Source organism: Bombina bombina, chromosome 7 (assembly GCF_027579735.1).
Source record: "Bombina bombina isolate aBomBom1 chromosome 7, aBomBom1.pri, whole genome shotgun sequence".
NCBI lineage: Eukaryota > Metazoa > Chordata > Amphibia > Anura > Bombinatoridae > Bombina > Bombina bombina.
The window spans coordinates 183831394-183903482 of record NC_069505.1 but is presented as its reverse complement, the minus strand read 5'-3'; the positions used below and the strand labels follow the sequence as shown (position 1 = coordinate 183903482).

Sequence of the window (72089 nt, the reverse complement as noted above, 5' to 3'; positions counted from 1 at the left end):
GTCACGATCAGAGGAATTTAAACACCTCCAAAAGTCAAATAAGTTATATTGTGTCATGATATTCTGGAATTTCTTAGACTCTGTCACTACTTTATTATTGGGTTTGAGTTTCTTGGGGTGAATTTTGTCTAAAAATGGGTCCCAGGTGATATTAAAATCTCCTCCCAACAGAAGAGGCCCTCGTCTAACTTTTGTAACTCTTTCTAATAGTCGCTGGAAGAATGGGCCTTATTTCTCATTTGGGGCGTAAATATTCACCAAGGTACAAACCACATTATCCAATTCACATACAACAATAATAAATCTCCCTTCTGAATCTATATCTATAACACTTGGGGTATAGGCTATATTTAGTCTCAGGAGAATCGCTACTCCTCTCTTCTTAGAGCCATGTGTGGTGTGTATACAAGACGTATATAAGTGTGACTTTAGGGTGTGGTGGGGTGAGTCAGTCCAGTGAGTCTCTTGAATAAAGGCAATGTCAATTTTGGATTTCTGTAAGTGTCTTAATAGGAGGCTTCTCTTAGTAGGGGAATTTAAACCCTTAACATTAAGGGTGGCTAGTCTGATTGGAGGCATAGAGGTAGTGTTGAGATGGGTCTGGAGTTCCAAATTTGTCCCCTTCCGAGAGGTAGATTCGAGGCCAAGACAAGGTCTGAGTGGTGGGGTACCAAGGCAGAAGAGAGTCTGAGAAAGAGAGGGAATAGAAGTAGGAGAAAAGATAGAAGAAAAGGGGAGAGAGGGTAGGGAGGCGGAGGTAAGGTACTTACAAATGGATATAACTCTGATGTTATAGTGGTAATCATCATAACAACCGCGAATAGATTCGGTATGCTTGCAATGAGCACATTTAAGCGCTGTTCAAGGTCACACTGGAGAACCCTCAACAAGGGGCTCAGCGTGGCTCCATAGTAAGTATACATGTATTTACACTGTGGGGGGGGGGGAGATGGGAGGGGGTATAGGATATCCTGAAGGATAGGGCATGTTTGTTAGTGCTAGGTAGTCTAAAAGTTAATCTATTACATTTAGGTAATTTAAAGTTTAATGTAAACAAAAAAAGTGTGTAAAATAGTGCGCTAGTGTTGGATATAGGGTATCAGACTCCTTACAATAGGTTAGATCCTTCAATCTAAACAATAAGTGCAAAAGAAAAATAGGTGTAGTAATGGTGCTATTAGCTGAAGTTACCAAAAGAAGGGTTATATGTGGTTCAGATTCATTAGTATGTATACAAATTCATAAAGGCTTTTTCATAAAAACTTCTATTAATTTTTATAAAATTAAAAACCGTGTTTCACATATAGATACAATCATATATAAAAGTTACATTTAATAGAGATGTCTCTAATTCAAGCTTTCAGTGTTCAAAAATATTACTTTTTGTTATTTTAGAGGAGACAGAGAATGGCGATACGATGTATCTTCTTCTTTGCTTCTGCTCTCACTGGCGGTTAGCTCCGCTCCCGAGTATATATCTTTTTTAAGGGATACTCTCACCTATGGAAAGGCACTTTATTTTGTAAAGTTCTTAATGTATATGTGTATAAATATTGGTCATAAGACAGGCTGTTTTTATTTTCTTTAAAGTGTCATGAAATACAGTATCAGTATTGGAAATTGCTTAGAGATTTGAATGTGGGGGTTTTATTTATTAAAAAGGCTTACCGTTAGGCCCTTATTACCTCTTCTCGGAGGTTATTTTTTCATTTTCTTTTCGCTATTTACGTCATCATTTTGCACCTTTTTTTGCCACTTCACTCTGTGCTCTCATATTTTTTCAGAGAGCTATAATGCTTGTTTTTATTCATCATTGATATTAACTAGAACATTTTTTAATAAGCATTGTTTCATATTTCTGGAATCTGCTGTATTTAAGGAGAATGTGATTTTTTGCAACTAATGTTATTTTTCTTTTTTGTTTGTTACATTTTTTTGCCATGATGTCTCAAACTAAACCTGCCTCTGATGTTATCATAGAAACTGAGCTTCCTTAATATATTTCTACCAAAGCTAAGTGTGTTTGTTGTAAAAAAAAAAAGCTGATTTAAATCCTTCAGCTCAATTACTGTATGTGGCTTCTGTTTTGATAAATGATTACATGCTGATATTTCTATGAATACAAATGCATCCACTGTTGATCCATCTCAGTCTAATGCAAAAGGCATTCCTGCAGAAATTAAAGATTTTATTGCTGCAGCCATAGAGAAGGCTATGACTGCTATTCTGCCTTCCAATAAAAGTAAAAGGACTTTACAAACTTTTCCTAAGTCTAGTGAATTTTGTACTGAACGACAGCATACTGATGTATCTTCTACTGATGGGGGTATCTCTGATTCAGAGAATCCTACATCAGAGACAGAAATTTATCAATCTTTTTTTATTTAGAATTGAACATATTCGCTCACTTTTGAAGGAAGTTTTATTTTCTTTGGGTATTAAGGACTGTAAACCTCCTGATGATAAATCTTGTAATTGTTTAAATTCTGTATCGAAGATTACTGTTATTACACCCAAACGGCTAGATTTAGAGTTTTGTTGGTAAAGACTAATGCTGCTTTTTTTCCCAGCGCACCCTTAAGACAACACTGGTATTTAGAGTCGTCTGAGGGGCTGCGTTAGGCTCAGAAAAGGGTGCGTTGAGCCTAATTTAGCTCCACATCAACCCTCAATACCAGCGTTGCTTATTTAATAGCTATTGTACCTAGTTAAAATAAATACAAAGTTGCCTGTAAAATAAATATAAATCCTAAAATAGCTACAATGTAACTATTAGTTATATTGTAGCTATATTAGGGTTTATTTGATAGGTAAGTATTTAGTTTTAAATAGGATTAATTTAGTTAATTTTAGGAATATTATTTTGTTTCATTTAAATTATATTTATGTTAGGGGGGGGTTAGGGTTAGAGTTAGGTTTAGGGGTTAATAACTTTATTATAGTAGCGGCAACGGTGCGGGCGGGAGATTAGGGGTTAATAATTGTAGGTAGGTGGCGGCGATTTTAGGGAGGGCAGATTAGGGGTTAATAACATTTATTATAGTGTTTGCGAGGCGGGAGTGAGGCGGTTTAGGGGTTAATACATTTATTATAGTGGCGGCGAGGTCCGGTCGGCAGATTAGGGGTTAATAAGTGTAAGTAAGGTAGCGGCGACATTGGGGGGGCAGATTAGGGGTTAATAAATATAATATAGGGGTCTGCAATGTTAAGGGCAGCAGATTAGGGGTTCATAGGTTTAATGTAGGTGGCGGCGGTGTCCGGTCGACAGTTAGGGATTAAAAAACTTTAATAGAGTGGCGGCGATGTGGGGGGGGGGCCTCGGTTTAGGGGTACATAGGTAATTTATGGGTGTTAGTGTACTTTGTAGCACAGTAGTTAAGAGCTTTATATTCCGGCGTTAGCCCATAAAGCTCTTAACTACTAACTTTTTTGGCGGTAGGAGTCTTGTCGGTAGAGGGTCTACCGCTCACTTCTCCCAAGACTGCAAATACCGGCGTTAGGCAGATCCCATTGAAAAGATAGGATACGCAATTGGTGTAAGGGGATCTGCAGTAGCCTGGAGTCGCGGTGAGGAAGTGAGCGTTAGACCCTTTCCTGTCTGACTCTAAATACCAGCGGGCGGCCAAAAGCAGCGTTAGGACCCCTTAACGCTGCTTTTGACAGCTAACGCAGAACTCTAAATCTAGGTGTATGTTTTTCCTTTTCCAGATGCTATCTCTCCTGGTACCTCTTTTAACCCTTCTTCTAGGTTTAAAACATTGTATCCTTTGCCTGTTGTTAATTTGGAACTTTGGGAAACAGTCCCTAAGGTTGATGGGGCTATTTCCACTCTTGCTAAATGTACTACCATTCCCATGGAAGACAGCACTTCTTTTAAAGACCCTTTAGATAGGAAGCTTGAATCTTATCTTAAAAGGGCATATTTACATACTGGCTATATAATCAGACCAGTTATATTTATGGCTGATGTTGCTGTTGCTTCTACTTTATGGTTAGACAGTTTAGCTCAGCAGCTGTCTTCAGACCTTAAATTATCTAACATTATCTTTACTTTTACTTCAACACGCAAATTATTTTCTTTGTGATGCTATTTTTGATATTATTAAAATCAACGTCAAATCTATGTCTTTAGTTATTCTGACTAGAAGAGCATTATGTCTTAAATCTTCGAATGCTGACATGGTGTCTAAAACAAGATTACTGTCTCTCTCTTTTCAAGGTAAAAACCTTTTTGATTCTCTATTGGATTCTATTATTTCCACTATTACTGGGGGTAAGGGTGTTTTTCTTCCCCAAGACAAAAAATCTATGGGAAAATGTAACGCTACTAATCGTTTTCGTTCCTTTCGTCAGAATAGAGAACAGAAAACTGCTCTCTCCCCTAAAGCCTCTTGCTCTAATTGGAGACCATCTCCAAATTGGAATAAATCCAAGCCATATAAGAAACAGAATCAGGCCCCTAAGTCTGCATGAAGGTGCTGCCCCCAATCCAGTTCTTCTGGTGGGGGGGTAGACTAAAGCTATTTCAAGAATTTTGGGCACACTCTATACAAAATCAGTGTATTCAGAATATAATTTCTCAAGTGTATCGAATTAGATTCAGAATAAGGCCTCCCATGAGAAGATTCTTTCTCACCCATGTACCAAAAGAAACAGTAAAAGCCCAAGCATTTCTGAAATGTATTTCAGATCTAGAACTATTGTTGGTAATTGTCCCAGTTCCTCTTCAGGAACAGGGGTTGGGTTTTTATTTAAAAAATGTCATTGTCCCAAAGAAGGAAAATTTGTTCAGACCAATTTTGGATCTGAAAACTTTAAATCGATTTGTAAGAGTCCCAACTTTCAAGATGGTGACTATAAGGACTATTCTGCCTTTTGTTCAGCAAGGTCACTTCATGTCCACAATAGACTTACAGGATGCTTATCTTCACATTCTGATTCATCAAGATCAATCAATATCGATTTCTGAGATTCTCATTTCTAGAAAAGCATTACCAATTTGTCGCTCTTCCATTTGGCCTTGCAACAGCTCTGATACAATTTTCAAAGGTTCTTGGTGCCCTTATATCTGTAATCAGAAAGCATGGTATTGCAGCGTATTTCAATGATATCTTAGTACTAACTCAATCTTTTCATTTAGCAGAATCTCACACGACACAGCTATTAACGTTTCTTAGAAGACATGGTTAGAGGACCAATTTACCAAAGAGTTTCTTGATTCCTCAGACAAAGGTCACCTTTTTAGATTTCCAGATAGATTCAGTGTCCATCAGGCCCATTTATCAAGCTCCATACGGAGCTTGAAGGGCCGTGTTTCTGGCGAGTCTTCAGACTCGCCAGAAACACAACTTATGAAGCAGCGGTCTAAAGACCGCTGCTCCATAACCCTGTCCGCCTGCTCTGAACAGGCGGACAGGAATCGCCGGACATCAACCCGATCGGGTTGATTGACAGCTCCCTGCTGGCGGCCGATTGGCCGCGAGTCAGCAGGGGGCGGCGTTGCACCAGCAGCTCTTGTGAGCTGCTGGTGCAATGTTAAATGCGGAGAGCGTATTGCTCTCCGCATTTAGCGAGGTCTTGCGGACCTGATCCGCAGTGTCGGATCAGGTCCGCAAGCCCTTTGATAAATGGGCCTGCATGACTCTATCCCTAACAGAAAAGAGACGATTGAGACTGGTTTCAACTTGTCTAAACCTTCAGTCTCTATCATTCCCTTCAGTGGCTATGTGCATGGAAGTTTTTGGTCTCATGATTGTAGCATCGGACGCGATCCCCTTTGCTCGTTTTCACATGAGACCTCTTTAGCTTCGCATGTTGCACTAGTGGTTCAGGGACTACACTCAAATATCACAACTGATATTCTTAAATCCCAACACTTAACTCTCTCTGACTTGGTGGTTAAACCACCACTTTATTATTCAAGGGCCTCTTTTGCTCATCCTATCTGGTCTGTAATCACCACAGATGCAAGTCTTACAGGTTGGGGAACTGTCTGGGGGTCTCTGACAGCACAAGGAGTTTGGAATCCTCGAGAGGCGAGGTTACCAATCAATATTTTGGAGCTCTGTGCTCTCTTCAGAGCTCTTCAAGCTTGGCCTCTATTGAAGAGGGAACCTTATATTCGTTTACAGACAGACAATATCACTACAGTGGCATATATCAATCATCAAGGGTGAACTCACAGTTCCCTAGCTATAAAAGAAGTATCTTGCATACTTTCTTAGGCGGAATCCAATTCCTGTCTGATCACAGCATATCATATCCCAGGTGTAGACAATTGGGAAGCAGATTATATCAGCCGTCAATCTCTACATCCAGGGGAGTAGTCTCTCCACCCAGATGTATTCTATCGAATTGTACAGATGTGGGGTTCTCCAAAGATAGATCTGATGTCCTCTCGTCTGAAGAAGAATCTTCCCAGGTACCTTTCCAGGTCCAGGGATCCTCAGGCAGAAAATGATGGACGTTCTAGCAGTTCCCTGGTTTTACCAGCCTGCATACATTTTTCCCCCTCTTGTTCTTCTTCCAAGAGTGATCACAAAGGTCATAAAGGAACAATCTTATGTGTTTCTAATAGCACCAGGGTGGCCTCACAGGATTTGGTATGCAGACCTTGTCCGAATTTCAAGTTGCCAGCATTGGCCTCTCCTCAAAGACCAGACCTTCTGTCTCAAGGCCCGTTCTTCCATACAGATCTCAAATCTCTCAATTTGGAAATTGAACGTTTAGTCCTCAGTCATAGAGGTTTCTCTGACTCTGTGATTAAAACTATGATTCAGGCCTGTAAGCCTGTTTCAAGGAAAATATACCACAAGGTTTGGAAAACCTATATTTCTTGGTGTTCTACACAAGATTATTCCGGGCATTCCTTTCGGATTCCTAGGATTTTCCAGTTTCTTCAGGATGTTTTGTATAAGGGTTTGTCTACCAATACTTTGAAAGGACAAATCTCTGCTCTTTCTGTTTTATTTCACAGAAATATTACTAATCTTCCTGATATTCACTGTTTTGTCAAGACTTTGATTAAAATTAAACCTGTTATTAAACCTTTTTCTCTTCCTTGGAGTCTTAATTTGGTATTAAAGACTTTGCAGGGTCCTCCTTTTGAGTCTATGCATTCTTTGGACATTAAAGTACTTTCTTGGAAAGTTTCTATTGGCTGTCTCTTCTGCTAGAAGAGTTTCTGAATTGTCTCATCTCTCTTGTGAGTCAAAAAAAGGTTCAGATCGTGGTATCTTGTAAGCACATTTATTGTATAAAACAGCTAAATAAAAACATACCAAGGAACCTTTAAAATAGTGGAAATTTGCAATGCGTTTCTCTGCGCTATTGCCGTTTTATCAGGCATATTAAACATTCTTAAATCACAGACTTAAATAGTCGGACGCAACCTTGTTAATAGCACCTCCCATTTGTGGGAGTGAATAACAGACCAATTATTGACCTTCATCATTTGTGGGAGTGCATAACGGACCAATCATTGACCTTCATCATTCACTTGCGATTGGTTTAGCCACTATGTGAAATTACAATCAAGTGAAATTTTATTGTAAACTTAAAACAATTTCTTGCTGAGTGCCGTGCGTGTATACTGTTTTTCTCTGTACTGACTCCGTGTATGTGCCGTCCCCCACATTTGAAGAGATCATTACCTAGAAGCCAATTAATGCGGGTAAGACATATAGTTTCAGATGATAAAATTGCAGGGATTAGATTACATGAAATGGGCCAGGCATTTATTCAAAGGGGGTATGATCCCAATTTTATTTGCAAGGAAATTGCTGAGGTTATGAGAATCGCAAGGCAAGACTTATTAAAAAAAAAATTGAGGGAAAGAAAGATAAATCTACAGAAAAAAGGATGATTTTTGCCAGTGATTATCATATATTGAGTAACAAAAATACATAAGATACTTTGTAAACATTGGTCCATACTTCGTATCTTTAATCCTGAGATATTAGAGTTCCAACAGCCCCCTATGCCAGCACATAGAAGGGCACGGAATTTTAGGGATACTCTTATAAAACAGATATTGCATCAGTTAAAAAGAGTAGACAATCCTTTATTGGTAAAAATAATACAGGCCGCTTCCCCTGTTTAAGTTGCTCAAATTGCAACAATATGATCAAAGGCTCCACTTTCGCACATCCCAAAACTGGGAAGAAATGTTATATTAAAGGTTACTATACGTGTAACACATCTTATGCTATTTACTTATTGAAATCTCCATGTGCCTGTATTTATATAGGTGAATCGACTCGCCAGATAAGAGAAAGATTAAATGAACATAAATCTAATATTAGAACTAAATACATTAAATCTCCAGTCGCTGAGCAATTTTTAAAAGCTGGATATCAATTGTCCCAACTTAGATTTCAAATTAAAGACCATATAGAGATTCCAAGATGTGGAAGCAATAGAGAAATTATGCTTAAACAGCGTGAGTTATTTTATATCCATAAACTAGAATCAAAAGGCCCAATGGGCATGAATAAGGATTTTGATTCTTAGGGAGAATAGTATTTTAGTTTTCACATACTAACTAATATTACTAAATGAAAGCATTATTTGATGTGATATAAAAAATATTTCAATATATATTGTGTTCAATGGGTCTTTGATTGTTATATATATGTACAGTACGGATAATATATGTAATACATGGTTTCGTCCATTAGATGGCTAATGTTAGCTTCATATTGTAAGTTTTTTAACAACCACTAGGTGGTAGGATATATTGTATTTACCTAAGAGCTTGTAAAACACAGGTGTGTTAATTGTGATTAAGGGGAGGGATTTATGGTTTATAAGGTGCAATTCTTGTATGTGATGTATGCAACATGACTAAGGGGTAACACCCGAAATGTCGTTATTCTATTTTTGTCTGGAGTAGATGTAAATAAATTATACTTCTTTTATTATCTTGGAGTGCTGCCATCTGATTTTCTATATTACATTGTCTTGGGACATTTGTGGTGTGGAGTTCTAGATGGCGTTGTCACCCGTTTGATACACAGGTGCTGGAGACTATATATTTCTACCGTGATACGGTGTGCTCAGATCTACCGAGACTGATGTAAAGGTAACTGAGTCTAGTGGAAAGCTAAAGTGTAGCTCTAGTGTAGGCTAGAAATAAAAGCCGTGATTATGTGTGGTAGAGACATTAAGGGCTAGATTTATTAACGCCCTACGGCTGCAAGTTCTCACAAGAACTTGCTCGCCGTCATTTATCAAGCAGCGGTCACCAGAACGCTGCTTTCCTAGCCTCTTCGCCACCTCTAATGTGTCGAAATTCAATCTCCTCGGTCTAGTCAGACCGAGGAGATTGACAGCTCCTGCCGCGCGTGATTGGCTGTGCGCGGGCAGGGGGCGGGATTGCACGCGAGCGCAAAATTGTGCTCGTGTGCAATGCCGAATACCTGCGGGTATATTCGCCCCGCCACCGGCGAGCTGAGGCGTACAGGGGCGTATACGCGCCCCTGTATGCCTCAGCTTTAATAAATCTAGCCCTAAGTGTTAAAGCGAGTAAAAGGGGATGAATGACACTATACTCGTGTGAATGAAAATAATGATATATTAAAAGATAAAATCAATAAAATTGGTCTATATTATAACCATGTGTATTTAGTGGTGGGTAATTTATTATCACTTGATTGTAATTTCACATAGTGGCTAAGCCAATCGCAAGTGAATCTACGGCTATACGTCAGCCAATACGCCCTTTTTGTGTCAGTGAATCACATATTATTTGATCTGGTTACTAAACATGAGTTATGATCCACTAGTTATCCAACAGCGAATCTGATTATCTATATCAATTATACATATTATGTCTATGCAACTTTGTATCTGGTTACTTATAATGCAGGCGAGTTAAGTCTGTTGCTTTGGATACATACACATGTGTGATATACACACCCACCATGATGAAGGTCAATGATTGGTCCGTTATTCAATACCACAAATGGGAGGTCCTATTAACATATGGTAGTGTCCGACTATTTAAGTCGGTGATTTTAGAATGTTTAATATGCCTTATGAAACAGCAATAGCGCAGAGAAACGTGTTGCAAATTTACACTATTTTAACCGCTCTGTTTTAAAGGTTCGTTGGTATGTTTTTATTTAGCTGTTGTTTTATACAATAAATGTTCTTACAAGATACAACGATCTGAACCTTTTTTAAGCACCTTGCTACCATTTGAGACGGACTGTCTTCACCTACTGTTACCTGTGATCCAGCCCAAGTACCTGGGATCAGCCAGCTGGTTAGCTGCGATAACCAGCTTGCGTCCACTAGCACATTGGTGTGCTCCTCGTAAATGTGAGTACCCTGTGCTCATGTTATCATCTTGACTTTTAGATCCATCAAGAATGAAGCTTTAGTTGATCAAATCTGCAAAGCAGCCACTTGGTCTTCTTTGTATACCTTTACTAAATGTTACCATTTTGTTGTTTTTGCTTCTTCAGAAACAGCTTTTTGAAGAAAGGTTCTTCAGGCAGCTGTTTCCATTTGATTCTAGTGCCTATAATTATAAAAATAAAGTTTTTTTAATTTTAAAGAAACTTAATTATTTTTTGTATTTCATTTCTCAGCGAAAATAGATGTTTTTCATGTTATCCCTCCCTTTATTGATCCCATTAGTAACTAGCTTGTGAACTCTCGCAACTTATATGAAAGAAAACATATTTTATGTAAGAATTTACCTGATAAATTCATTTCTTTCATGGTGGCTAGAGTCCATGAGGCCTAACCCATTATTTTGGGGTTATCATTTTTTTGTATAAAGCACATTATTTATCATATTCCTCTTTTTTATGCTTTTACTCCTTATACACCTCACCAACTTGGCTATACGTCAAACTGAGGTATGAGTGTGGTGCGAGGTGTATTTATAGGAATTTGAAGTTTGGGAAACTGTGCCCCCTCCTGGTAGGAATGTATATCCCATCAGTAACAAGCTTGTTGACTCTCGCCACCATGAAAGAAATTAATTTATCAGGTAAGTTCTTACATAAATTATGTTTTTTAAGGTACTGGCTTAAATCTTTGTAGCATGCAGTGTAATAATTGTTAAAATGAAGTGAAAACTACTACAAAAGAGGACATTGGGTATCAGATTAACAGTCTATTATTAAAGGGACACTAGAGGGTGTGAAATGTGTGTTTTCTTTTGTCTTCATGTGTATTTTACATGTTTGTGAATAAAAGTTAATTGTTAATCAACACCCATTTTTAAAAGTGCAACTATCTGGGATTTACACTTATTTATGTATACTTTGTGTGTGTGTATGTGTGTGTGTGTGTGGGGGGGGTCTGAACACATTGTTATCTAGGGTCAATAATGCAAATATATCATGCTCTTAATAAATAGATGATGTAATTGTTGCTTCAGAATGTCCCTTTATGGTCATTTTGATCCTTGTGCACAATATCAGTGATTCCTTTTTACTGAATACAGCACAAACCATATCACTAGAGCCAAGTACGTCTTTGTATTGTGCAGACATTTAATTGCCATCAACATGACAGTTTGTTGTTGTTGAAACGTCACCATATTTTATATATAATGACAAATGGCCATATTTCAAATCTCTCCTGTGACACTGCCACAAAGCCACCACAATTAGAAAACAATCTAAATGTGTGAGAACTTTTAGAATGTTGCCAAGGTATTTATGTAGTGATGTACATCCAACATTTAACCCACTGACTGCCAGGGAGGATGCAACAGGTTGTGAAGAAATGGGATTAACTATGTGCCTGATCATACTTTTAACCCTAGACCTAACCTGAATGGAATAATGAAGCTTTAACCGTGCATTTAATTTGTTTTCTATTTTTATTGTGCTAACATTTTTACTTTGTGCAGCTATTTATTGCAGCCACTATGTGCTAGATGCACCATTTTGATGTGACATTTAGCAACGTCTGCAAGAATCCAGGCACGACAACCCTTAGGGTATTTATGTCTGTACTGGCCCTTCAGACCTCTAGCAGCTAACTCTAATTTTATATTTACAAAGTGCCGACCAATTATCATTGTGGGGCTTGGTTAGGAGTCTGAAAATCATCACAATGTTATTAAAAAACAAAACTATACATTGTTACAAAAACACACCCAGAGGGGTTATATAAATGTATCATCTGCAAAACATTTATGCAAAGAAAAAACAAAATGTATGCTTACCTGATAAATTTATTTCTTTCTTGACACAGTGAGTCCACGGATCATCTTCAATTACTGTTGGGAATATCACTCCTGGCCAGCAGATGTCAGCAAAGAGCACCACAGCAAAGCTGTTAAGTATCACTTCCCTTCCCACAACCCCCAGTCATTCGACCAAAGGAAAAGGAGAGAAAGGAAATAACACAAGGTGTAGAGGTGCCTGAGGTCTATATAACAAAAAACCTGTCTGAAAAACAGGGAGGGCCGTGGACTCACCGTGTCAAGAAAGAAATACATTTATCAGGTAAGCATACATTTTGTTTTCTTTCTAATAACACGCTGAGTCCACGGATCATCTTCAATTACGGTTGGGATTCAATACCCAAGCTAGAGGACACAGTTGATACAGGAAGGACAAGACAGGTAACCAAAACAAAAGTATTGAATCTATAAAATTTAGAAAAAAGAGTTCTACAGAGGCCTCTCTCGAAGGCCCAAGAAGAAGACACCCCCCTAGTGGAGGGGGCTGCAAATCTCTCAGGAGACTGCTGTCCAGCAGGCTCATAAACCCTATGATTAACACTTTTCAAACAGAGAAAAGAAAAGTTGTAGTAGCTTTCCGGTGTTTATGTTTATCCAGAAAAACAACAAACAAAGCAGAAGACTGACAAAAGTCCTGAGATTGTAGACAAAATTTTAGGATCTGCATAACATCTAAGATGTGCACCAGACGTTCTTCATGAGAAGAAGTATTAGGACAGAGAGAAGGAACAACAATTTCCTGAAAAAACTTCTGTCCGAATAAAACCCTAGGAAGAAAATCAAACTTGGTACGATAACTGCCATATCTACCTGAAATACAATATAAGGAGAAACACAGTGCCAAGCTGAGAGTCCGGACTCTCAGAACAGAAGAAAAATCAGAAATTCAAAACTTTCCCAGATAACTCAATATCTCTGAAATGCATAGACTCAAACGTAGTCTGGAGAAAACTTTAAAAACAAAGTTAAGGTTCCAAGGGCGAGCAACCGAATTAAACACAGGCCTGATTATAACCAGGACCTGATAAGGATTGTACATCCGGCCCATCCGCCAGACGCGTGAGTCGCAGAATGGACAGAACCGAAATCTGACCCTTGAGGGTACTAACAGATAACCCCTTCTCCAGGCCTACCTGGAGAGAAGATAAGATCCTTGGGATCCTAGAACAAATATCCAGAGATAAACTATGAGCCTGAATCATGGTCTCAATGACCGATTTGGAAAAAACCCACGCTTTGCTAATTTCAAGCGTAAAATCTCCAAGCCGCCAGCTTCAGAGAAACAAAATTTGGATAAAAATTCCACGGAGGTAGAGACGACATCTCTACTAGATCCGCCTACCAGATCCTGCAAAGCTATGCAGGAGCTATTAGAAAACAAACAATGCTCTCTCCTACTTGATCTGAACAAAGACTCATGAAAGGAGAACAAACCTAGGAAAAGGGTAAGTCACGTGAAGTTCCAAAGAACTGTCAGAGCATCTATCAGAAAGGCATGAAGATCTCTTGACCTCGACCCAACTAGGGGACCTTGATATTCTGACGAGACATTAGAACCAATTCCGGAAAGCCTAAATTGGTTGTTAACCTGAAGAACACTTTCAGATGGAGGTCCCACTCCCGAGATGGGAAGTGTCTGAACAGAACTCCACTTAGTTGTCCACTCTAGAAAGGTGTATGGCCGATAGACAGAACTGTAAGCACCTGCCTATAGAAAAATCTGAAACACTTCCTACATGACTAAGGAAATGATGAAAGCCCCATAGGCTATATTGTCAGACTAGGACCCGATAAACTGGGCTAAGACAACTGAAGTCTAACCATCAGAGCACTGTAAATCGCTCTCAACTCCAAAATGATGAAAGGGAGAGCAGACTTCTCACAGAACCAACGCCTAGGAGGATAGCGCCTAAACCAATAGGTCATCCAGGCAAACCGCCACTTCCAGAACCATTAAAAAACTCTGGAAGCAGTGGCAAATCCATTGTTGAATCACAATCCGAAAAAGTTTGGCCAGAAGGGAAAAACTCAGGAATCTGAGAAGAACCCTTTGAAGAGAATCTGAGAGTACATATCCTTTAGGTCTAAGGTCATTATAAACGGATCCTCTCACCAAATAAGAATGGTAACAGCTTGCGAGCACAAATTCAAGGTGCAAAAATAGCTGCAGCTGGTTTCAAACTGCAAACCTTCCGCTTGCTAGGCAGCTAAGCTAACCATCAGGCTACTACAGCTGAACGATCCTTCTCTGGAACCACAAACAGCATGGAAATTAAACTAACCCCTGTTCCAAAACTGGAACTGGACAATCACTCCCAGGGAGGAAGATCCTGAACACATTTCAAGAACGCCTCTATTCTTATCTGGCTACAGATAATCTTAAAAAGGTGAAACCTGCTCCTTGGAGGAAAGAGTTGAATTCCAATTCATAACCCTAGAATAGTAAATCTACCGCCCATTAGGGATTAAGGACCCTTTTAAAAGTCTAGGAGGAACTCTGCCTGACAGAGCCTTGGGGGAACCGAACCCATGTTTTTTTGTTTTACTGTTCTGTTTGCTAGTGTGTTGAGCCACAGTCAGTTCTAGCTGTATCCAGGCAGGACAAAAACAGAGATAGACCACCCCCCATAGGATCCGATCCTGGTTCGGGGGTAAAACCTACATACTAAATAAGAATTAGCTGTGGGTTTCTTTAATTACTTCCCCTGACCCAATACTGACTGGGTATCCAGGAGGACCTGAACTACTTCTGCTTGAAAGACCAAGGAGCAGAACTTCTTCAAGTTACGAAATTAGCAACAGAAATAAAAAATTGGCCTAACAGCCTTTCTGTGGGATCAGACCAGGCATCGCACCAAAGGATGCCACACTTGTCCATAAAGGTCTCCAACCTTAAAGGAGCATCTATTATAATCAGAATAATAGAGGCCCCTACTACTTTAAGTACCATGTGCTATGAGAATTAAAGGAGACAGTTTATTACAAAGAGGAGATGGGAAAAAGGATTCCTTGACCTCTCCCATACCTGAGAAATTCCTCCTAACATAGTCGAGAACAGGAGAAATTTTTACAAATGAATCCTAGTATATATAAAAATTACTAGATTCTTGAGGATTGACAACGACAGGAGAGTCGAAGTTTAACAAAAAATCAACCTTTCCTAAATAATACCCAAAGGTGTACAGGCTTGAATCTGAAGAGAACTACTTCAGCACCAGATGAATGAATTATACTGTCCGAATCAGAGATTTAACCCTCAGATGCTAACGACTGTCCTCCTTATCAGACAATAAGGAAGGCAATATGTATAGTAGCAAGCGGGGCAGAACCTTTACATACTGATCAATTAAATTTCCTCTAGCAATTTCCCTTTAAAATAGGAAAAGCAGATAATGCCACAGATACCAGGAGACACCTGGGCAGACAATTCTGCAACAAATAACTCCTCCAGGAGAATGAGAGGAACTGCAGGGCACTGCATGTGACATAAGAAAAAAGGACTTGGGAAGTTTGAGGAAAAACTTTGGCATTAGCCAGGGAGACATGAGGCTAAAATAAGTTTTTCTAACAATAAATAAAATTATTTCAAGTTACCCTGTCACTTTAAAATTATACAGACTTGCTGGAATTATAAATACACATAGGAACAGAACTCTGTTCCATTTTTTTTAGCAAAAGGCTTTATAAAAATATGATATTTCCTTATGTGAACATAATTAAGATATATTTAAGCACTTTATGTACCATTAGCATAAAATTACAGTTGTGATCACATCAGAGCAAAGAAAAGGATTTCCATTCGTTCAAAGACCAATTCTTTTCTCAGAAGGAATGGAGATAATTAAAATACATTTTGCATTGTTTTATTTACCCATGATTGAAATAAAAGAAAAACATGATAAGCGCAAGCCCTTTAAACCCCAACAGACTGTAACTTAACACAAGTGCCGATTGCATAATTACAGTCAAAAGACTGATTTTGTAACACATGAAAAGAAATCGGCTCGACTTCTCACAACACTATCGTTATAGAAACGATGCTCCGCTCTCGTTGACGGAGAATGAGGCGGAGTCATCCGGACTGCAGTCCAAGATTGCGCTTCTCCTCCCAAAAAGAAGGAGACGGGACCATGAAGACGGCATGGAGATGAAGCATGCAAACATTGCGCTTCATTCTGCCGCACACAGGCTACAGCCTAAAGTATAGTACAATAGTGCAGGGTACGTAAATAAAGGCATTGCACCTCTTCCTAAAGAAACGGAATAGAATACCCAACTCAGAAAAATTGCTCCTCATAAAGCAATTAATTTACTCAGATATGCAAATCCTTAGAAATGACACCCTATGTGCTTTTTTCTCATGAGATGACCAAATCCAGATTAACAACTGACAGGTTTAAAATTAAATTTAAGCCCGAAGATGGTTAACCCCTTCCTTATTATAAAGTAGATTAACCACAAGTCTCCAAGACACATGACTAAAGTGCCTGCATACTGCCCTAAGTATTCCTCAGGATTTGTCCCACTAATAGCAGAGGGCCCTTAACCCCATCAGTGCCAGCCTTCTAGCCCCAGAAGAACAAAAAGCACTTACCTGCATTCTAGTCGTCCGGCAGTCAGACGACTCACAAAGTTTTGAGAGGATGCTGCTCCTCACAGAGACCTGTGTAAAAAGAAAGACAGAGTAGGCTTACTCAGGTTTTCTATACCAGGGCAGCAACATGTTAGGAAAACGCAGCAAAGCCCACTTTACAAGTTCCTAACTGCTTTAAAGCCACCACAGCCCTGCTGAAGAGGCTAATATGGAGTACAGCTATACCCAGATTGTGATGGAAGGCCAGAGCAATCTTGCCCAGACTTCAAAATAAAAAAATCTTGATAGAAGAATCTTAATCAGGACACCTCATTACTTCACCTCTTCCTTGTATGAGAGGCAAAGAGAATGACTGGGGGGTTGTGGGAAGGGAAGTGATACTTAACAGCTTTGCTGTGGTGCTCTTTGCCTCCTCCTGCTGGCAGGACTGATATTCTCAACAGTAATTGAAGATGATCCGTGGACTCACCGTGTCATTAGAAAGAAATTTAGTGTGGTTATAAACTTCCAAATATATTTCCATGTGCCACCCTGCTCGGTGCTCGTGCGTTTAGTGCAAAGTAGTACAATGTTGAGAAATCAGTTTATTAGATTTTACAATAAAATATAAACATAGAACAAATTCTCATATACAATCATTGGGTAATTAGTCAGATTAGTGAACAGGGAGACAAGGTCTTGTAGGTATTCAATGTAAACACCAAGGACCTAAACTGATGATTATCTTGATTTCTAAACACACAAAAGGCAAAATAAGGTCAGTCAGTAGGGGCAAGTGAATAGCACCCAGCAGTGCAGTTGCAGAGGTGCGCTTACCCATAATGCAGCAGTACAGTACTAAGGCTGTTCTCTGACACTTGCTGGAAAACTAAACCAACATTCTATCTTCTGCAGCATAGTGTGAGGATTAGGAACGGGCATTGTCTTGGAATGCGCTTTAGTCTCGCCAAAGAAGACCAGATGTGGGATGGCAGGTTAGGTTGCAGGCCTTGGAAGTCTTTAGCAAAGGAATGCTTCAGCTTTGGTCTACTGTAGGACCTCTCCAAGACTTTATTTAAAGAGATATATTTGTTTAGCCTTCTCTAAATTTAAACGTGTACAGTATGCAACATCTTGAATTTTCTGTGCCAGATAATGCTTTGATCCACCAGGTGGCGCTCTAGACCAGCCCACTAGATGTCACTGTTGTCGTCATGTTAGCATCTCATTTTGATTTAAGTGCTGTATAAATACTTAGAGCTACATCTATATAAGAAAACAATTTCTTCCTGTTGTTTAGAGACCTGTCCCCTCTTGAAGTTTACAATAAGAACATACATTTGGCTACAGATACTCACTGGTTCTCACTCAGCTCTGATGGGTTTAAACAGTCCTAATACATAACAATTCCCAACAGACTATTTTAAATATCGCCCCCCTGATCCAGCTTCTGACCCTCTTTCCGCCCCAGGTCAAGAGCAATGATTCCTCAGAGTCCCGTGAGCAGCATCCTGGGTGTTATTTGTGCAGATACGCATCTAACCAGAGCTCACCCGATTCCCTGAGGGACCTGAAAAACAAACGGTTAAGTCAGATGTGCAGAGAGCAGGCAAGATAATAAAAAGACAACAAGCTGCTGACCCACACGTTTCATCTCACACCTTGAGGGCTACAGATAGCTCAGAGTTTAGAGAGACACGTGACCTGATTAATACACAAGGCCAGGAATATACATGAATGCTGCTGTTCTTAGTCATGCCAAACTATTATAGAGGAATATATCTAGGTTTGGCTTCAGCTCTCACTGAGGGCCCCATTCTATAAAGGTCTCACTGAGGGCCCGATTCTATAAAGGTCTCACTGAGGGCCCCATTCTATAAAGGTCTCACTGAGGGCCCCATTCTATAAAGGTCTCACTGAGGGCCCGATTCTATAAAGGTCTTACTGAGGGCCCGATTCTATAAAGTTCTCACTGAGGGCTTGATGATGTAAACATCGCCTGCTCAAAGCTACTTTTTCTCACAGACTCTTGCAGGGCTGTCCCAGTGGAATGATCGTAAAAAAGGGGAAGGCCCTGCGAGTGGCGAGATGGCTCCTATTGAAAGTATTGGAGCTCGCTGGATAGGGACACTTTGCTCCTTAGAGCGAAGTTATCAGAGAGCAGGGGAGCACTTTAAAATTAAAATCATGCAGCCAATATAACTCACATTATTCTGCTTTCTGCATAGAGCATCTTACATTCGCCTATATTTTCTTATATATGTGTTTTTCTATTAGGATTATAAGTATATTGAGTGTTTTGAGAAAAGCTCACCACATTTTAGTTATCGAGAAAAAACTTTGAGATCTGCAGTGAGAAAATCTTTATAGAATTACGCTGGGATTAGAGAGACATTGTCATATACGGCCATGGAACGCCCATGTTCAGCCCATTTTACGAAAAAAAAAACAATTATGCTTTGCATTTTGTATTTATAAGTACAAATTTCTGTGTGATTTTTGCACATTCAGTGCACTAAAATTACGATTTACGCTGTGCCTATTTAATTAGATTTATTCCTGTGTAAATTACACACAAATTTTATGTTTTTTGTTAAAATATGATTTTTGGTGAAGAATTTTGTTACGATTTTTGATGCACCTTAACAATACAATTTTTCCCTGCTTATTTTTGTGTGATTGGGTCAAATATTTGTTTTTTTATGATGTTTAAAATACGAATTTTATCGTGCATTTTTCATATGGAAATGCAGTATACGCCCCTTAGCGAGACACCCTGTTTTCAGGGTAAAAAATGGCTTTAGATCATTCTACCAGGGAAATAGGACTGGCGAGCATTCTTTAATAATCTCGCCAGCCCAGGGAGCTTTTAATCATCGAGCCCTGAGAGCCCGATACAATAAAGGTCTTACTGAGGGCCCGATTCTATAAAGGTCTCACTGACGGCCCGATTCTATAAAGGTCTCACTGAGGGCCCGATTCTATAAAGGTCTCACTGAGGGCACGATTCTATAAAGGTCTCACTGAGGGCCCGATTCTTTAAAGGTCTCACTGAGGGCCCGATTCTATAAAGGTCTCACTGAGGGCCCGATTCTATAAAGTTCTCTGGGTTGGTGAGATTCTATAAAGGTCTCTGGGTTGGTGAGATTCTATAAAGGTCTCTGGGTTGGTAAGATTCTATAAAGGTCTCTGGGTTGGTAAGATTCTATAAAGGTCTCTGGGTTGGTGAGATTCTATAACGGTCTCAGGGTTGGTGAGATTCTATAAAGGTCTCTGGGTTGGTGAGATTCTATAACGGTCTCTGGGTTGGTGAGATTCTATAACAATGTTCACCAGTACTTCTATTTTCCTGCTGGAATTCTAAAAAGCCACAGGGTGTCTCGATAAGAGGCGTATACTGCATTTTCGTATGAGAAGGAGATGCAGACATTACAAAAGTGCGCAATAAAAATCATAATTTCAAATTCATACAAAATGAATAATTGAACCTTTCACACAAATATCCCCACAGGGAAAAAAAACTATTTTTAAGGTGCATCAAAAATCATTACAAGATTGTTCACCTATTATCAAAAATGTAAAATTTGTATGCAAATTACACAGTAATAAATCATATTAAATATGCACAGTGTAAATCATAACTTTTGTATATTGGATGCATAAAAAAACACATAAAAAGTTGTGCTTCTAAGTACAAAATACAACGTGTAATAGCTCTCATTATTTCTATGGGAGACAGCTCGCAATTCGCAGGGACAGCCCCTTTTTTATACAGAATTTCATGAGGGCTTCCCCTGTGAATGTTGGAGTGGAAATGCACTCAAGTTACCAGAAAATTAAGAAAAAAAGTAGAATTACACAGAGGGAAGGACGAAGCAACAGTGATAAATGGCACTAAAGAAAATTAATATAAGCAAGGAAAATACCACTTACTCTACAATGTCAGCAAACGCGGTAAACAGTGGTTTAGACTGATACTCAACTCCATATTTCTTACAAAGAGATCGGACCAGTGATGCCACCTTACAATAATTGTGCCGTGGCATAGTAGGGAACAAACTGTATGAAGAGAGATTAGACAGTGAAGCAACACAATTATACGCATTTATAAAGACATTAAAATTGCTAAATTTGTTTTTTACTTTCAATTCTTTTTCAGGGTCTATTTGTATTTCCTGTTCTGATGCTTGCTGATGGGGGGTGTAAGATTACATTAAAGGGACACTGAACCCAATGTCTTTCTTTCATGATTCAGATAGAGCAACAATTTTAAGCAACTTTCTAATTTACTCCTATTATCAATTTTTCTTCGTTCCCTTGCTATCTTTATTTAAAAAAGAAGGCATCTAAGCTAAGGAGCCCATTTTTGTTTCAGTATACTGGACAGCACTTGTTTATTGGTGGGTGAATTTATCCACCAATCAGCAAGAACATCCGAGGTTGTTCACCAAAAATGAGCCGGCATCTAAACTTACATTCTTGCTTTTCAAAGATACCAAGAGAATGAAGAATATTTGATAATAGGAGTAAAATAGAAAGTTGCTTAAAATTTCATGCTCTATCTGAATCACGAAAGAAAATATTTGGGTTCAGTGTCCCTTTTAAGCATGCATATACACCTTAATTCACATCCTTAAAGGGACACTAAACCAAAAAAAAAATTATTTCATGATTTAGGTAGAGAATACAATTTGTAACAACATTCCAATTTACTTCTATTATCTAATTTGCTTTATTCTTTAGATATCCTTTGTTGAAGAAATAGCAATGCACATCGTTGAGCCAGTCACACAAGGCATCTATGTGCAGCCACCAATCAGCATTTACTAAAATAGAAAGTTGCTTAAAATTTCATGCTGTATCTGAATCACGAAAGAAAAAAATTGGGTTCAGTGTCCCTTTAACGTCAAAGGTTCTTCTAGCTCAATTAGTGAATAATAAAAAAAAATCAGTTAACCTATTAAAACTGGACGTAATGTATGATTATGCAGAGAAGATTAAACTGAACTATGTAAAGCTTTATTCTGCTCCCATAATGAACCAACTCAATTGTAAATAATACTGTTGCAAATTACTAGTGTTGTAAAAAAGAGCTACATCAGGCGTGAATAACCACAGTTATCTATGCCCGAGCTGCCAGGTTTGAGATTTGTTCTATGATCCCCTAGGCCTTGCACAAAAGTGGTCCCCAGTATTTCAAGAAATGTTCTTCCTGTTACTTACTAACCAGACACAGTCAAACATCAAGCACGGCATTGAACCCAAACAACAACACCAGAAGAGGTGGGACCAATACCAACACAAAAGCTGGGAAATTGGCATGAACCGTCACTACTCTGCATTCAGTAATAAGCATAGCCCCTGGCTCTTTAACTCAGCATCCAAAAGAAGCCACTAGTGTCCTATTTCTTTAGTGCTTGTTTTATGTTCTTGTTTTCCCCTAGGCTCTCAGTGTGCAGAATCACGGCTCTCCTGTATATTTGCTAGATAAGTTCTACTTCCTACATAAAGTTTCAAACTATTTTTTTACGAATTGAAAGAGGAGAATGCATCTAAATTGGATTACTCACTGGTGTTCAATCTGGAAATTCAGGTGTCCGCTGAACCAGTCGTTAAACAAGGACTGATCTACATTACAAGTTGCCAACAGCTGATGGAGAGAGAGAGATGGGGGGGTCAGGTAACAGCTATAAGTGTGGTGTGTGATTGGTCAGCACAATATATACCAGACACCACAAGGAGAACATAAAATGACGCACCTGTGTAGACAGCCATTCCTTGTTCTGGTCATAGTCAATGTTCATTGGAATGTGATTCATCTGTGTGACCCACACAAACCAGTTACTTTCTATAAATCTGAAAAAAATAAAACAAATATCCAGCTGCTGCTCAGGAATCTCTTACAGAATTATCAATATTAACAGACGGATCTCTATTTCTTAACCACTTCCTGCCGGGACTTATTTGTCTAAATGAGTAAAAAATGTAAATCACGCCATTGTTCCTGTGATCACGTGATTTCAATGATGGTATTGGGTCAGGAGTGCTTATGATAGGCACACCCCCAGCCAGCGATATCATATACGAAGCAGTTATTGTTTGACGACAGCCAAAAGGCTAAGACGTTCCATGCCATCATAACGGCGCTAAAGCCCAGCCCAGTTAGGACGGAACAGAACATTTCAATGGCGGGAAGGGGTTAATAAAGGGACTGTACAAAGTACATAAATACAGGATATAATTATGTATTCAAAGCAAAGATTAGCCTGTAAGAGAATGTCATGTATTTTTTTTATAAATTATATTAGTTGTATAAATATAGTAGATATAGATGTAAAGGTTTAGTTTCTATAAAGCCATGGGGACTGGAATCTAGGTTTTCCCTTTATCTATTTCTACTGCTGAGAAAAAATAGAGACAGCTATAAAACAGGCAATAAATTAGAGAGTGCACAAACACGGATGTGTGTAATACAGAGCTGTTAACCCCTTAATGACAGAGGCTGTACCAGGTACGTCCTACAAAAAATGGTTGTTAACGACCAAGGACGCGCCTGGTATGCCTCAGGGGTTTCAAGCGCTGGAAGCGATATCCAGTCGCTTTCAGGGTATTGCAGCGATGCCTCGATATTGAGGCATCGTGCAATACCCTTTGCTAAGCAACCAATGCAGAGAGGGCCACTCTGTGGCCCTCTCTGCATCAGCCAGAGATGGTGCTGATCGTTGGTGGCGTAGGAGGGATAGGAGGGAGGCGGTTGGGCGGCCCATCGATAGAGGAGGTCTGGTGACCGCTCATGATAGGTCCGGGAATGGACCTGAGGGGGCTGGAGCGAGCGTGAGGGGGCTGGAGAGGGTGGGACCGCTACACTATGACAAATGTTTAGTGAATGGGAAGGAGGGAGAGGGGGGGATAATTGTTGGGAAAGGGATCTGGGAGGGGGGGAGGGTATTCAGGGGGTGCAGCTACACCACAGAATAAATAGTTTAATTTTTTTTATATATAAAAAAAAAAAAGCCTAATTTTTAGCAAACTGGGTACTGGCTGCCAGCTGCCAGTACCCAAGATGGCAGCAAATAGGTAGAGGGGGAGGGTTAGAGAGCTGTTTGGGGGGATCAGGGAGGTTTGGGGCTAAGGGGGGATCCTACACTGCAGAATATATACAGTATATATTAAAAAAAAAATATATATAAAAAAAGCCTTTTATTTTAGTACTGGCAGACTTTCTGCCAGTACTTAAAGGGACATTATACACTCATTTTTTCTTTGCATAAATGTTTTGTAGATGATCTATTTATATAGCCCATGAAGTTTTTTTTTAAAATAAATGTATAGTTTTGCTTATTTTTAAATAACATTGCTCTGATTTTCAGACTCCTAACCAAGCCCCAAAGTTTTATGCGAATACGGTCAGCTACCTTCTCCAGCTTGCTGCTGTTTGTGTAAAGGGTCTTTTCATATGTAAAAGAAGGGGGAGGGGGGGGGTCTTATTTGCCACTTGCAGTGGGCTTTCCAGCTACCTTTTCAAAAGAGCCAAACTGACAGCTTCTAAGTAAGTTTTTAAACAGTTTATATCAGTATCTGTGCATCTTATTCTTTATAGTAGTGTCTATTACATGCAGTTATATGAAAATGAGTGTATACTGTCCCTTTAAGATGGAGGTGACAATTGTGGGGTGGCAGAGGGAAGAGAGCTGTTTAAAAGGGGGCAGGGAGGGATCGGGGGTGGGATGTGTCAGGTGGGAGGCTGATCGCTACACTAAAGCTAAAATTAACCCTACAAGCTACCTAATTAACATCTTCACTGCTGGGCATAATACAAGTGTGGTGCGCAGCGGCATTTAGCGGCCTTCTAATTACCAAAAAGCAATGCCAAAGTCATATATGTCTGCTATTTCTGAACAAAGGGGATCCCAGAAAAGCATTTACAACCATTTGTGCCATAATTGCACAAGCTGTTTGTAAATAATTTCAGTGAGAAACCTAAAGTTTGTGAAAAAGTTAACTTTTTTTATTTGATCGCATTTGGCGGTGAAATGGTGGCACGAAATATACCAAAATGGGCCTAGATCAATACTTTCGGTTGTCTACTAAAAAAATATATACATGTGAACGGTTATTTAGGGATTCCTGACAGATATCAGTGTTACAATGTAACTAGTGCTACTTGTATTTATTTACCTATAACTTGCAAAAAAAAGCAAAGAACATTTTTAATTTTTTCATCATATTTTATACTTTTTTTATAGTAAATTATATGATATGATAAAAATAATGGTATCTTTAGAAGGTCCATTTAATGGCGAGAAAAATGGTATATAATATGTGTGGGTACAGTAAATAAGTAAGAGGAAAATTACAGCTAAACACAAACACCGCAGAAATGTAAAAACAGACCCGGTAACAAAATTGTAAAATGGTCTGGTCACTAAGGGGTTAAAGAAACTATCCAACAGGGTTTCCACACAAAAGCGTACCTAAATATATATAAATACAGAGCGCAACTCACATTTAAATAAACTTTATTCAAAATATAAAATCAGTGCATTACATATGCACCTAATAATAAGATTGAAAATCATTTATCAACTCATGGGGTTCCACTGTAGCAGCCTCCTTGATATTGGCACATTCAAATCCTGGAACAAATACTTCTATCTCACACTTTCCTTACACAGCTGCGGTAGACTTAAAGGGACAGGAAACTCCAAAAGTGTTATTGTTTAAAAGATAATCCCTTTATTACTCATTCCCCAGTTTTGTACAGCCAACATGGTTACATTAATATACTTTTTACCTCTGTGATTATTACCTTGTATCTAAGCGTCTTTGACAGCCCCCTGATCACATGGCTATTTATTTATCATCTATTGACTTTGGCATTTTAGCTAATTAGTGCAGTGTCATCCACAACCCATGGGCATGAGCACAATCTTATCTATATGGCTCACATGAACTAGCAGTCTCCTGATGTGAAAAGCTAATAAAAAAAAACATGTGAAAAGAGACTGTCTGTAGTGGCTTAGAAACAGAGAAATTTAGAGGTTTAAATGTTATAAAGTTTATTAATACAACAATGTTGTTTGTATAATGGGGAATAGGTAGTAAAGTATATTTTTAAACAATAACAATATTGATGTTGACTGACCCTTTAATAACAAGCTCTGATTTATGTAGTCTGAGTTATGAAGCTCACAAGGAAATAAAGCCTCTACGCATTTACTTGAATTGCAGTTGCACTGTTTTTATATTTTTAGGTACTTTTTTTAATTAACGCCCCTTTACTCTGTGTTCTTCATCTTCCACAGAACAGGAAGTTCTTACCTAACTAAGAAGAACATAATGACAGTTCCACTGACCCCCAGCAGGGGAATGTAACACATAGCAAACCTCACGTAGAAAGATATCATCCAGGCCAGGTCCTGTGGGAAAGAGGATGAGGGATACATTTTAACACTCATTCTCACACAGTATTCCTGATCACTGCACAATGCTAGCTATGTACTTATAGTAACACTGTATCGCTCTCACACAATGCTCCTGATCACTGCATGCTGCCTGGCTATGTACTTATAGTAACACTGTATTGCTCTCACACAATGTTCCTGATCACTGCATGCTGCCGGCTATGAACTTATAGTAACTATCTCACTCTCACACAATGTTCCTGATCACTGCATGCTGCCGGCTATGTACTTATAGTAACTATCTCACTCTCACACACAATGTTCCTGATCACTGCATGCTGCCGGCTATGAACTTATAGTAACTATCTCACTCTCACACAATGTTCCTGATCACTGCATGCTGCCGGCTATGTACTTATAGTAACACTGTATCACTCTCACACAATGTTCCTGATCACTGCATGCTGCCTGGCTATGTACTTATAGTAACACTGTATCGCTCTCACACAATGCTCCTGAACACTACGCCGCCGGCTATGTACTTATAGTAACACTGTATCACTCTCACACAATGTTCCTGATCACTGCATGCTGCAGGCTATGTACTTATAGCAACACTGTATCACTCTCACACAATGTTCCTGATCACTGCATTCTGCCGGCTATGTACTTATAGTAACACTGTATTGCTCTCACACAATGTTCCTGATCACTGCATGCTGCCGGCTATGAACTTATAGTAACTATCTCACTCTCACACAATGTTCCTGATCACTGCATGCTGCCGGCTATGTACTTATAGTAACACTGTATCGCTCTCACACAATGTTCCTGATCACTGCACTGCCGGCTATGTACTTATAGTAACTGCATGCTGCCAGCTATGTACTTATAGTAACACTGTATTGCTCTCACACAATGTTCCTGATCACTGCATGCTGCCGGCTATGTACTTATAGTAACTCTCTCACTCTCACACAATGTTCCTGATCACTGCATGCTGCTGGCTATGTACTTATAGTAAGTATCTCACTCTCACACAATGTTCCTGATCACTGCATGCTGCCGGTTATGTACTTACAGTAACTCTCTCACTCACACACAATGTTCCTGATCACTGCATGCTGCCGGCTATGTACTTATAGTAACTATCTCACTCTCACACAATGTTCCTGATCACTGCATGCTGCCGGCTATGTACTTATAGTAACTATCTCACTCTCACACACAATGGTCCTGATCACTGCATGCTGCCGGCTATGTACTTATAGTAACTATCTCACTCTCACACAATGTCCCTGATCACTGCATGCTGCCGGCTATGTACTTATAGTAACTCTCTCACTCTCACACAATGTTCCTGATCACTGCATGCTGCCGGCTATGTACTTATAGTAACTATCTCACTCTCACACACAATGTTCCTGATCACTGCATGCTGCCGGCTATGTACTTATAGTAACTATCTCACTCTCACACAATGTTCCTGATCACTGCATGCTGCCGGCTATGTACTTATAGTAACTCTCTCACTCTCACACAATGTTCCTGATCACTGCATGCTGCCGGCTATGTACTTATAGTAACTATCTCACTCTCACACAATGTCCCTGATCACTGCATGCTGCCGGCTATGTACTTATAGTAACTCTCTCACTCTCACACAATGTTCCTGATCACTGCATACTGCCGGCTATGTACTTATAGTAACACTATATCACTCTCACACAATGTTCCTGATCACTGCATGCTGCCGGCTATGTACTTATAGTAACACTGTATCACTCTCACACAATGTTCCTGATCACTGCATGCTGCCGACTATGTACTTATAGTAACTATATCACTCTCACACAATGTTCCTGATCACTGCATGCTGCCGGCTATGTACTTATAGTAACTATCTCACTCTCACACAATGTTCCTGATCACTGCATGCTGCCGGCTATGTACTTATAGTAACACTCTCACTCTCACACAATGTTCCTGATCACTGCATGCTGCCGGCTATGTACTTATAGTAACTATCTCACTCTCACACACAATGTTCCTGATCACTGCATGCTGCCGGCTATGTACTTATAGTAACTATCTCACTCTCACACAATGTTCCTGATCACTGCATGCTACCGGCTATGTACTTATAGTAACTATCTCACTCTCACACAATGTTCCTGATCACTGCATGCTGCCGGCTATGTACTTATAGTAACACTGTATCACTCTCACACAATGTTCCTGATCACTGCATGCTGCCGGCTATGTACTTATAGTAACACTGTATCACTCTCACACAATGTTCCTGATCACTGCATGCTACCGGCTATGTACTTATAGTAACTATCTCACTCTCACACAATGTTCCTGATCACTGCATGCTGCCGGCTATGTACTTATAGTAACTATCTCACTCTCACACAATGTTCCTGATCACTGCATGCTGCCGGCTATGTACTTATAGTAACTATCTCACTCTCACACACAATGTTCCTGATCACTGCATGCTGCCGGCTATGTACTTATAGTAACTATCTCACTCTCACACAATGTTCCTGATCACTGCATGTTACCGGCTATGTACTTACCACCCACTTCTTACGCTGAACAGCAAAGTAAAAAATGTACCACTGGAAATAAACAGGGATCAGCGCAGGGGGACCAACTGCAGGAGACAGAAGATGTTAAGTATAGTTTGTGCCTGTTTACAACACACACAGAGCTTGCAGTGTAAAGTCATATAAATTCATTTTATAGAAGATGATTTATGATATATACTCACTTAGAAAGAAATATTTATGCTGATGATTATACGGCATGTATTTTTTCTTTTTTACTCCAAGCTATGAGAAGAACAAAGCAGAGAAAGAATGTCATATTCCTTGTACATAAAAAATAATAAAAATAAAGTATTTTATAGTGTTTATAAAAAATGGTTTTAAAAGCATTTTGTTAACAAATTTGCAAGTTTTGCAGTCCAGTGACACATTTCTTGAAAAGTACTGAGTGCTGCTTAACCTCCCTTCTTTGCTGTGCCCAACTAGGCGCAGTTATAAATGAGCTACTGCTCTAATCAAGCAATAATTGTGCGTCATGTTGCAGGGTCAGTGCTGAACACCATGAAGAATACACTTCAGCCTCATGAGGGGCAGTTGAAATTACAAATAAATACAATAGAACATTAAAATATATTACAAAGTTGTCACTGCACATAATTTAAGGAAAATGAATGTCATAATTAAATTTGCATACTTAAGTTAGAGCACGGAAATAATGAAAACTTCTATCATCAAATTTAGTTCTTTCTCTTGGTATCATTTATTTCAGAGCATACCTAGGTATGCTCAAGTGTGCACATGTCTTGAGCACTATCCGTATAACACTGTTATAATGTTACACTTAGAATTATGTAAGTTTAATTCTGACTTTAATGTCCCTTTCAACATTGTGGGGAATTAACTTTTCAGGTTTCTTAGTTGTTATTTGTCTGCATTTAAAATGAAGTTGCGAAACTTTAATTCCATCTGTCCTGTTAGCAATAATTTATTTATTATATAGAGAAAACGCCACAGCACCATCTGTCCTTGATCATTAAATACACAGATCCTCAACCAGTGCGCAATACAGTGACCTTCAACAGAAATGTCTTATGTATCAAGGACAAAAAATAAATAAGCAGAACACAGACAAAAGTATACACTTCTGTAAATATCCCTTTAAAAAGAGCAGTGATAAAAGTTTGTAATTTATAAGATATAAAATAAGAAATCTGTTCAACATACAAACAAAATAGTTATCAATGTAATATGAAAAATACTACTGCAGCAGAGAGCAGAGTTATATGACTAAATAGACAACTTATACAGCAAAAATTTAGGTACAGAGTTCCTAGTGGGCGGGATTTTTAACCCTGCAATTTGACTGGCTCTAACCTCTGGGGCCCTAACAGACAGTACAAAAACAAAATAGACAGCATATCTCTACCATTGTACACCCACTTTAATTAATTAAAGATAATTTTCGAAATGACCACTGGTGTCCCTTTGAGCGCAAGTTTAGTGCCTGTCAAATGATCCACTTATCTGTCACTTATCCGTGCACTGACCTCCACAGACAGCTTCTTGCCCAGTGCAAAGAAGAGGGGATGCATGTTAATGTCTGGGTCCTTGCGAAAGCAGTTTGGTTTTGCATGATGCTGGAAATGAAGATGGTTCCACCAGCTAGCAGGGGCGCCCTGGAGGAGAATCATAGGATTAGAGCAGATAAAGCAGAAGTAGATAACAGCTGTTACATCAAGAATTACATTAGATAAGAGCAATTGAGAGGGAGCAAGAAAGGAGAATATAAAGAAGCACAAGTGTAGGTTGAGGGGAAATACAAGTTACAGGTATTGCATAAAATCATATGTATGAGATCAGTCTAGGTGTTCTCTAGTTTCTTACCTTCAAGTGTCCAATCACAAATTTATGCACCAGATGATTCCATTTCGATTGGCTAAAAACTGACAAGTGTCCGAAATCATGTTGCAGCCACCCAGCCTGAGCCTGAAACAGAAGCAGCCTATGAGCAAGGGAATGACTGAGCTTAGGAGAGAGCAAGAGAGATGAGATAATGTGAGTCTGGAAGAAAGAGATGGCCTGAGAAAAAGTAATGAGTGGTGGCTCAAACAAGGTAAAACAAGGGAAAGAGTGAGCAAGTTCACCCAATCTAGTGGTGAAAGTGAGTACACATGAAAATCCAATACAGAGAGTACCCTTGATAGCATCCAACCTGTCAAACAAACAAGCAACAAGGGAACAAGACTTCCAGGAGAATTCGCCAATAAAAAATAAATATGGTGGAATCAAGAACCTTCGAGGAATAGAGGGGGTTAATAGAGGGACATAAAGAGCCAGCAAATAGCAAACAGAAGACAGCACTAAGGATAAACATAGAGGAAGGATGAATTGGTGTGAAGGGCTAGATTACAAGTGGAGCACAATCAGTAGCACAGGAAACATTATTTTTTGCACAACCTCACACAACAAATAATGCACAACCTGGTGTTACAAGGGGATTATTACATATTTGAACCAAAGCATCTTTCTACAGCCAAAACGTTTTTATCGCACCCTGTACTTTTAATAAATAGTGCAGGGGATACTATTAGCTTGCGCATTGTGCTCGAGCGCAATCCAAAATCCTGCTGTAAAATGTAGCTTTTTAAGACCTGAAGTAAACTATTATTATTAATAGTATAGAACACAACTACATGGTAGACTCTACTACTTACGCACAATGTGCTTAGCACATCCTCTGCTTAGCGCCTGAGTGATATCCGACATGAATTGTACTGCGCGCACCCATAGAAGGGCTAGATTACGAGTGGATCGCTATTTATCGCTACCGCTTGCACTAACTGCACTTGACTTTTTGTGCACGTCGGGTACTGTGCATATTACATATTGAAAGTAAGAAGTTTTTCACTCCACTTCCATTTACACATGTGTATGTGATACTTTTATAACCGAAAATAATGCTTCCGGTATCAGACTCGAACGCATCTGTTTACCAAACATGTGCAAAAAGCCAAAGTTAGAATATAGAGACAGCGTTATCGTATTCTCCCATCAACTTCAATGGAGCCAGAAAAAAAGGGAAAAAAACACCCTTACTCGCCTGCTATCCCAACATGAAATATGTATATTTCACATTCAAATGTTCTTCACATAGAAGAATATTTTCTATTTATTCATAAATAATTATATATATATATATACACTGTATATATATGATGTTTTTTAGTAAAATATATATATATTTTTATATATATATATATATATATATATATATATATATATATATATATATATATATATATATATATATATATATATACAGGGAGTGCAGAATTATTAGGCAAGTTGTATTTTTGAGGATTAATTTTATTATTGAACAACAACCATGTTCTCAATGAACCCAAAAAACTCATTAATATCAAAGCTGAATAGGTTTGGAAGTAGTTTTTAGTTTGTTTTTAGTTATAGCTATTTTAGGGGGATATCTGTGTGTGCAGGTGACTATTACTGTGCATAATTATTAGGCAACTTAACAAAAAACAAATATATACCCATTTCAATTATTTATTTTTACCAGTGAAACCAATATAACATCTCAACATTCACAAATATACATTTCTGACATTCAAAAACAAAACAAAAACAAATCAGTGACCAATATAGCCACCTTTCATTGCAAGGACACTCAAAAGCCTGCCATCCATGGATTCTGTCAGTGTTTTGATCTGTTCACCATCAACATTGCGTGCAGCAGCAACCACAGCCTCCCAGACACTGTTCAGAGAGGTGTACTGTTTTCCCTCCTTGTAAATCTCACATTTGATGATGGACCACAGGTTCTCAATGGGGTTCAGATCAGGTGAACAAGGAGGCCATGTCATTAGATTTTCTTCTTTTATACCCTTTCTTGCCAGCCACGCTGTGGAGTACTTGGACGCGTGTGATGGAGCATTGTCCTGCATGAAAATCATGTTTTTCTTGAAGGATGCAGACTTCTTCCTGTACCACTGCTTGAAGAAGGTGTCTTCCAGAAACTGGCAGTAGGACTGGGAGTTGAGCTTGACTCCATCCTCAACCCGAAAAGGCCCCACAAGCTCATCTTTGATGATACCAGCCCAAACCAGTACTCCACCTCCACCTTGCTGGCGTCTGAGTCGGACTGGAGCTCTCTGCCCTTTACCAATCCAGCCACGGGCCCATCAAGACTCACTCTCATTTCATCAGTCCATAAAACCTTAGAAAAATCAGTCTTGAGATATTTCTTGGCCCAGTCTTGACGTTTCAGCTTGTGTGTCTTGTTCAGTGGTGGTCGTCTTTCAGCCTTTCTTACCTTGGCCATGTCTCTGAGTATTGCACACCTTGTGCTTTTGGGCACTCCAGTGATGTTGCAGCTCTGAAATATGGCCAAACTGGTGGCAAGTGGCATCTTGGCAGCTGCACGCTTGACTTTTCTCAGTTCATGGGCAGTTATTTTGCGCCTTGGTTTTTCCACACGCTTCTTGCGACCCTGTTGACTATTTTGAATGAAACGCTTGATTGTTCGATGATCACGCTTCAGAAGCTTTGCAATTTTAAGAGTGCTGCATCCCTCTGCAAGATATCTCACTATTTTTTACTTTTCTGAGCCTGTCAAGTCCTTCTTTTGACCCATTTTGCCAAAGGAAAGGAAGTTGCCTAATAATTATGCACACCTGATATAGGGTGTTGATGTCATTAGACCACACCCCTTCTCATTACAGAGATGCACATCACCTAATATGCTTAATTGGTAGTAGGCTTTCGAGCCTATACAGCTTGGAGTAAGACAACATGCATAAAGAGGATGATGTGGTCAAAATACTCATTTGCCTAATAATTCTGCACTCCCTGTATATACAGTATATATATACATACATGATTATATATAGGTATAGATATATACTGATATATATAAGAATATCTATTTATAAATACTTAGAACATATTCCCCTATGTGAAGAACATATGCACTTATGTCTATATATGTATACGTATTTATGTGTTTATATATGTCTGTAAATACATATATGCACATATAAATACATATATACACATATATATACATACATATAAATATTTAGACATGTATACGTATTTATGTGTTTATATGTGTATATATGTCTGTAAATACATATATGCACATATAAATACATATGTACACACACACATATATATACATACATATAAATATTTAGACATGTATATTTATGTATCTCTATGTTAAAGCCCTTTGCATGCCTTTTTTTCTTACACCTGAGACCTCATATCTTGAGCCTTTATAACTTTTTATTACAATTTATGAGATGTGTTATTATGAATGTAACTGTACTTTTCAGTGTGATGTTGATGTATTTTGTGCAACTTGTAATATTCAGCTATGTTATTTTAGAGAAAATCTAGCACAGTATTAAATGAGTTACATTTTTTAAAAGTTTTGAAATCCAAAAGTTTTAATAATATGAAATTGGCAAAACACTGCCTACCAAGAATGCCACAGCATTGGTTATGATTACAGGAAACTTCCGCATCATGAAAACATTTATTCTACTTCATGACTAGATATTCATTAATCACTGTGTGACATGTCTGCAGTGGGATCTTACGATACCTGCACAGTGCCCAGCAAGACTAAAGTGACCAAGAATGGGATGAGTGAGGTTCCACAGTAGCGCAGAGTAGCCCATGCGAGAACGTCCAGCACCAAGATGTGCATAAGAGCACCGAAGAAGAAAAGCTTGTTCGGGGTAAGGAGACCCATCTTTTCAACAGTGGAGCGAAGATCACGGAAATCTTGCACCATAGCAGCCTGTGGGTAGAGGAAACGTCACTGCATGAGGACACACATTTGCAAACGTACATTTTTACAGAAAGTGTAATTTATACATGGCACAACCTACCAGCAGGAGTGGTAGAGATACATACCTATCTATTCGGTGGGCTAATTAAATAGACAATATATATATAGCAATTAAAGGGATACTAAACCCACATTTTTATTTAATGATTCAAATAGAGCAGCAATTTTAAGCAACTTTCTAATTTATTCCTATTATCAAATCTAAATGTAAAGTTTAGGAGCCAGCTATTTTTTGCCTCAGAACCTGGGTCATGCTTGCTTATTTTATTGGTGGCTTAAATGTATCCACCAATAAGCAAGCACTATCCAGGGTACTGAACCTAAAATGGGCCGGCTCCTAAGCTTTACATTCCTGCTTTTTTTTAAATAAAGATAGCAAGAGAACAAAGAAAAATTGATAATATAAGTAAATTAGAAAGTTGCTCAAAATGGTATGCTCTGTCTGAATCATTAAAGAACAAATTTTAGGTTTAGTATCCTTTTAAGCACTGATCTGCACTATACAAACAAACGGCTAGATTACGAGTTTTGCGTTATGAGTGAAAAAGCCTCATAACGCTGCTTTTTCACTACCGCTGCTATTACGAGTCTTGTAGGTATAGCTGTACCGCACACTTTTTTGGCCGTCACACAACGTAACTACCGCACTTTTTAAAAAGTCCTTTTTCAATGGGACTTCCACAGCGCCGGTATTACGAGTTTGCCTGTCCGGCCAAAAAGTGAGCGGTACAACCCATAACTACAAGATCCGTACCGTAATCTGAAAGTCAGCAGTTATGGGTTTTACGTTACAAAGCTGTACCATAAAACTCATAACTAAAGTGTTACAAAGTACACTAACACCCATAAACTACCTATTAACCCCTAAACCGAGGCCCTCCCGCATCGCAAACACTAAAATAAAATTATTAACCTCTAATCTGCCACTCCGGACATCGTCGCCACTATAATAAACATATTAACCCCTAAACCGCCATACTCCTGCATCGCAAATACTAGTTAAATATTATTAACCCCTAATCTGCTGCCCCCTATGTCGCCGCCACTATACTAAAGTTATTAACCCCTAAACCTCTGGCCTCCCACATCACTAACACTAAATATATATATTAACCCCTAAACCTAACCCTAAGTCTAACCCTAACACCCCTAACTTTAATATAACTAAAATAAATCTAAATAAAACCTACTATTAATAACTAAATAATTCCTATTTAAGACTAAATACTTACCTGTAAAATAAACCCTAAGCTAGCTACAATATAACTAATAGTTACATTGTATCTAGCTTAGGTTTTATTTTTATTTTACAGGCAAGTTTGTATTTATTTTAACTAGGTAGACTAGTTAGTAAATAGTTATTAACTATTTACTAGCTACCTAGTTAAAATAAATACAAATTTACCTGTAAAATAAAACCTAACCTGTCTTACACTAAAACCTAACATTACACTAAAATTAAATAAATTAAATTAACAAAATACATTTATCTAAATTACAGAAAATAATAAACACTAAATTACACAAAATAATTTTTTTTATCAAATATTTAAACTAATTACACCTAATCTAATAGCCCTATCAAAATAAAAAAGCCCCCCCAAAATAAAAAAATCCCTAGCCTACAGTAAACTGCCAATGGCCCTTAAAAGGGCCTTTTGCAAGGCATTGCCCCAAAGAAATCAGCTCTTTTACCTGTAATAAAAAAAATACAAACAACACCCCAACAGTAAAACCCACCACCCACACAACCAACCCCCCCCCCAAAAAAAACAACGCTCCCCATTGCCCTGAAAGGGCATTTTGATGGGCATTGCCCTTAAAAGGGCATTTAGCTCTTTTAAATTGCCCAAAATCTCTAATCTAAAAATAAAACACACCCAATAAACCCTTAAAAAAACTTAACACTAACCCCTGAAGATCCACTTACAGTTTTTGAAGACCGGACATCCATCCTCAACGAAGCCGGGAGAAGTCTTCATCCAAGCGGCAAGAAGTCCTCAACGAAGCCGGGAGAAGTCTTCATCCAAGCGGCAAGAAGTCGTCCTCCAGGCGGGCAGAAGTCTTCATCCAGGCGGCATCTTTTATCTTCATCCTTCCGACGCGGAGCGGCTCCATCTTCAAGACATCTGGCGTGGAGCATCCTCTTCTTTCGATTCCTCTTGAAGAATGAAGGTTCCTTTAAATGACGTCATCCAAGATGGCGTCCCTTGAATTCAGATTGGCTGATAGAATTCTATCAGCCAATCGGAATTAAAGGGTAAAAAATCCTATTGGCTGATGCAATCAGCCAATAGGACTGAAGCTCAATCCTATTGGCTGATCTTCGGGGGTTAGTGTTAGGTTTTATTAAGGGTTTATTGGGTGGGTTTTATTTTTAGATTAGGGTTTGGGCACAGAAAAAGAGCTAAATGCCCTTTTAAGGGCAATGCCCATCCAAATGCCCTTTTCAGGGCAATGGGGAGCTTAGGTTTTTTAGATAGGATTTTATTTGGGGGGTTTGGTTGTGTGGGTGATGGGTTTTACTGTTAGGGGGTTGTTTGTATTTTTTTATTACAGGTAAAAGAGCCGATTTCTTTGGGGCAATGCCCCGCAAAAGGCCCTTTAAAGCGCTATTGGCAGTTTAGTGTAGGCTAGGGTTTTTTATTTTGGGGGGGGGGGGCGCTTTTTTATTTTGATAGGGCTATAAGATTAGGTGTAATTAGTTTAAATATTTGGTAATTTCTTTTTTATTTTGTGTAATTTAGTGTTTCTTTTTTTTGTAATTTAGTTAATTGTATTTAATTAATGTAATTTATTTAATTTTAGTGTAATGTTAGGTGTTAGTGTGAGGCAGGTTAGGTTTTATTTTACAGGTAAATTTGTATTTATTTTAACTAGATAGCAAATAGTTAATAACTATTTACTAACCAGTCTACCTAGTTAAAATAAATACAAACTTAGCTATTAGTTATATTGTAGCAAGCTTAGGGTTTATTTTATAGGTAAGTATTTAGTTTTAAATAGGAATTATTTAGTTAGTGATTGTCATTTTTATTTAGATTAATTCTTATTATATTAAAGTTAGGGGTGTTAGGGTTAGACATGGATTTAGGGGTTAATATATTTATTTAGTGTTAGTGATGTGGGAAGCCAGAGGTTTAGGGGTTAATAACTTTAGTATAGTGGCGGTGGCGACGTTGGGGGCGGCAGATTAGGGGTTAATACATTTATGTAGGTGGTGGTGACATTGGGGCGGCAGATTAGGGGTTAATTAATTTATGTAGGTGGCGGCGACGTTGGGGGCAGCAGATTAGGGGTTATAAAATTTATGTAGGTGGCATGGACATTGGGGGTGATAGATTAGGGGTTAATAAGTGTAGGTAGGAGGTGGCGACATTGGGGCAACAGACTAGGGGTTAATAAGTGTAGGTAGATGGCGGCGATGTCGGGGCGGCAGATTAGGGGTAATAAGTGTAATGTAGGTGTCGGCGATGTCGGGGGCGGCAGATTAGCGGTGTTTAGATTCGGGGTTTATGTTAGGGTGTTAGGTGTAAACTGAAGCTTAATCCTATTGGCTGATTGCATCAGCCAATAGGATTTTTTACCCTTTAATTCCGATTGGCTGATAGAATTCTATTAGCCAATCGGAATACAAGGGACGCCATCTTGGATGACGTCATTTAAAGGAACATTCATTCTTCAAGAGGAATCGAAAGAAGAGGATGCTCCGCGCCGGATGTCTTGAAGAAGGAGCCGCTCCGCGTCGGAAGGATGAAGATAGAAGATGCCGTCTGGATGAAGACTTCTGCCCACCTGGAGGACAACTTCTTGCCGCTTAGATGAAGACTTCTCCCGGCTTCGTTGAGGACTTCTTGCCGCTTGGATGAAGACTTCTCCCGGCTTGATGAGGATGGATGTACGGTCTTCAAAAACTGTAAGTGGATCTTCGGGGGTTAGTGTTAGGTTTTATTAAGGGTTTATTGGGTGGGTTTTATTTTTAGATTAGGGTTTGGGCACAGAAAAAGAGCTAAATACCCTTTTAAGGGCAATTCCCATCCAAATGCCCTTTTCAGGGCAATGGGGAGCTTAGGTTTTTTAGATTGGATTTTATTTGGGGGGTTTGGTTGTGTGGGTGGTGGGTTTTACTGTTAGGGGATTGTTTGTATTTCTTTATTACAGGTAAAAGAGCTGATTTCCTTGGGGCAATGCCCCGCAAAAGGCCCTTTTAAGCGCTATTGGCAGTTTATTGTAGGATAGGGGTTTTTTTATTTGGGGGGGGGGCTTTTTATTTTGATAGGGCTATAAGATTAGGTGTAATTAGTTGAAATATTTGATAATTTCTTTTTTATTTTGTGTAATTTAGTGTTTCTTTTTTTTTGTAATTTAGTTAATTGTATTTAATTAATGTAATTTATTTAATTTTAGTGTAATGTTAGGTGTTAGTGTGAGGCAGGTTAGGTTTTATTTTACAGGTAAATTTGTATTTATTTTAACTAGATAGCAAATAGTTAATAAATATTTACTAACTAGTCTACCTAGTTAAAATAAATACAAACTTAGCTGTGAAATAGAAATAAAACCTAAACTAGATACAATATAACTATTAGTTATATTGTAGCAAGCTTAGGGTTTATTTTATAGGTAAGTATTTAGTTTTAAATAGGAATTATTTAGTTAGTGATAGTCATTTTTATTTACATTAATTTTTATTATATTAAAGTTAGGGGTGTTAGGGTTAGACATGGGTTTAGGGGTTAATATATTTATTTAGTGTTAGTGATGTGGGAAGCCAGAGGTTTAGGGGTTAATAACGTTAGTATAGTGGCGGTGGCGACGTTGGGGGCGGCAGATTAGGGGTTAATAAATTTATGTAGGTGGCGGCGACATTGGGGCGGCAGATTAGGGGTTAATTAATTTATGTAGGTGGCGGCGACGTTGGGGGCGGCAGATTAGGGGTTATTAAATTTATGTAGGTGGCCGCGACATTGGGGGTGATAGATTAGGGGTTAATAAGTGTAGGTAGGAGGAGGCGACATTGGGGCGGCAGACTAGGGGTTAATAAGTGTAGGTAGATGGCGGCGATGTTGGGGCGGCAGATTAGGGGTAATAAGTGTAATGTAGGTGTCAGCGATGTCAAGGGTGGCAGATTAGGGGTGTTTAGACTCGGGGTTTATGTTAGGTGTAAACATAAATTTTGTTTCCCCATATGAACCAATGGGGCTGTGTTACAGAGCTTTACGCTCCTTTATTGCAGGTGTTAGTCTTTTTTTTAGCCGGCTCTCCCCATTGATGTCTATGGGGAAATCGTGCACGAGCACGTAAAACCAGCTCAAAGTAGCTGGTATTTGTGTGCGGTAAGGAGCTCAACGCTGCCATATTGCCTGCTAACGCTGGGTTTTTGCAAACCTGTAATAGCAGCGTTATTAAAGGTGAGTGGTGGAAATAACTTGCAACTTATTACCGAGCCACTCATAACGCAAAACTCGTAATCTGGCCGAAAATGTTTTATAAGCATTTGAAACTGTCACACTATTAGCTCATTGGACAGTTTTGCAATGCAGTAGTAAACAATTTAAATAATGTTGGTGTGCTGAAATTATATTCCTTGATTGTGGCCAATTAGTGCAAGCTGTAAAAAACTTTGTGTGCTGCTCAAACAATCACAGTGTAGTATGTAGCCAATTCAGGTTAGGGGGTTACATTTTCAGTTTAACGTCACATCTCAGATATCTATGGGCAGTCAACACAGGTTCCTGTGGGTCCTATTTGCAACCAAAATCTATGTTTCTATTTTCATATGGTTTGAAAGTAAATCACATTGATCAACCCCAGAGGGAGCAGCACATAAGGAAAGCCATGCATGCTTTGTATTAGTACTTAGACTCACATCTTTGCAGGGTTCAACACTGGGCTCGTCTGGAGCTAGTTCCCCGATCAGCAGACACTTTAGCCGCTTATGGACAAGCTCCTTATCTATGTGGAACGCGGTGAAGGGGTCCTGGGAAACACAGATACTGCAGGTTAGACAGGAAAAAGTATAAATGATCCAATGTAGGTAAAGTACTATTCAGCAGAAGTGAAATATTGTAAGGATGTAAATATGTTTATTTAAAGAGTTCAAATGATACCCCTCTCCCAAATCTACATGTCCTCTGCACCAACAACTCTTTCATTCACTCCAAACCCTTTTGTTTTGGTACAGCAGGGGTTAATCAGTGCAGGATGCTGTGTGGTATGCAGAACACATTAGCCCCTCCCTTGTGGGATGAAGAGGAGGAGATGGTAATGGAGGGGGAGTGGGTACAGGCAGTGGGACCACAAAGCTGCACCAATCCTGGAGAATGGACATGAGTAGCCCTTGGAAAGTACGTCTGACACCTGACAGGCACTGTGCGCACTAGCTGGATATTTATGTTATAAAGAAGTACACAGAGTACACTGCATTTCATACAAAACTATGTAATAACTACAACCAGCACAGGAGCCTAAAACTGTATATGTCTAACATTCTATTTATATTGATATCATTACAGTACGTATGCAGTCAGCCACAGATGTACACTGTTATTATAGGGGCTCGGGATAGAGCACCACAGAGGAAATGACAGTGAGTCAGATTAAAGGGACAGTCAACCATAGAATTGTTATTGTTTTAAAAGATAGATAATCCCTTATTACCCATTCCCCAGTTTTGCACAACCAATACAGTTATATTAATACACTTTTTACCTCTGTGATTACCTTGTATCTAGGAACCTTCTTCCAGCCCCCTGATCACATGACTGTGACTGTTTATTATCTATTGTCTTAAATTTAGCATTGTATTGTGCTAGATCTTAAATAACTTTCTGTGCCTGAACACAGTGTTATCTATATAGCCCATGTGTACTTTCTGTCTCTTTGTGTTGAAAAGAGATTTAAAAAGCATGTGATAAGAGGCAGCCCTCAAAGGCTTAGAAATTAGCATATGAGCCTACCTAGGTTTAGTTTAAACTAAGAATACCAAGAGAAAAAAGCAAATTTGATGATAAAAGTAAATTGGAAAGTCAATTAAAATTAAAAGTCCTATCTGAATAATGAAAGTTTAATTTATACTAGACTGTCCCTTTAACAAAGGCTGGGAGCACAGAGAGTACCTCTCATCTAACAGCAGAAGACAGATATGACGGTGGCTGACTGGTGACACAAATGCACATATGGCAGAACCTTAAAGGGAAATGAAACCCAAAATCTTTCTTTCATGATTCAGATAGAGAATACAATTTGAAACAACTTTCTAATTCACTTCTATTATCTAATCTGTTTCATTCTCTTGGTATCATTTGTTGAAGGAGCAGCAATGCACTGCTGGTTTCTAAGTGAACACATGGGTGAGCCAATCACAATCGATATATATATATATATATATATATATATATATATATATATATATATATATATATATATATATATGCAGGCACCAATCAACAGCTCTTACAGTATGCAGCCTGCTCTTACAGTATGCAGCCTGCTCTTACAGTATGCGGTCTGCTCTTACAGTATGCAGCCTGCTCTTACAGTATGCGGTCTGCTCTTACAGTATGCGGTCTGCTCTTACAGTATGCGGTTTGCTCTTACAGTATGCAGCCTGCTCTTACAGTATGCAGCCTGCTCTTACAGTATGCGGTCTGCTCTTACAGTATGCAGCCTGCTCTTACAGTATGCGGTCTGCTCTTACAGTATGCAGCCTGCTCTTACAGTATGCGGTCTGCTCTGGTAAAGGATGTGATACCAGTTGCATTAAATGGATAGGAAAGTCAAAATTACAAAAAATAAATTGCATGATTCAGATAGAGCAGGCCATTTTAAGACACTTTTAAATTCACTTCTATTTCCAAATGTGCTTCATTCTTTTGGTATCCCTTGTTGAAAATAAATAAATATGCACATATCTTACACTAGTGGGAGCTAGCTGCTGATTGGTGCCTGAACACATTTGTCTTTTGTGATTGGCTAATTAGATGTGTTCAACTAGCTGCGAGTAGTGCAATGCTGTTCCTTCAGCAAAGGATAAGACGATAATAAATTAAATTTGATAATAGAAGTAAATTGGAAAGTTGTTTAAAATTGTCTGTTCTATCCAAATCATAAAAGAAAAATATGGGGTTTCCTGTTCCTTTAACCCTGTTTTACTTTGGCACTTGCTATAAACCAGTACCCTATAAATGCAAGTCTGTCAGTAGCTGCTACCTATAGCATGGGTAGGCATTGCACTCTATCTTTGCCTAAAATTTCTCTCACCGTGGCATCCTGTCCTGCATAGTGACTGATGACACGTGGTCCTCCGGGATGTATCAGGCGGAATCGGGTTATGTCGTACACCTTGCGGTTAATGACCAGCCACCGTTCCTCATGTGTGCAGCGGCGCTGAACTTCTTCCCAGGTGAAATGTGCGAGGTCCCCTGAAGAGCCCATATCTGCACCTGTATAGGGACCTCAGTATACACTCCCTAATATAGCTGCACTCTGTCCCTTATATACTCAGTGTACAAGCCTCTCCCTATGTACAACAGCATATAACTCAGTATAAACCCTGATATACCTATACTCTCCCAGCTATATGTGCTTTCAGTATACAACCTCCTCCCTATATACTTCTTGAGCTTAACCCACTATAGATAAATGTGTTATTAGCCTACAACTCATATATGCACCTTCAGCATACTCTAATATACCTGCACTCTGCACCTTATATGCCTTTGTATACAATATGCTTCCTATATACTACTTGAGCTTAACCCTCCTATAGATAAATATATATATGCTTTTAGCTTACAACTCGTATATGCACCTTCAGTATACTCTCCCCCTTATTTGTCTTCAGTATATACTCTCCCCCTTATATGCCTTCAGTTTACAACCTGCTCCCTATATACTACTTCAGCTTATAACTCGTATATGCACCTTCAGTATACTCTCCCCCTAATATGCCTTCAGTATACAACCTGCTCCCTATATACTACTTCAGCTTACAACTCGTATATGCACCTTCAGTATACTCTCCCCCTTATTTGTCTTCAGTATATACTCTCCCCCTTATATGCCTTCAGTTTACAACCTGCTCCCTATATACTACTTCAGCTTATAACTCGTATATGCACCTTCAGTATACTCTCCCCCTTATATGCCTTCAGTATACAACCTGCTCCCTATATACTACTTCAGCTTACAACTCGTATATGCACCTTCAGTATACTCTCCCCCTTATTTGTCTTCAGTATATACTCTCCCTCTTATATGCCTTCAGTATACAACCTGCTCCCTATATACTACTTCAGCTTATAACTCGTGTATGCACCTTCAGTATACTTCCCCACCCTTTTTTGTCTTCAGTATATACTCTCCCTTTTATATGCCTTCAGTATACAACCTTCTTCATATCTTATAGATAAATATATTAGCCTACAACTCATATAAGCACCTTCAATACACTCGCTCTTTATACAGATGTTACAGTTAATGCAGGATAAAGCCCCTATACAATGCACACTAATCTATAGTACTATATATAGCAACATCAGTGTGCCCAGCGCCAGCATTTCCTTTGTCTCCGCTATTCCCTGTTACTGCGCGGTACACCAAGCCCTGCACTAGCCTATCGGCTGCCTCTACTTAGCATCCCGCAGTATGCTCGCGTTGTACCCGGCGCAGCAGCCTCCTCACCCACTCTTTCTCTCTGGAGTTCAGCACCAGCCGCTCTTGGACTGCGGCCGCATTGCCCGCCCCTTTAGGCCGCATTTGTATCACTATTGGCTATAAAAGATGCCAGTCAAGTCAGCCGACTCTGTAAGTGACACCTCCAACCCTGATTGGTTAGGTTGCAAAGAATTTATATCTGGAGAAAGCCAATCCGCAGCGGTGTGAATTATCAAAGGAGAAGAAGACAGCAGCGTTTATATCTGTAACAGCTAAAGTGTGACAGGTGGTGTGAGGTGCAGAGTTTAATAACAAGTTGCATTATCATATCAACTATTAAAGGCCTTTCTTTTATATTCTTAGCATATATCAGCAGTTAATCTCTGCATTGCAAAATGTCTGTGTATAAATGTATTAAAACATCTAAATGATCCTTTAGTCAGCAACATGTGCATGTTTTTGTAGTCTAGGTAGGCTCATATGCTTATTTCTAAGCCCCTGTTTGACAGTTGTTCACAGCTAGACAGCGCTAGTTCATGTGTGCCATATAGATAACGTGCTCGCGCGGAGTTACCTAGGAGTCAGCACTGATTGGCTAAAATGCAAGTCGGTCAAAAAAACAGATAAGGGGGCTGTGATGAGAGCAGGATGTGATGTCACTAGCATGTGGGCGGGGCTTAGGTCCGGTGTCTGTGTCGCAGTTAGTTTAGTACAATCAACCTGATTAGATGTGTATTGTTATGCTCTGCAATAAAATAGAGTTGTACCATCATTGCTGTGTCCTGCATATGTCCTGCATCTCATGACATGGTGTCAGAAGTTCTGGACTGCGCTTCTGTTCCTGATCGATTGCAATGTCAAAGTTTACCCCACCTGAGCCTTTTGACTTTTCTCAGCCTGCAGCTTGGCCCACATGGCGTCAGCGGTTTCAGCGCTTCAGGATTGCATCCAAACTGAACAAGGAGAGTGGTGAAGTACAAGTTAATTCTCTTTTATACTCCATGGGGAAAGATGTAGAGCCAGTGTTCAATGCTTTTACTTTCCAAGAAGGGGAAGAATTTAACTTTGATATAGTTATGGATAAACTCAGTGCCCACTTTGTGCCCAAAAGAAATGTGATTCATGAGAGAATCTGTGGAGTCATTTGTGCGCAGCCTGTATGAATTAGCTGAATTCTGTGAGTTTGGTGTTGCTAAAGAAGAGCAAATCAGAGACAGAATAGTTATTGGAATTGCAGATGCTGAAGTCTCCCTGAAGCTGCAGTAAGAGCCTGATTTAACGTTAGACGGGGCTATTAGGATGGCCCGCCAGAGTGAACTGGTGAAAAAGCAAAGTGCTGATCTGAGGTCTGAGAGTATTGTGGATGAAGTGCAACAGTCTAGAAAAATTACTAGTGAAAGGCACAGTGTGAGCGGTAGATCAAAAGTACTGGAAAGGTCTAGAAGTGAATGGGCGCAACATGGCCGATGCACACGGTGCTACCGGGCTCATGATCAGAGTGCTATATGCCCGGCCAGAGATAAAAGATGCAGAAAATGTAACAGAATAGGCCATTTTGAAGTTGTGTGTAAAACTGAATACATTAAGGAGATGCAGGTGGACAGTGACCAGGAGGGTCAGGAAGTGTCTTTTGTGGGGTCTGTTGTGGAACGGACAAGCTCAGAGGAAGATTGGAAAGTTACTTTTACTGTAATGGGAGCCAAAGTTGATTTTAAGATTGACACAGGAGCTTATATCACTGTAATGTCTTTTGCTGAATTTATGAAACTGCCTCGACAGCCCCAGCTGGCGAAGGTTACTACAAATGTCCATAGTCCTGGTGGCCGCATTGATTGTGTGGGGAAATTTCTTGCCAGCTGTGAGTACAAACAAAAAAAGTTCACCATGTGGGTGCATGTGATCCGAGGTCAGTGTGTTAACAGTTTATTGAGCAGAAAAGCAGCCTGTGACTTGGGCCTCGTGGCCAGAGTGAATGAGATCTCTGAAGATATGTTTGGCGAGTTGGGCGTACTGAACTGCAAACCTGTCCGTATAGCACTTAAAAGTGACGCAGTCCCATACAGTATTTCTACTCCTCGTAGAATTCCGTTCCCGCTCATGCCTCAAGTGGAGAAAGAGCTCATGCGCATGAAGTCTATGGGGGTTATTGAAGAGGTTGTTGAAGCAACTGATTGGTGTGCCCCCATTGTTCCAGTTGCAAAGAAAAACGGAAAGGTGCGCATCTGTGTGGACCTGAAAAGGTTGAATGAGGCAGTGAAGAGGGAGAGATTTGTGCTGCTGACATTGGAAGATATAGCCCCGAAGTTGGCTGGGGTGAAGTTCTTTTCCACATTAGATGCTTCTAGCGGCTTTTGGCAGATCCCCCTGGATCCAAAGTGCCGCAAACTGACTACCTTTATCACACCGGTAGGTCGGTTCTGCTTCTGCAGACTCCCCTTTGGAATATCCTCCGCTCCTGAGATCTTTCAAAGGGAAATGAGTTCTCTCCTGAGTGGCCACGTGGGCACAGCAGTCGTCATGGACGACATTCTAGTGTATGGGTCTACAGTGGAGGAGCATGATCAGCGTTTGAGTTGTGTGCTGCAGGCTATCAAAGAGTCTGGGCTGAAGCTGAATAAAGAAAAATGTAATTTTAGGAAAACTGAATTATGCTACTTTGGGCATATCATCAACGGGGATGGCATCAAGCCGGACCCCGAGAAAATTCGGGCTATCGAACAGATGAAAAGCCCTTCTGATGTACATGAGCTGAGACAGATATTGGGCCTTGTAAATTACGTGGGCAAGTTTCTTCCAGATTTATCTACAGTTTTACACCCTATCACAGAGTTGCTTAAGAAAGATGTTGCCTGGGTCTGGGGACCCTCACAAGAAAAAGCGTTCCTGCATGCCAAGTCCCTGCTGGGGTCTGCCCCAGTGCTGGGGTTCTACGACCCTTCAAAAAAGACTGTGGTTAGTGCTGATGCAAGCAGTTATGGGCTGGGGGCTGCACTCCTGCAGCTGAATGACAACAAACTACAGCCCATCGCCTACTGTTCCCGCACACTGACGGCTGCAGAGTCAAAATACGCTCAAATTGAGAAAGAGTGCCTGGCTGCAGTTTGGGCCTGTGAGCGCTTTCAGCGTTATCTAGTGGGTTTGGAGAAATTTAGTCTGGAAACTGACCACAAACCGCTAGTCCCTCTTATCAATTCTTATGACATTGACAAAACACCCTTGAGATGCCAGAGACTTTTAATGAGACTGCTCAGGTTCAATGTTCAGGTAGTGCATGTGCCGGGGAAGCAACTGGTTTTGGCAGATACACTGTCCAGGCTCCCGCTGGCTGCTGCTGGAGAATCCTCCACAGAGTCGGATGTGAAAGTGTATGTTGATTCAGTTCTGGCCTCTAAGTCCATTTCTTCAAGGAAACTGGAAGAGATAAAGAAAGAGACATATTTGGACACAGATCTGCAAGAAGTTATAAGGTACATAAAAGATGGCTGGCCCGAGAGCCGGGCAGCCTGGATGTCTTTAAATGCTTACCAGCCAGAGAGGTCGCAGCTCACGGAGCTGGAGGGGTTGGTGCTGTTCCAAGACCGCATTGTAATTCCTGTCAGCATGAGGAAGGAGATGTTAAACAGGATTCACGATGGCCACTTAGGCATTACAAAGTGCAGAGAAAGGGCAGCTACAGCTGTGTGGTGGCCTGGGATCAGCTCCGACATTGCAAATCACGTGTCTAAATGTGCCTTTTGCCGGGAACGCCGGCCTACTCAGAGAAGGGAGCCCTTAATGTCTACTCCGCTGCCTGCGGGGCCGTGGCAGAAAATAGCTGCTGATTTGTGTGAACTGCACGGGAAAAAGTTTCTTGTTGTGATCGACTACTATTCCAGGTATTTGGAAATTGCACCCCTGAATGATAACACAAGTCAGGCCGTTATCATTCGCCTGAAGAGCTTGTTCGCCCGCTGGGGCATTCCAATGGAACTAGTGAGTGATAATGGTATGCAATTTGCTTCTACAGAGTTCAGTGCTTTCAGCAGGGAATATGATTTTGTACATTCCACGTCAAGTCCACATTATCCGCAGGCCAACGGAATGGCTGAAAGGGCAGTTCAAACAACAAAATTCATTCTAAAGCAATCTGAGCCGTACCTAGCCCTCTTGTCATACAGGGCGACGCCCATTCAAGCCACCGGGTTTAGCCCGGCACAGCTGATGCTAGGACGCCAGATTCGCACCACTTTACCCTCAGTGGGTGTCTTCAAGCCGCCTGGCCCTGTTCCTCGGGACGAAGTCCTTAGGAGGGATGAAGAGGCCAAAAAGGGTTATTGTTTCTTCTACGACAGGAGACAATCTGTCAGGCCTTTACAGGAACTGAAAGCGGGCCAAAGTGTCAGAATTAAACTGGATGATGAGAAGAAATGGAAGACGCCTGCTACGGTAGTGGGCCGCTCTCCAGAACCAAGGTCTTACACAGTCCTTACAGAGGGAGGGACGGTTACACGCCGTAACCGAAGACATCTTCAGCCTGTACCTGAGAGTCTGGAACCGGATACCTCAGTACCACCGCCGGTGGGATCCCCTGTTCTAAGAGAGGTGCCTTCCCCTCAGCAAGATCACAGCGGGGATATATCTTTGCCTCCAGCAGACTCTTGTTCACCATCTTCTGTATCAGAGGACAGTTCATGCAAAGTTACATCAAGCGGAAGAGTGGTGAAACTTCCGGCCCGTTACAGGGACTGACTTTAGCTAGAACAGTGACCGGAAGTATGGGCAGAATAATCCCATGGTCACTGTGGACTAGGGTAGTCTACCCCGATGTCCAAGTCAGGATGTAATTTATTTGTTCATGTTTTCTAATCTATCTGTTTTTATAATGTTCAAAAACAAAAATGTTGTTGTATACCCTGTTGGTGTACCTTGTTATTTATTATATGCAAATGTATGCTTTGCCTTTGAAAAAGGGGAAGATGTGATGAGAGCAGGATGTGATGTCACTAGCATGTGGGCGGGGCTTAGGTCCGGTGTCTGTGTCGCAGTTAGTTTAGTACAATCAACCTGACTAGATGTGTATTGTTATGCTCTGCAATAAAATAGAGTTGTACCATCATTGCTGTGTCCTGCATAAGTCCTGCATCTCATGACAGGGGCAGTCTGCAAAGGCTTCGATATAAGGTAATCACAGAGGTAAAAAGTGTATTAATATAACTGGGTTATAAAAAACTTGGGAATGGGTAATAAAGGGATTATCTAACTTTTAAACAATAAAAATTCTGGAGTAGAGACTATCACTTTACATTGGACAATCCCATTCTGAACTATGGCAACAGGAGTGTTCTGATACATCTCACCAGTAAATTAGGGGAATTAAATGTATGATGGCTTCTGTTTTTTCCATGAAATGTATATGCACAGTGTACTATATATATATATATATATATATATATATATATATATATATATATATATATATATATATATATATATACATACACACACACCTAAACATGCACACACACACACATATATATATATATATATATATACACACACAAATACATACACACAAACATAGACGCACACACACATATATATATACAGACATCCCAACTCTCCCTGAAGTTCAGGGAGTCTCCCTGATTGTAATAGAGATTTCCTGATGCCAGCAAATGGAATGCAATCTCCCTGATATTTCAAGTACCATGATCCAATGTGGCTAGGGTTGCCAGGTGTCTGCCACAAAAATACCTGACAGAAAATACCTGACAGATAACTGGGGGATGGTTAACACAAAAGTATATGTTTATGTGTGTATTATACATATATATATATATATATATATATATATATATATATATATATATATATATATATATATATATATATCCTCCATGTGTATCTGCGCTCCCAATGTCATACAGTCGCCAACCAGGGTGCCAGATCAAATAATATTCATAGTATTCTTCAACATAGGACTGTACTCACTGGGTTTTCAGAAAAAAAACGTATTTATTAGGTAACGTTTTTGGAGTTCACAGACCCCTTCCTCAGACCAGAACAAACATGTAACTAAACTATATATGAACACCTTAAGCCCCACCCACTATCAAATCAAATGCGAATTGCGCCAAAACCGGGGTTGTCATGGTGATAACCCCTGTGTCCCTCAGTGTGACCTTACTACTAATACAGGCATTCATATATGTTTCAAAATTGTATAGATGGTACAATAAATGCATAAGCTATCAGATATGTGAATCATTAAATCTGTAAGTGGATCTAGGCAACCATATGTTCATACCTTAGTTGAATCATTACATTTAGAGGCATACAAATTCCAAAACATGTCATATTAATGTTAGTTAAACACTCATATATGTTACATTTGTCATATATCACAGTATATCACATTCAGTCCCAAGATCTATATATATGTTACTAGTCAAATCAGAACTGCACTGTGCAGATGTCATACTGCAACAAACTGTGAGTCCATATTATTGTGTATAATCTATAGATTCATTAAAAAAGTATTGTACCTGTAGCTAGTTTACGTCAGATCGTGTTATAAAAGACCGGTGTGTAATAGTCTCTAAGAAAAATCATCAATCCTACCTCAGAAGTAGATGCGTTGCGTATCAAAAGTCATGTTCATTCTACAGAACAAATCAAGCTCCAAAACCTCTGTGGGGAAAAACGTAACGGTCATTGAAACAAACCCATTTAATATCAGGCGCCAAGAGAAGCAGCTCCGGCGCCCGTACTGTTCCTTAGCCTAGCGCATGGCTAATTAGCATATACCGGTGACGTATGCGCGTGTGTATGCGCGTCGTCATGGTAACCTAGTTGCGAGCCTGAAAACAACAGTAGTGTGCGATCGTGCCAGCACGTTGTCAAATGTGCTAGCTGTGAGCAAGGCTATAAATGGAGGTCTCGTATAGGGAATCCCCTGTAGTCAGGATATATGTGTAGTTATAGGTGGACAGCATATGGGGTAGTGTATATAAATCTATCTCACCACGGTGGGTCATCTTTATAAAAAAGAGACTACTAAGGGAAACCGGATTGTACATAAGGTCTATGTATATGTTTCATGTCTGAGATAAGCAGCGTGCATTTCAAGAGGCAGTATACCCTTCAATATTATGAAAACCATCTAATATTTCAATATAAGCAGCCCAACAGATATTGCAGGGGTAGTTTTATACATTATTAACCGTGATCTACTGTCTTATATTCTTGCCAAAGGGTTAAGCTACCTGTGGTGTCAATTAAGCAGAATAGAGGGTAATCATTGTCACATACGTGCAAACAAATAAAAGATAATAAAGCATAAGACCTTGTGCCTGGACTCCAACTTGTCCATACAGTAGAACCTCAAATTGTATCATTGGTACACTGTTATAAGTGGCAATCAAAGTTACATCACGAACTCCCTAATGAATTATTAAGGATTTAGCAGTATAAAGTTAGTACTTTTGATCCAATGGAGCCTCTTTCAATACACCCAAACAAAGTTCCTGTGTTAGGTTGTTATGTATCTGGCCAGAGACCAAAAACAAACTGACCTTCAATTAATTCCAAAATCTCCAAGGTACCTCATGAGTACCCATATGTCATGTGTTAATATGACCTGCTTCCATCAGTGTACAGCCACCCTATAGGCCCATAAAAGACTCTTTAGGTAGGTCCCACCAAGTGTGTATCACACTAGGGCATATGAAACTCACTGGTTAGTTAATCACCTACAATATGTCAAAGTAGGGCCAAAGCAATGTATTACCTGTACTCCGCTGGTCAATAGTCCAGACCTTGCCTGTGTCCCACAATTGCGGGCGAATCGCACCAGGTGCAACATCACAGGAGCGGAATGAAGAGTAGTCATTCTACAGTTTTATTAGAGGAAGCAGTACCAGTCATTGGACATATTCAGTCCTTTAGGGTATAGGGTACAAAGTCTATGAATCCATCTAGCTTCCATCTGGAGTAAGGTTCTATCCCTGTCCCCACCCCGTTTGAGGGCCGGAACATGGTCAATTAAGATGAACCTTAGGTCAGTTACTTTATGTTTGGCTATAAGAAAATGTCTTGCCACAGGTTGGTCTGATGTTCCTTTATCCAAGGCACTCCTTATGGCTGATCTATGATTAGCCATTCTAAGACGTGCATTGTCTGTCGTTTTTCCAACATAAAATTGGCCACAACAGCAGCTCAAAAGATAGATCACATGAGTGGTTGTGCAAGTGATACAGTGTCTTATTGTATACTTCGGAGTCGTATGTGGATGTCTAAAAACTTTACATGGGATCATACCACTACATGTTGTGCATCCCAGGCATCTCTAGCAGCCCTTCTTCTTCGTTTTGAGCCATTGCTTTTTCATATAGCATTGTTGTGGGTCTGTAGCCATGAGTAGATCCCTTAGGCTCCTTCCACGTCTATATCCCATAATAGGGGGATCCATATGTTCAAATGGTAAATTCGGGTCTGTCGCTAGGATCTCCCATCTGTTCCTGATGTCCTGGGCCATCCTGTCTTTTCCTTTATTATAAGTGGTGGTAAAAATCATTCTTTCTTTTTTAGTCTGTTCCAGATGTTTAGACTGATGATCCTCCTGAGTGGTAATCTCATCTATGACACCTTGAATAAGATCCATCTTGTATCCTCTTTGTAGGAACTTTTCAGTCATCATTTGTAATTGTGTTTCACGATTGCTGGTTTCAGTGTTATTTCTTAATACTCGGATCATCTGTGATTTTATGATCGCCTTTCTGGTGTGTGGAGGATGGTTGCTGGATGCTTCAAGTATAGAATTCCGGTCCGTGTGTTTGGTGTAAAGAGTTGTGAACAGTTTGCCTTCCTTCTTATAAATTCTTAGATCCAGAAAGTCAATGCTATTCAGATCATACTTCAACTCAAATTTAATTGGGGACTCAAGTGTGTTAAGATGTATCAGCCATTCTTTTAAGGATTCCTCTGTGCCTTGCCATATGAGGAAGACATCGTCAATATATCGTTTGTAATGTCTTACTGTATCGATGTTGTACACATCTATGATATCCCGCTCGTAGTGTTCCATGTACAAGTTAGCGTATGATGGGGCCATATTCGACCCCATTGCTGTCCCCATGAGTTGTTGGTAAAACGTATTTTCAAACCGGAAATAATTTAAGGTTAAACATTTCTCCAGTAGATCAAGGATCAAAGAGAGCGGAGGTCCCACATATGGGAATCGTGTCAGTGCAACCGCCTTAAGTCCATCTGTGTGGGGGATGACAGTGTACAGACTTCTCACGTCCATAGTGACCAAAGGGTCATTGTTGTCAATTTTGTCCACGGTGTTTAGTGTGGTGATGAGGTCACCTGAGTCCTTGTTATATGAGTCCATCGATCTCACTAGTAGTTGTAGAATGGCGTTGACACGATTGGCCTCCCTGGGGGGTTCTTCTGGTCTTTGTGTATCTTAGGGAGGGTATATAGGATTGGATGAATCGGGTACACACTATTGAGGAAATTAAATTCATCAGTGCTGATCCAGTTCAGTCGTCTTGCTTCAGTTAGTACAACGTCAATATCCCTTTTAAAAGCGTTAGTTGGATCCCGGGTGAGTTTTTTTTATAATTTTGATGACCATCAAGTTGGCAAAGTATTTCCTTGCGGTATTGGTCATAGTTCATCACTATAATTGCTCCTCCCTTGTCTGCTGGGCGAATGACGATCTCAGTGTCATTGGATAAGGATTTGAGTGCCATTCTTTCAGATCTATTAAGGTTAGGTATGTGTTTCATCTGTTCCAGTTCCTTACTGTCGTTGCAAATCATTCTGGTGTAGGTTTTGATACTTGATCCACATGTTTTTGGTTCGAATTTGCTATTTGGTTTAAAATGTTGTATTTCTTTCTCCATGGGGATGTCTTTAAAGTGTTCTTTTAGTTTAAGGTTCCTTTGGAATCTATGTATATCCACAAAGTTTTCAAAATCATCATTCCTATAAGTGGGGATAAATGTCAGACCCTTATTCAGTAGGCTAACTTCCCCCTCATCTTAAGTCCTGTCATTCAGGTTGATTACAATATCCGGGTTTGTCACCTTGAAGGTAGGGGGAGTCTTCTGTCCACAATAGTTCCCCCTCCTCGGGTGCGGCCTCGACCTCTTGTGTTTGCGGATCTCGTGGTAACCCCTAAAAAAGGTGCTTGTGTTGTATTTGGAGTTTGATCCTGATACCGTTGTTCATTGCTACCAGCTTTATTGTCAGAGCCAGAGCTACTGTCAACTGTGTTGAAGTATCTTGATCGATAATTGCGTTGTCTTCTCTGCCTCTGTTGTCCTCCTTGGGTGTTTCCATGGATCCATGCATAGATTCTCACAGTTTCTGGTTTTTAAATGCCACTAGTTCCTTTTTGTATTCAGTTATCTGTTTAGAGATTTTCTCCATCCAAGGTTCACCTGTGTCAGTCTGTAGTATCTGCAATTTATGGGTGTTGAATTCCTTCAGTTCATCCTTCACAGTAGTGCATTCTTCAATTACAAACAAGATTAGATCCAGTGAACATTTGCTTAGTATTTGGCACCACCGTAGGCAAAAGTTTTTATTGTTCCTTCCAATGGTTGGCTGATTCTTTATTCTGAATCCCCTAGGGATCTTGCTTTTCTTGTAATATTTAGATAAATATATTGTTTCTAGCTCAAGGTCAATTTCTCTCTTTCTGAGTCTCATTAGGGTATTGTAGATAGTTTGTGAATTCTCAACCTGTTCAGTGTCTGTTGTCTCAGAATCTACTAGGATCCTCATGGCATCATCACTAGTAAATGCAAATGTCTTTGTGGTATATTCCTCTTCAGGTAGTTCAGGATCCCCTACTGCCTCTGCCATGTTGTTGGTTTATGTAATAGCTGTTTGTTTCAAATCAATTGTCTCTTGCAAGAATGGACTGTATGAACAACTGAATTAGGGCCCAAACAAAGCCAGATTAGTAGTAATGGTTAAAATACACCATGTGCTTTAAAATGTCCCTTAGAACAAAAAAACAGGAAATTGTTTTCTCCAGAAAACAAGCAAAATAGAACAAAAAGGCCCCACTATTACTAGTGGAGACCCACTGGTGGTGTGAGTATCAGCTCAGTAAATCCTTTTTGGGTGCCAGATAGAAAACAAACATATCCTCCATGTGTATCTGCACTCCCAATGTCATACAGTCACCAACCAGGGTGCCAGATCAAATAATATTCATAGTATTCTTCAACATAGGACTGCACTCACTGGGTTTTCAGAAAAAAAACTTATTTATTAGGTAACATTTCGGAGTTCACAGACCCCTTCCTCAGACCAGAACAAACATGTAACTAAACACAGTGACTTATGAACACCTTAAGCCCCACCCACCATCAAATCAAATGTGAATTGCGCCAAAACCTGAATTGAATGCCTGTATTAGTAGTAAGGTCACACTGAGGGACACAGTTTTGGCGCAATTCACATTTGATTTGATAGTGGGTGGGGCTTAAGGTGTTCATAAGTCACTGTGTTTAGTTACATGTTTGTTCTGGTCTGAGGAAAGGGTCTGTGAACTCCGAAACGTTACCTAATAAATAAGTTTTTTTTCTGAAAACCCAGTGAGTGCAGTCCTATGTTGAAGAATACTATATATATATAGATATATATATGTGTGTGTATAGATATGTATATATATATATATGTGTATATATATATATGTGTGTATATGTATATATATATATATATATATATGTGTGTGTGTGTATATAACACACACATAAACATATATACAGATCTGCTAAATACTGCATATAAAACCTGCACTATTATATATATATATATATATATACACACACACACACACATACATATATATATATATATATATATATATATATATGCAGATCTGCTAAATACTGTAAATAAAATATAAATGTTTGGGGCAGTACATTGTTTTTATTTACAAACACCTGCACAGTCTGCACTTTTATATATTGTAAATCTCCCTCAACAGTTGCTGCAGATGTGCAGTCAAATCATTTCTATGCAGGTCGCCTGTGCAGTCTCTTGCTGTACTCTAACTGCAGCTCACTTTGATCCGTTATTTGATTTTCTGTCTCTTATTCCCCCCCCCCCACGTTTTCCTTAGCACAGTGGCTCAGTGAACTGAAGCGCGTGGTGATAACTGGAAGTAAGTTCTGTCGTCAGTGTTATGTTGTAGCATATGAATGACAAGTGCATTGTGTTGTCACTGTAACAACCCGACTCTAATCTGGAGAAGCTAGCCAGGCACGGGAACTTGCAGCATGCTGAGGAGCAAGGGGATGTTATGGACTCCTCTGTGGCAGGCGGCCTGATAGAATACCGGTCTACTTGACTCACTCCTAGTGTCTTGTAAGTTTAGAGCACTTGCGCGCTGGACTTCAGCATCATGTGACTGAGATGATGTCACTCACTCACTTGCTTCCAGTAGGATCAGAAGTAGCAGCAATCTCTGTGTGCTACATATTCTCCCAGGTTCATGTGACTGAAATGTCACTCATATGAAATACTGTCTAGTGTATTTTAAAACATTATACCGGACAGTAAACAGAAATACCGGACTGTCCGGTCAGATACCGGACACCTGGCAACCCTAAATGTGGCCCAAATCCGGAAAAGTGCTTCTTTAAGGAATGCCTTATGTTGCTGGGACATTATAGAACCCTCAAAGCATGCATCAGTAACCAAAAAGCCCTCACTGATTTTAATAAAATAAAAACACAAATACTACCTTATTTACTGCACATAATTAAACTTCGTATTCTAAAATATTTAAGCATTCAACAAGCGTACAATCACTGGAAAATAGGTTTGTTGTATGTGGTTGTGCAATAAAGCAATTTTTTTAATGTGACTTTAGTGGGAAGCTACTTTAATGATAAGTCTCTATCTTATTTAGGGTTTCAAGGTGTCCAATATATAACTAGGAGGAGGGGGAGTGGCGGCACAGTAGCGGGAGAAGCCACCTCCCTTAAATGAGTTTTAGAGTAACAAAATGATAAACACCAAAGCGCCAATTGAACAAGGCTGGGTCTGATTAGTCTTACTGTGAAGGTTACAATGATGAACAATTAGTGAGATTAAGATTAAAATTTATTTATTAACATATAACAAATATCATGGATCCATGTACAATGCTAGCAAATACAAAGTGACAATAATATTACAATTTATTAAAAAAATAAAATAATGCACAATATATTAATTACTGCATTTACAACAGTCCATAATATAACAATAATTCATTAAAATCAGTTAAAAATTAATGAATAGCGATGCTCCTATTGACGGACGATAATGTTGCTAGTTAGTACAAAAATGCTGATGATAAAAAAAACGAAAACGAAAAATAGAGCAGACTTGCTACCTGCAACTATGTGTTTAACATAGAAAGATGGGATATAAATCAATCAATTGCAAAGCTTCAACTGCAGACCGATATTGTTGCTGGAAGATACAATGGTGCTATTAACCCCACTGTAATATTCAGTGCAAAGCCAAAAAAGGTAAATGGATCAAACTATGTGTTTAACATAGATAAACGAATAGATTAAATGGGTGTGCCAAAGAGTGAAGTGCAAATTTGTGAAAGTGTCAAAAAAATTACAACATTCAAATATATTTAAATGATTAACACAAGATGATAACACATAAATATACAAAACAATCAATCCAAATGGTACAGAGAGTGCTCCATTGTGAGTGGAAACCAAGTTTATTAAAAAATAGACATAAAAAATAATCAAATATTGTGCAGATCAGTAGCAATAAAAATGAGCATAAAAAATCAGCATAAAAATAATCAAATATTGTGCAGTTCAGTAACGATGAAACAAAGGAGCAGAACAAATAAACATAACTAATAATTCCAATTGGTGTTTCAATGTGGATGTTTCAGTGTGGATAAAAAATATACAGCTGTGCTGTCAAAATGAGCAAATAGAGTGCTGGCCAGATACAGCAAATAAGTCAAAATCTGTAATCTATGTGTTAATGTTTTTCTTGGAGCTTTTAGCAGCTTGAAATTGTAGTAAAGTATAAGACTCCAGATAGTGTAGATGACAGCATCCGGATAGCAAAGTGTTGAGCTATCTTCTTGCTAAATAAACATTCCCAACTATCTTCTTGCTAAATAAACGTTCCCAGGATAGTCCTGTTGGGAAAAAGAAATACACAATAGTGCAGAACGTTTTGAATTCAGATAAATGTTGGAATTGTACTCAACATCAACGCGTTTCGGTCTATCCAAGACCTTTATCAAGACTGGTATTCAGAGTGTATAGTGGTCTTTTATACCGGATCGTTAACGGGTCTGTGTAATTATGAACCGGAAGTACTTGTCTTACTACTTCCGGTTTCATCGGCTATTTCTAAATGATATTGTTCTACGGCTATTCTTTATATAATACATATCCTTTGTGAAAAATAAAGTATGAGCTGTGCAGTAATCTTTTATGTAGGATTGCTTCCAGTAGCTATGACCATAAATCGTAGGTGTTTGTCTAATACGCATAGTACCATCAATTGTTTAACTTAATTCAAGTAATATGTATTTCATACATCACATTTTTTTTTTATGTATCGGATCCTTCCGAAAAGATCCACTCAGACCCAGCCTTTTATATTTTATGACTCTACGGGTGCAGATATAAGTGAAATAAATAAGACAATATTATTCACTCTTTAGATCTTTTGTCCGTCCTAATATGGATTATGAGAGGGGCATGTTTACATTAGAAGGGTGTTATCACAGGCACCTATTCTATTGGTGCTCGTGTTTTTCTGTCATAATACGCAGAGACCCATTTCATTGGCGCTTTCATTGTTTATAACTATTGGTTATATATTCATTTTTGGACTTTCCGCATATAAATATATATCTCAACCTATATATATCTATGTTAGGTAGAATATTCTCTCCTCGATTATATTGTTAGTTTTCATATGAACGATATTGATCTGTTGTTGATGTTTAACGTTTAAGAGAGATGAGGGTTAAAAATATATATATAAATTGCAACTCTGAGCAGTGTTCGGCTCAAAGCTACGCTTTAGGTTCAGGAGGGTGATCCCGGAGATATATACTTGTAATGTGATTATATATTTCATATAAATTAAATGTAGCAGTTAAAATGAAGAAAAAAAATAGAAAATAATAATAGAAAGATTTTTCTAAATGACTACATTTGTATTGTTATTAACAACTAATAAAGATTATTCTGCTGATTATAATGATCGAATAAGCCGACTGCCTAATGTATACTCACCGATCCAAAGGATGTGTCCAATTGGCTTGAGAGGATGAAAGTATCCATATTCAATATTCCAAATATAAACATTCATCCACCTGGTTTGATTAATTTGCCTTACAAGTGCAAAGTGTGTTTAACCTCGGAATCAAGGTCAAATTTTTTTTAATATGGACCTGTCTGTGGTGAAAACAAATAAGTAGAAATATATGAAAAAATAGCAAGAGAATCTCTATCAAAAGTGTGGATCCTCTCTATCACATATAAATAGTTGAGGAATGGAAAGAGGGAAAACAAGGATAAATATTACATTTATGATTAATTCTAGGATGGAAGAGCTATCTATGATCTCATAATACTTGTCATCTATTATGCTATGATAGTTAATTATATCTGCCTTATTCAAAAGATGGAGTAGCTCAATGGATTGTTTCTCCCATATTATAAGGCATCATTATCTCTTATTGGAGGTAGAGAGAGGAAGAACAAAGGACGGGATTTTCGACATGTTTATGTTCTTATAACGATGGATAATAATGGATATAAAGAGAGGAAAAATAACAAAGGAGTTCTCTATAGAAAACCTAGGTCTTTAGATATTCTAAAACATGGGTAATTGGGACTACATCGTCCTTCCATTTCTGGGGCCCATTCCATTGGCCTTTAGATTTTTCTAAAGTAGAGTTTTATTTGGACTAGGTCATCCTTCCATTACTGAGGATCATTAAAGGAGATTTCAAAGTATATTTGATCATTTATGATTTATGATTTAGAAGATGGGTTAGGTCTTTTTTGTTATTTAAGCCCTTAGGACACAAACAATCCAATTGGAATATCCACTTGGATTCAGCGGTTACCACCTCTCCAATTCTGGGTGACTTTATGGATTCCCATATATTTAAGTGTGTTAATGTTTCCCTGGTGTTTAGTAGAAAAATGTCTATATAAGAATGTGTCCATATTTTGTTTTTCAATCAATAGGAGATGTTCCCGTATCCTATCCCTAAGGATTCTGGACGTCTGTCCCACATACTGAAGCCCACAAGGGCATTGTTATAGGTAGATCACTCCCCTATCTTGCCATCTTATTAAATCTCCTATTTTGAATTCCTCTTTGGTGTTATTGGATTGGAACTTAGCTGCTTTCATCCCACATTTACATGCTTTACATGTATGGCAGGGGTAGAATCCTTTGACCTTTTTCCCAAATACGTCCACGTGTTTGTGACAATCTTTCTCCCAATATATCATCATCTTTTAGAAGTGTCCAATGTTTGTGAAAGATGTTTTCTATAATGTGTTTGTTATCATTATATTCAGTTATCATAGGTATGTTCAGAACATCGTCTGCTACATTTTCCTTGATCTTATCTTTATATTTAGTGAGTTCTTTCCTCTCCGTTCTCCTTACTTCTTCCATCTTTTGGTCCAACATTTTTTCATCATAGCCTCTCTCCAAGAATTTTGATTTAATTATAGAGGCTTGTTCTTCCCATTTGGAAAGACTGGAACAATTTTTCCTCATTCGCAGAAGTTGACCCTTTGGGATGTTGTTTTTCCATATTGTGTGATGACAACTTTCTTTGTGAACATAATTGTTGCTGTCCACTTCTTTGAAATATGTGGATGTCTCCAGTTTCCCTTCTTTCACTTCTATTTTCAGGTCCAAAAAAGTGAGGGTAGTATAACTCCACTTGTAGGTGAACCTGAGATTTGCAGTATTTTTGTTCATGATTTCGAACGTATACTCAAGATCTTCTAAGGTCCCTTTCCAGACCAAGATTATGTCGTCTATATAACGTCGATAGAGGACCAGGTCCGCGCTGGCTGGGCAGGAGTCCCAAAATATATCCTCCCATTTGCCCATGTACAAATTTGTGTAACTAGGTGCGAACCTGGTCCTCATCGTTGTACCACAGATTTGGCAATAAAATTTGCCATTGTTACAGAAAAAAGTATGTGTGAGGATATAATTAATACTATCCAGTATAAATTCACTTTGTCTGGATGGTATATCAGAATCTTTTTCTAAAAAGAACCTCACTGCGTCTATACCCTCTTCATGTGGGATACTCTTGTACAACGATGTTACATCGCATGATGCTAGTATGTAGCCCTTCTCCCATGGTAAGTCTTCTATGAGATTTAGATTTTTTGTTGAATCTCTCAAATAAGACTGTAGTTGTCTAACCAATTTTTGTAGATGTTTATCTACATACTTTGATAGGTTACTTCTTAGTGACCCTATCCCAGAGATTATTGGTCTCACTGGTGGTTTTGTCAGAGATTTATGAATCTTTGAGAGATTATATAATATCGGTATTACCGGGTACTTCACATGTATATAGTCAAATTCTTTGTTATTCAAAATACCCTCCTCTTTTGCCTCTTTTAATAGGTCTGTTAGTTCTTTTTTATATAGGTCAGTCGGATTTCCTGTCAGTCTCTGATAGGTATCGGTATCGTTCAGAATACGTTTGTTTTCTAATTCGTAAACATCCCTATTCATCACGACAATTCCTCCTCCTTTATCCGCGGGTTTTATAGTCAGATTTTGATTGTTTTCCAGTTTTTTGATGGTCTCAAGTTGTTTCATTGATAAGTTTTGTCTCCTATATTTGAGTTTTTTTCTGTTGCATTTCCCGTATCTCTTTACACACTACAGTTTCAAAGGCTTCTATTGCCGTTCCTTTACCATTTACGGGGTAGAAGGTTGACTTTGGTCTTAATTCGGTATGTTGATATTCTTCCGTTGATTTCGGAGTATTAATCCCCATTGTACTGTATCCTGTTCCTTCCAATGCAGATTTCAAGAAGAACCTTTTCAAGGTTAATTTCCTGATAAACTCTTTCGTGTTCACAAAAAAAGTATTGAATTTATTCAAACTCCTAGATGGAGCAAATGAGAGACCAAAATTTAGGACTGATTTCTCACTTTCATTTAGTTCATATGAACTTAAATTGAAAATGCCTTTAATCGTCCCTTTACTTTCATAATCATTTGCACTTCACTCTTTGGCACACCCATTTAATCTATTTGTTTATCTATGTTAAACACATAGTTAGATCCATTTACCTTTTTTGGCTTTGCACTGAATATTACAGTGGGGTTAATAGCACCATTGTATCATCCAGCAACAATATCGATCTGCAGTGGAAGCTTTGCAATTGATTAATTTATATCCCATCTTTCTATGTTAAACACATAGTTGCAGGTAGCAAGTCTGCTCTATTTTTCGTTTTCATTTTTTATCATCAGCATTTTTGTACTAACTAGCAACATTATCATCCGTCAATAGGAGCATCGCTATTCATTCATTTTTAACTGATTTTAATGAATTATTTTTATATTATGGACTGTTGTAAATGCATTAATTAATATATTGTGCATTATTTTATTTTTTTAATAAATTGTAATATTATTGTCACTTGTTCATCATTGTAACCTTCACGGTAAGACTAATCAGACCCAGCCTTGTTCAATTGGCGCTTTGGTGTTTATCATTTTGTTACTCTGCAACTTTTAAATTGACTACTAGGAGTCTATATACCAGAGCCAGGGTCTATTTTTAGCAGGCGCTAAGTGTTTTCACAATATTTCACTGTTTCTTCTTCCTAGTCACACTGAGCTGCCAGCTTCTATTTAAGCTCCTGTATAGTCTATATACATTTATTTATATCCTATTATGGACTCCTTAAAAAACCTAAGAGAAGCTATCGATATCAAGGTCGGTAGAATTAGAACCAACTCAGACACAAGTACAGATGAGGAAGATAATGTAGATATTCAGTTAATTTTCAGAGAACTTGAAAAACTACTTATCACGGAGGTAAAATACAAAGCATAAATCTTGTTCTTGTGCAAATGCCTAGAGCTAGATATCATACCAAAGGTTTAATGGTACACAAAGAATGTGCCTTAACCCTTTCAGAATCTATCGCTCAGAAATGGAGAAAAGTGCTAATAGACACCTCCAGACAACTGATAGAACTCATCATAGAATATAGGATAGTTCTAACATCAAATATAGATCTAGAGATTAAGGATAATGAGGAAATTATTTTGAATTTAGAAAACTCAGGACCAGAATCTAAGGATATAATAGAAAGGAAAGAAAACTTAGTAAAAAAAAGTAAGCAAAATTAAAGATGATGTGATCCAAAAGAAAACTAAAAAATTGATGAGAGAGTTAAATAACAAAGATAAAGATAAAAATCTAATGACAACAGAGGGAGATTCTGCAATAGAAAACACACAATTAGAAGAAAATAAAAATAAAAATGTAAAAAACAGGGCCAATTTTGGTAAGAGGGACCAAGTCAGATGAACAAATTGGAGATCATAGAGACATTTACTTCAATGACTCCGAAAATGTAAGAAATTATGATAGGAACAAAAATACAGAGAAAACTTATAGACAACATAGTCCATATTATTCACCTAATGGACGTCAGTATAACAATAGACATAATAATTATTTAAACAACTCTTATGGGTATAAAGGGGGAGTCTATGGAAGATAATATAAAAGCCAGAGATGGGACAGGGGACAACGGTACAACATGAAAAACAGGGATGGTTATTCAAATTATTGGACCAGAGAAAGGAGAAATATGGATGAGCATCCTAATTATTGGAATAGAGAGAGGAGACAATATGGACCAGAATATGGAATAAGAGGGAGATCCAATTACTATGAAAATGGGGGGGGGGATTATTACCATCAAGAAAGAGAATACCATCAAGAAGAAGATATATATATCAATCTAGACGTCGTCCTGATAGATCAAGGAACTACTATGCCACATCAAGAGATCATTATAGAGAACATGGAAACTATCCAGAAAACACGAATTCCTATGAAACTCCAAAACATGATTGGAAATTTCCCAGACAGAGGAATGAAATAGATGGTAGAAGGGAAAAGGAAGTCATAAGGACTGAAGAACCGAAAAAACAAACACGGACAAGGGGAATCGAAAGGAATCCAAAATCGTCTATCTCCATTACACCAACTATGACACAACCATCCTCTTCATGCTCTTCTTCTTCTTTTTTAGAGTTGGACCATCACCAACAAAAAGGAAAAGAGAAAAACCAACATATATCAAAAACAAAGGCAACACACATAGAGTAAAGAGAGGAGGTGTAAAAATTAATAGAGCTAAACACAACAATGATGATGAAAGTAAAGGGATGAATAAAGGCATTTTCAATTTAAGTTCATATGAACTAAATGAAAGTGAGAAATCAGTCCTAAATTTTAGTCTCTCATTTGCTCCATCTAGGAGTTTGGATAAATTCAATACTTTCGTGAACACGAAAGAGTTTATCAGGAAATTAACCTTGAAAAGGTTCTTCTTGAAATCTGCATTGGAAGGAACAGGATACAGTACAACGGGGATTAATACTCCAATATCAACAGAAGAATATCAACATACCGAATTAAGACCAAAGTCAACCTTCTACCCTGTAAACAGTAAAGGAACGGCAATAGAAGCCTTTGAAACTGTAGTGTGTAAAGAGATACGGGAAATCCAAAAGAAAAAACTCAAATATAGGAGACAAAACTTATCAATGAAACAACTTGAGACTATCAAAAAACTGGAAAACAATCAAAATCTGACTATAAAACCTGCGGATAAAGGTGGAGGAATTGTTGTGATGAATAGGGATGATTACGAATTGGAAAACAAACGTATTCTGAACGATACCGATACCTATCAGAGACTGAGAGGAAATCCAACTGACCTATATAAAAAAGAACTAAGAGACCTATTAAAAGAGGCAAAAGAGGAGGGTATTTTAAATAACAAAGAATTCGACTATATACATGGGAAGTACCCGGTAATACCGATATTATATAATCTCCCAAAGATTCATAAATCTCTGAAAAAAACACCAGGGAGACCAATAACCTTCGGGATAGGGTCACTAAGTAGTAACTTATCGGAATATATAGATAAACATCTACAAAAATTGGTTAGACAACTACCGTCTTATTTGAGAGATTCAACATAAATTCTAAATCTCATAGAAGACTTACCATGGGAGAAGGGCTACATACTAGCATCCTGACATGTGCGATTCATTTCGGATCGATTAGGAAATTCGGCCAGATTCGTAAAATTCGGGATTCGGATCGATTCGGATTTCCGAATTGACTGAATAAATCCGAATTAGTTCAGATTTATTCGGTAGATTTGGATGGCCTTGGATTACACTAGTATTGTACAGTATATTAGGTTATATCACTCTGCTATGGGTTACACCTAATATAGAGTACATAGTACTAGTCTAATACACAGCACACCCCACCGAATTCCGAATTTCCAAACCGAATCGAACCAAATCCAGCCGAATTTATTCGAATCCGAACCGAATTGATTCAAATTTTTCCGAATTCTAAAAAAATTTTTCCGAAAATTCTAAAAAATCTGAATCGATCCGAATCAAATTTTTTTGCCATGCACATATCTACTAGCATCATGCGATGTAACATCATTGTATATGAGTATCCCACATGAAGAGGGTATAGACGCAGTGAGGTTCTTTTTAGAAAAAGATTCTGATATACCATCCAGACAAAGTGAATTTATACTGGATAGTATTAACTATATCCTCACACATAATTTTTTCTGTAACAATGGCAAATTTTATCACCAAATCTGTGGTACAGCGATGGGGATCAGGTTCACACCTAATTACGCGAATTTGTACATAGGCAAATGGGAGAATATATTTTGGGACTCCTGCCCAGCCAGCACGGACCTGGTCCTCTTTCGACATTATATAGACGACATAATCTTGGTCTGGGAAGGGACCTTAGAAGATCTTGAGTATACGTTCGAAATCATGAACAAAAATACTGCAAATCTCAGGTTCACCTACGAGTGGAGTTATACTACCCTCACTTTTTTGGACCTCAAAATAGAAGTGAAAAAGGGAAACTGGAGACATCCACATATTTCAAAGAAGTGGACAGCAACAATTATGTTCACAAAGAAAGTTATCATCACACAATATGGAAAAACAACATTCCAAAGGGTCAACTTCTGCAAATGAGGAAAAATTGTTCCAGTCTGTCCAAATGGGAAGAACAAGCCTCTATAATTAAGAGAGGCTATGATGAAAAAATGTTGGACCAAAAGATGGTAGAAGTAAGGAGAACAGAGAGGAAAGAACTCACTAAATATAAAGATAAGATCAAGGAAAATGTAGCAGACGATGTTCTGAGCATACCTATGATAACTGAAAATAGTGATAACAAACACATTATCGAAAACATATTTCGCAAACATTGGACACTTCTAAAAGATGATGATATATTGGGAGAAAGATTTTCACAAACACCAAGATTTATATATAGAAAAACAAAGAACCTGAAGACTAGACTAGCACCTAGCTTACAAAAAAGAAAAGCTTCAGGAATAAAGGACGTATTTGGGAAAAAGGTCAAAGGATTCTACCCCTGCCATACATTTAAAGCATGTAAATGTGGGATGAAAGCAGCTAAGTTCCAATCCAATAACACCAAAGAGGAATTCAAAATAGGAGATTTAATAAGATGTCAAGATAGGGGAGTGATCTACCTATTACAATGCCCTTGAGGGCTTCAGTATGTGGGACAGACGTCCAGAATCCTTAGGGATAGGATACGGGAACATCTCCTATTGATTGAAAAACAAAATATGGACACATCCTTATATAGACATTTTTCTACTAAACACCAGGGAAACATTAACACACTTAAATATATGGAAATCCATAAAGTCACCCAGAATTGGAGAGGTGGTAACCATGAAATGCAATTGTTAACAGCTGAATCCAAGTGGATATTCCAATTGGATTGTTTGTGTCCTAAGGGCTTAAATAACAAAAAAGACCTAACCCACCTTCTAAATCATAAATCATAAATGATCAAATATACTTTGAAATCTCCTTTAATGATCCTCAGTAATGGAAGGATGACCTAGTCCAAATAAAACTCTACTTTAGAAAAATCTAAAGGCCAATGGAATGGGCCCCAGAAATGGAAGGACAATGTAGTCCCAATTACCCATGTTTTAGAATATCTAAAGACCTAGGTTTTCTGTAGAGAACTCCTTTCTTATTTTTCCTCCCTTTATATCCATTCTTATCCATCTTTATCGGAACATAAACATGTTGAAAATCCCGTCCTTTGTTCTTCCTCTCTCTATCTCCAATAAGAGATAATGATGCCTTATAATATGGGAGAAACACTACATTGAGCTACTCCATCTTTTGAACAAGGCAGATATAATTAACTATCATAACATAATAGATTACAATGATTATGAGATCATAGAAAGCTCTTCCATCCTAGAATTAATCATAAATGTAATATTTATCCTTGTTTTCCCTCTTTCCATTATATTGGGAGAAATATTTTCACAAACACCAAGATTTATATATAGAAAAACGAAGAACCTGAAGACTAGACTAGCACCTACCTTACAAAAAAGAAAAGCTTCAGGAATAAAGGACGTATTTGGGAAAAAGGTCAAAGGATTCTACCCCTGCCATACATATAAAGCATGTAAATGTGGGATGAAAGCAGCTAAGTTCCAATCCAATAACACCAAAGAGGAATTCAAAATAGGAGATTTAATAAGATGTCAAGATAGGGGAGTGATCTACCTATTAAAATGCCCTTGAGGGCTTCAGTATGTGGGACAGACGTCCAGAATCCTTAGGGATAGGATATGGGAACATCTCCTAATGATTGACAAATGAAATATGGACACACCCTTATATAGACATTTTTCTACTAAATACCAGGGAAACATTAATATACTTAAATATATGGGAATCCATAAAGTCACCAAGAATTGGAGAGGTGGTAACCATGAAAAGCAATTGTTAACAGCTGAATCCAAGTGGATATTCCAATTGGATTGTTTGTATCCTAAGGCCTTAAATAACAAAGAAGACCTAACCCACCTTCTAAATCATAAATCATAAATGATCAAATATACTTTGAAATCTCCTTTAATGATCCTCAGAAATGAAATTCCTCCACCTTTATCCGCGGGTTTTATAGTCAGATTTTGATTGTTTTCCAGTTTTTTGATGGTCTCAAGTTGTTTCATTGATAAGTTTTGTCTCCTATATTTGAGTTTTTTTCTGTTGCATTTCCCGTATCTCTTTACACACTACAGTTTCAAAGGCTTCTATTGCCGTTCCTTTACCATTTACGGGGTAGAAGGTTGACTTTGGTCTTAATTCGGTATGTTGATATTCTTCCGTTGATTTCGGAGTATTAATCCCCATTGTACTGTATCCTGTTCCTTCCAATGCAGATTTCAAGAAGAACCTTTTCAAGGTTAATTTCCTGATAAACTCTTTCGTGTTCACAAAAAAAGTATTGAATTTATTCAAACTCCTAGATGGAGCAAATGAGAGACCAAAATTTAGGACTGATTTCTCACTTTCATTTAGTTCATATGAACTTAAATTGAAAATGCCTTTAATCGTCCCTTTACTTTCATAATCATTTGCACTTCACTCTTTGGCACACCCATTTAATCTATTTGTTTATCTATGTTAAACACATAGTTAGATCCATTTACCTTTTTTGGCTTTGCACTGAATATTACAGTGGGGTTAATAGCACCATTGTATCATCCAGCAACAATATCGATCTGCAGTGGAAGCTTTGCAATTGATTAATTTATATCCCATCTTTCTATGTTAAACACATAGTTGCAGGTAGCAAGTCTGCTCTATTTTTCGTTTTCATTTTTTATCATCAGCATTTTTGTACTAACTAGCAACATTATCATCCGTCAATAGGAGCATCGCTATTCATTCATTTTTAACTGATTTTAATGAATTATTTTTATATTATGGACTGTTGTAAATGCATTAATTAATATATTGTGCATTATTTTATTTTTTTAATAAATTGTAATATTATTGTCACTTGTTCATCATTGTAACCTTCACGGTAAGACTAATCAGACCCAGCCTTGTTCAATTGGCGCTTTGGTGTTTATCATTTTGTTACTCTGCAACTTTTAAATTGACTACTAGGAGTCTATATACCAGAGCCAGGGTCTATTTTTAGCAGGCGCTAAGTGTTTTCACAATATTTCACTGTTTCTTCTTCCTAGTCACACTGAGCTGCCAGCTTCTATTTAAGCTCCTGTATAGTCTATATACATTTATTTATATCCTATTATGGACTCCTTAAAAAACCTAAGAGAAGCTATCGATATCAAGGTCGGTAGAATTAGAACCAACTCAGACACAAGTACAGATGAGGAAGATAATGTAGATATTCAGTTAATTTTCAGAGAACTTGAAAAACTACTTATCACGGAGGTAAAATACAAAGCATAAATCTTGTTCTTGTGCAAATGCCTAGAGCTAGATATCATACCAAAGGTTTAATGGTACACAAAGAATGTGCCTTAACCCTTTCAGAATCTATCGCTCAGAAATGGAGAAAAGTGCTAATAGACACCTCCAGACAACTGATAGAACTCATCATAGAATATAGGATAGTTCTAACATCAAATATAGATCTAGAGATTAAGGATAATGAGGAAATTATTTTGAATTTAGAAAACTCAGGACCAGAATCTAAGGATATAATAGAAAGGAAAGAAAACTTAGTAAAAAAAAGTAAGCAAAATTAAAGATGATGTGATCCAAAAGAAAACTAAAAAATTGATGAGAGAGTTAAATAACAAAGATAAAGATAAAAATCTAATGACAACAGAGGGAGATTCTGCAATAGAAAACACACAATTAGAAGAAAATAAAAATAAAAATGTAAAAAACAGGGCCAATTTTGGTAAGAGGGACCAAGTCAGATGAACAAATTGGAGATCATAGAGACATTTACTTCAATGACTCCGAAAATGTAAGAAATTATGATAGGAACAAAAATACAGAGAAAACTTATAGACAACATAGTCCATATTATTCACCTAATGGACGTCAGTATAACAATAGACATAATAATTATTTAAACAACTCTTATGGGTATAAAGGGGGAGTCTATGGAAGATAATATAAAAGCCAGAGATGGGACAGGGGACAACGGTACAACATGAAAAACAGGGATGGTTATTCAAATTATTGGACCAGAGAAAGGAGAAATATGGATGAGCATCCTAATTATTGGAATAGAGAGAGGAGACAATATGGACCAGAATATGGAATAAGAGGGAGATCCAATTACTATGAAAATGGGGGGGGGGATTATTACCATCAAGAAAGAGAATACCATCAAGAAGAAGATATATATATCAATCTAGACGTCGTCCTGATAGATCAAGGAACTACTATGCCACATCAAGAGATCATTATAGAGAACATGGAAACTATCCAGAAAACACGAATTCCTATGAAACTCCAAAACATGATTGGAAATTTCCCAGACAGAGGAATGAAATAGATGGTAGAAGGGAAAAGGAAGTCATAAGGACTGAAGAACCGAAAAAACAAACACGGACAAGGGGAATCGAAAGGAATCCAAAATCGTCTATCTCCATTACACCAACTATGACACAACCATCCTCTTCATGCTCTTCTTCTTCTTTTTTAGAGTTGGACCATCACCAACAAAAAGGAAAAGAGAAAAACCAACATATATCAAAAACAAAGGCAACACACATAGAGTAAAGAGAGGAGGTGTAAAAATTAATAGAGCTAAACACAACAATGATGATGAAAGTAAAGGGATGAATAAAGGCATTTTCAATTTAAGTTCATATGAACTAAATGAAAGTGAGAAATCAGTCCTAAATTTTAGTCTCTCATTTGCTCCATCTAGGAGTTTGGATAAATTCAATACTTTCGTGAACACGAAAGAGTTTATCAGGAAATTAACCTTGAAAAGGTTCTTCTTGAAATCTGCATTGGAAGGAACAGGATACAGTACAACGGGGATTAATACTCCAATATCAACAGAAGAATATCAACATACCGAATTAAGACCAAAGTCAACCTTCTACCCTGTAAACAGTAAAGGAACGGCAATAGAAGCCTTTGAAACTGTAGTGTGTAAAGAGATACGGGAAATCCAAAAGAAAAAACTCAAATATAGGAGACAAAACTTATCAATGAAACAACTTGAGACTATCAAAAAACTGGAAAACAATCAAAATCTGACTATAAAACCTGCGGATAAAGGTGGAGGAATTGTTGTGATGAATAGGGATGATTACGAATTGGAAAACAAACGTATTCTGAACGATACCGATACCTATCAGAGACTGAGAGGAAATCCAACTGACCTATATAAAAAAGAACTAAGAGACCTATTAAAAGAGGCAAAAGAGGAGGGTATTTTAAATAACAAAGAATTCGACTATATACATGGGAAGTACCCGGTAATACCGATATTATATAATCTCCCAAAGATTCATAAATCTCTGAAAAAAACACCAGGGAGACCAATAACCTTCGGGATAGGGTCACTAAGTAGTAACTTATCGGAATATATAGATAAACATCTACAAAAATTGGTTAGACAACTACCGTCTTATTTGAGAGATTCAACATAAATTCT

At 38.5% G+C, this 72089-nt stretch overlaps 1 protein-coding gene across 1 annotated transcript; it reads right to left on the bottom strand.

Annotated features, from left to right (window-relative positions):
- Positions 1-17376: 17376 nt before the first annotated feature.
- Positions 17377-44334, bottom strand: FADS1 (fatty acid desaturase 1). The gene is made up of 12 exons (XM_053720467.1): positions 42881-44334; positions 40488-40598; positions 34370-34567; positions 30628-30729; positions 30291-30419; positions 28968-29028; positions 28774-28850; positions 26106-26203; positions 22544-22640; positions 22355-22434; positions 20718-20843; positions 17377-18354 (listed from the first exon to the last, which is right to left on the bottom strand). Exons 1-12 carry the CDS (start codon positions 43052-43054, stop codon positions 18303-18305), a joined length of 1305 nt encoding a protein of 434 aa, XP_053576442.1. The 5' UTR covers positions 43055-44334; the 3' UTR covers positions 17377-18302.
- Between the last annotated feature and the right edge of the window lie 27755 nt (positions 44335-72089).

What these genes read in the sequence shown, in the direction of transcription:
- FADS1 (XM_053720467.1), bottom strand. Translation starts at nt 43,054, where the DNA reads ATGGGCTCTTCAGGGGACCTCGCACATTTCACCTGGGAAGAAGTTCAG. An exon ending in TTCAGCGTAAGAAGTGGGTG is followed by an intron (nt 26,204 to 28,773) that starts GTAAGTACATAG and finishes TCTTTCCCACAG; the next exon opens with GACCTGGCCTGGATGATATC. An exon ending in GCGTTTGCTGACATTGTAGA is followed by an intron (nt 18,355 to 20,717) that starts GTAAGTGGTATT and finishes TTTGTTTTTCAG; the next exon opens with GTCCCTCAGGGAATCGGGTG.